General features: G+C 45.7%; 1 protein-coding gene across 1 annotated transcript; it reads right to left on the bottom strand.

Annotated features, from left to right (window-relative positions):
- Window positions 1-11,571: 11,571 nt before the first annotated feature.
- LOC134984408 (gastrula zinc finger protein XlCGF57.1-like) lies at window positions 11,572-48,767 on the bottom strand. The gene is made up of 2 exons (XM_063949997.1): window positions 48,394-48,767; window positions 11,572-14,034 (listed from the first exon to the last, which is right to left on the bottom strand). Exons 1-2 carry the CDS (start codon window positions 48,533-48,535, stop codon window positions 12,287-12,289), a joined length of 1,890 nt encoding a protein of 629 aa, XP_063806067.1. The 5' UTR covers window positions 48,536-48,767; the 3' UTR covers window positions 11,572-12,286.
- Between the last annotated feature and the right edge of the window lie 23,322 nt (window positions 48,768-72,089).

Genomic DNA, 72,089 nt, shown 5'->3' on the forward strand with positions numbered 1-72,089 from the left:
GTTACTTATACATTTCCCCTTCTGTATATAGTAACATAGTATCGGAGGTTGAAAAAAGACAATTGTCCATCGAGTTCAACCTATTTGTGGTCTCCTATGCATGATGATTTGACTAAAATTTCTGACTGATGCTGCTGTCAGCCGTTGCATTTTATCCCTATTTATAGTAACTATAATGCATGACTATGAACCATACCCCTGGATATCCTTATCCATTAGGAATTTATCTAACCCATTCTTAAAGGTGTTGACAGATTCCGCCATTACAACTCCCTCGGGCAGGGAATTCCAAACACGTATTGTCCTTACCGTGAAAAAGCCTTTACGCCGTATTGTGCGGAATCTCCTCTCCTCTAACCTGAGCGAGTGTCCACGAGTCCTGTGTTGATCTAACCAAAAACAGGTCCCGCGCAAGCTCTGCGTATTGTCCCCTTATATATTTGTAGATGTTGATCATATCCTCTTAGTCTCCGCTTTTCCAATGTAAACATGCCTAGTCTTTCAAGCATTTCCTTGTATTCCATCATCTCCATGCCCTTAATTAGTTTGGTCGCCCTCCTCTGAACCTTTTCAAGCTCCAGGATATCTTTTTTGTAGTATGGTGCCCAGAATTGTACACAGTATTCAAGGTGTGGCCTCACTAGTGATTTATATAACGGGAGTATAATACTCTCGTTCCTAGCATCAATACCCCGTTTTATGCATGCTAATATCTTATTAGCCTTCTTTGCTGCAGTCCCACTTTGGGTACTACTGCTTAGTTTGCTATCTATGAGGACACCTAAGTCCTTTTCCAGTACAGAATCCCCTAATTTTACCCCATTTAGTAGGTAGGTGTAATTTTTGTTCTTGTTACCACAGTGTATTACCTTACACTTGTCTGTGTTGAAGAGCATTCTCCATTTGGTTGCCCATGCTTCTAATTTAACTAAGTCGTTCTGAAGAGACTCGGCATCCTCCTCTGTACTTATAGCCTTACACAATTTGGTATCATCTGCAAAAATTGACACCATGCTCTCTAGACCTTCTTTTAGGTCGTTAATGAAAATATTGAATAGCGGTCCTAATACTGAGCCTTGCGGCACACCACTTAGCACTTCAGTCCAAGTTGAAAAAGATCCATTAACCACAACGCGCTGCTCCCTATTATCTAACCAGTTTTTGACCCAAGTGCATATTGTGCTTCCTAGCCCTGATTCTTGTAGCTTGTAGATAAGTCTCATGTGTGGTACAGTATCGAACGCTTTGGCAAAGTCTAAAAAGATTACATTCACGTCTTTACACTGATCTAGGTTTGCGCTTACTGTTTCATAAAAGCCAAGTAAGTTGGTTTGACAGGATCTGTCCTTCATAAACCCATGTTGATTCCTTTTAATGACCTTATTGACTTCAAGGAACTTCTGTGTACTATCTCTTAGAATACCTTCCAATACTTTCCCCACTATAGATGTTAGACTAACTGGTCTATAATTACCTGGTTCAGCTTTACTTCCCTTTTTGAGTATAGGCACTACTTCCGCTATACGTCAGTCTTTGGGAACCATACCTGATATAACTGAATCCTTAAAGATCAAAGATAGCGGTGTTGCCAGTTCAGAGTGAAGCTCCATTAGAACCCTTGGGTGAATACCATCGGGCCCTGGTGATTTATTAATCTTTAAATGTTACATTTAAAGATGAATAAACATTAATTAATAAACATTAATAAACATATTTAACATATGGTGTAACTAGATCTGATTCCTGTCATTCTCACCGGTAATAATGTTACTTATACATTTCCCCTTCTGTATATGTAACGTATGGTGTAACTAGATCTGACTCCTGCCATTCTCACCAGTAAAAATGATACTTATACATTTCCCTTCTGTATATGTGACGTATGGTGTAACTAGATCTGACTCCTGTCATTCTTACCAGTAATAATGTTACTTATACATTTCCCTTCTGTATATGTGACGTATGGTGTAACTAGATCTGACTTCTGTCATTCTCACCAGTAATAATGTTACTTATACATTTCCCCTTCTGTATATGTAACGTATGGTGTAACTAGATGTGACTCCAGTCATTCTCACCAGTAATAACGTTACTTATACATTTCCCCTTCTCTATATGGAACATGTGGTGTAACTAGATCTGACTCCTGTCATTCTCACCAGTAATAATGTTACTTATACATTTCCCCTTCTGTATATATGTTAGGGTCTCCTGCCCTGTGCTGCCACGTCGTCATGGCAACCGGGAGACAAGTGCTAGTGGAGTAACCTGAGCGCAGCTGATACTCCGGTTCGGGTCTTTTGCTGTGCAGTGGTTATAGGCTTTGTGCACGGCAGGGGATCCGGTGCTGGTTTTTGTGCTCACAGTCTGTGAGGTCTGAGTGGGGCGTGGACAGCACCTGCTTTATAAGGCCTCTTTTCAGGGTAAGCAGATGCTGCTGAATCTTTGTTGGTTAGTCAGTTCATGAAAGTTAGCCAGTACTGTGTAGCTTTGTATTTGTTTGTTGCTTACCGCAAATAGGCCTGGGGATTTGGTATTACACACTGTCAATCCAGACCTAGCAGTAAGACTGGAGTCAGTCGTTTAGCTTGCTGGGGTTCTGTTACTACTCTGTGAACTTAGCAAGTTTGCGGCTGTATTCTAAGACTTGCCTGTCTAATCCTGTCTCACTGTGCTAGGTGTCAGGGGTCAGTTTAGTGGCAGTAAGCTAAAACCTGTGCACTGCAAGTGAGAATCCGGATTGTGGAGACTCTCCTTGTGTCTATCATTCCATCTCTGACCAAGGAGTTTACTGCCACACCCGTTGGTAACCCTTTAGGGTTTTGCTGTTGCCCTTAGCAACAGCATTTCGGGTTCTCTACGTATTAAAACACAACATCTTTCTTTTTACATCTGAGCAGTTCTAATACAAGGGAGATACCCAGTTCCTTAGCCTCTGGGCTTCTCTGTTCACTTTGTGTGTATTTTGTTACCCTATCACCTTCTGTGTACGTTATGTCATATTCCCTAGTTTGTCTGTGAGTCCATTTGTTTTGCATAACAGTTCAAACACCAGTACATTCCTGCAGACACTGGAGTGCATAACAGTTCTGACACCAGTACTTTCCTGCAGGCACTGGTGTGCATAACATATTCAGCAGCCCAATACTCCTGTTGAAATTTTGTGGGAATATGGAGCATACCCCTCAAAATACGTTGCAACAGGTGGTCGATCAGGTGCAGGTCCTGACTCGACAATTTAATGATTTGTCCATTAAAATGCACACCTCCCAGGCTGCTGGCGGAGCTCCCGCAGCAGCAGCACCTGCAGGGGTTAAGGAGCCGAAAGTAAATCTCCCGGATCGTTTTTCTGGAGATCGCTCGCAGTTCTTTTGTTTCAAGGAGAGCTGCAAGCTATACTTCCGGCTTAGGCCTCAGTCTTCTGGGTCGGAGATTCAGCGGGTGGGCATAGTGATTTCCTTGCTACAAGGAGACCCACAGGTCTGGGCATATGGGTTGCAGCCTGACTGTCCGTCGCTTAAAAGTGTTGATGCTTTTTTTACGGCACTGGGCATGTTGTATGATGACCCTGACAAGACGGCCTCAGCCGAGGCTCAGATTTCGATCCTTAAGCAAGGGCGAAGGCCAGTTGAGGTTTACTGTATGGAGTTTCGGAGGTTGGCCCATGATACCCAGTGGAATGACCCAGCCCTGAGACACCAGTACCGAAGAGGTCTTTCTAACCAGATAAAGGACCAACTGGTACAATATCCCTTGCCTGATAGCTTGGATCAGCTCATGCAGTTATCCATCCGGGTGGATAGACGGCTGAGAGAGCGTAGGCTTGAAAGGAAGACTGAGATTTCCTTCCTTCCCAAGGGAACCTCAGACTCTGAGGAATTTTCTGAGGAGCCTATGCAGATTGGGGCTACCCGCCTCTCCTCGTGTGAGAAGATGCGGAAGAGACAGCAGGGGTTGTGTTTGTACTGTGGGAATAAAGGTCATGTGGTAGTATCATGCCCAGAAAAGCCGGAAAACTTCAGGGCCTGAGGGTGATGGGAAATATCCTGTCAGGCCAGAAGTCAGAATTTCCCAAGAAGACTTTTATCATTCCGGTGACCTTGAAGATCCTCGGTCAAACTGTCAAGACTGAGGCCTTTGTGGACAGTGGGGCCGACGGGGTTTTTATGGACCGCCAATTCGCCCTGAAACACTCTGTTCCCTTAGTACCCTTGGCATCGAAAATTGAGATTTGTGGGTTAAACGGGGAACCATTATCCCAAGGTAAAATTACCTCTTGCACTAGCCAGATTTCTTTGTTTATTGGAGCCACACACTCTGAAAAATTGTCCTTTTATGTGACTGTCTGTACTTTTGCCCCATTGGTGTTGGGGTTACCCTGGTTAAGGGCCCACAATCCTCAATTTGACTGGGTCTCTGGGGAGATTCTTAGTTGGGGTACTGATTGTTTCAGGAGTTGCTTGAGCCTTCCAGTCAGGCTCTCGCAGCTAAGTTTGCCAGGATTGCCAGGGTGTTATGCAGATTTTGCGGACGTGTTCTCCAAAAAAGTTGCAGAGGTACTACCTCCCCATCGCCCCTATGACTGTGCCATTGATTTGTTGCCAAATGCTAAGCTTCCCAAGAGCAGGTTGTACTCCCTGTCACGTCCTGAGACTCAGGCTATGGCAGAGTACATTCAGGAGAACTTGGCTAAGGGATTTATCAGACCTTCACAGTCTCCAGTTGGGTCGGGGTTCTTCTTCGTGGGTAAAAAGGACGGTTCGTTGCGACCCTGCATCGACTTCAGGGAATTGAACCGTATCACGATTAAAAACTCATACCCACTGCCTCTCATTTCGGTCTTGTTTGACCAGCTTCGTACTGCCACCATTTTTTCTAAGATTGACCTACGCGGTGCGTACAATCTAATCCGAATAAGAGAGGGGGATGAATGGAAGACTGCCTTTAATACCCACTCAGGGCATTATGAATATTTGGTGATGCCTTTTGGGCTCTGTAATGCCCCGGCAGTCTTCCAGGATTTCATGAATGATGTGCTCAGGGAATATTTGGATAGATTCTTAGTTGTATACTTAGATGACATCCTAATCTTCTCCCATTCCCTGGAGGAACATCGGAAGCATGTACGCTTAGTCCTCCAGAAACTCAGAGACCACCGGCTTGGGGCGAAGCTGGAGAAGTGCGAATTTGAAGTTCAGCAAATCGCATTTCTAGGATATATTATCTCCCCAGAAGGTTTCCAAATGGAGGGTTCCAAGGTACAGGCAGTCCTGGATTGGGTGCAGCCCACTAGTTTGAAGGCGCTTCAGCGTTTCCTGGGCTTTGCGAATTTTTATAGACGATTTATCGCTGGATTTTCGTCTATAGTGGCGCCCTTGGTGGCACTCACTAAGAAAGGGGCGGATGTTGCTCACTGGTCTTGTGAGGCTAAAGCGGCTTTTGCCCGTCTCAAAAGGGCATTTGTTTCGGCCAAGGTGCTGCGACACCCAGATCCAGAGCGTCCTTTTGTGGTGGAGGTGGATGCCTCTGAGATGGGTATTGGGGCAGTGCTTTCTCAGATGGGAGTGTCTGATAATCGCCTTCATCCCTGTGCTTACTTTTCCCGTAAATTTTCACCTGCCGAGATGAATTATGACGTGGGTAACCGGGAATTGTTGGCTATTAAGGATGCACTCGAGGAGTGGAGACACTGGCTTGAGGGGGCTAAGTTTGTGGTCTCAATTCTCACTGACCATAAGAATCTGGCATATTTAGAGTCAGCGAAGCGTCTCAATGCCAGGCAGGCACGATGGGCTTTGTTTTTTGCTCGCTTTAATTTTTTGATAACATATCGCCCTGGGTCAAAAAACATCAAGGCTGATGCGCTCTCGCGGAGTTTTGCTCCAATCCAGGAGACCACCGAGGAGCCGTTGCCCATTGTTTCCCCATCATGTATTAAAGTGGGCATTACCCAGGACCTCTTATCATTAGTCCTTAGAGCACAGGAGCAGGCTCCTCCAGACCTTCCGGTAGGTCTTTTGTTTGTGCCTCCTAGGTTAAGACAGCGAGTGTTCCTGGAATTCCATGCCAAGAAGTCGGCAGGTCACCCGGGTATTGCCAGAACACGGGAGTTGCTATCTAGGGCGGTGTGGTGGCCCTCGGTGGCTAAGGATGTGGATCAGTGGGTTCGGGCATGTGACATCTGTGCCCGAAATAAGACTCCTAGAGGGGTTCCTGTTGGCCCATTACATCCACTCTCTATCCCATCTAAGCCATGGACCCACATTTCAATGGATTTTGTGGTGGACTTGCCCAAATCCTCGGGGAAGACAGCCATCTGGGTTGTCGTTGACAGGTTTTCGAAGATGGCGCACTTCGTTCCACTGGTTGGGCTGCCATCAGCCAGACGCCTGTCTGAATTATTTATGCTGCATGTTGTGCGTCTCCACGGGTTGCCACTTGATGTGGTCTCTGACCGCGGATCCCAGTTTGTGGCCAAATTCTGGAGGGCATTTTGTTCCGATCTCCAGATTTCTGTCAGCTTGTCGTCAGGCTACCATCCGCAGTCTAATGGGCAGACTGAAAGGGTGAACCAGTCCTTGGAGCAGTTCCTCAGGTGTTATGTCTCCAAGTGTCAGACTGACTGGGTTGCTCATCTGTCCATGGCGGAGTTTGCCTATAACAACGCGGCTCATTCTGCTACAGGGATCTCTCCCTTCCTTTGTGTGTATGGGCATCATCCTAAGGCCAATTCTTTTGACCCCCTGGACTCCGCGCCTGGTGGTTCCTCTGTGGTTTCGGTCCTTAGAGGTATTTGGCGGAAAGTGAAGAAAGCCCTTGTGTCTGTGTCATCAGTGACCAAAAGGGTTTTTGATAAGCGGAAAAGACCCTGCAGCTTCAAATTAGGAGACTTCGTCTGGTTGTCTACCAAGAATTTGAAGTTGAGACAGCCATCTCATAAGTTAGGGCCCCGGTTCATCGGCCCTTATAAGATCACCAGGGTTATCAATCCGGTGGCATTTCAGTTAGATCTGCCCCGTTCTTTGGGTATCAATAAAACATTTCATTGTTCCCTTTTAAAACGGGCGATTAGTAATCCTTCTTCCAGTGGAAGACCTTCCCCTCTTCTGATACGTGGCCAGAGGGAGTTTGTTGTTGAAAGGATTCTTGACTCCAAGGTGGTTCGGGGTCGGCTGTCATTTTTGGTGCACTGGAAGGGGTATGGCCCGGAGGAGCGGTCGTGGGTGCGCAGTTGTGATCTTCATGCCCCCAGACTGATACGCTCTTTCTTCTCGCAGTTCCCCGATAAACCCGGTGGTAGGGGTTCTTTGACCCCTCGTCAGAGGGGGGGTACTGTTAGGGTCTCCTGCCCTGTGCTGCCACGTCGTCATGGCAACCAGGAGACAAGTGCTAGTGGAGTAACCTGAGCGCAGCTGATACTCCGGTTCGGGTCTTTTGCTGTGCAGTGGTTATAGGCTTTGTGCACGGCAGGGGATCCGGTGCTGGTTTTTGTGCTCACAGTCTGTGAGGTCTGAGTGGGGCGTGGACAGCACCTGCTTTATAAGGCCTCTTTTCAGGGTAAGCAGATGCTGCTGAATCTTTGTTGGTTAGTCAGTTCATGAAAGTTAGCCAGTACTGTGTAGCTTTGTATTTGTTTGTTGCTTACTGCAAATAGGCCTGGGGATTTGGTATTACACACTGTCAATCCAGACCTAGCAGTAAGACTGGAGTCAGTCGATTAGCTTGCTGGGGTTCTGTTACTACTCTGTGAACTTAGCAAGTTTGCGGCTGTATTCTAAGACTTGCCTGTCTAATCCTGTCTCACTGTGCTAGGTGTCAGGGGTCAGTTTAGTGGCAGTAAGCTAAAACCTGTGCACTGCAAGTGAGAATCCGGATTGTGGAGACTCTCCTTGTGTCTATCATTCCATCTCTGACCAAGGAGTTTACTGCCACACCCGTTGGTAACCCTTTAGGGTTTTGCTGTTGCCCTTAGCAACAGCATTTCGGGTTCTCTACGTATTAAAACACAACATCTTGCTTTTTACATCTGAGCAGTTCTAATACAAGGGAGATACCCAGTTCCTTAGCCTCTGGGCTTCTCTGTTCACTTTGTGTGTATTTTGTTACCCTATCAACTTCTGTGTACGTTATGTCATATTCCCTAGTTTGTCTGTGAGTCCATTTGTTTTGCATAACAGTTCAAACACCAGTACATTCCTGCAGACACTGGAGTGCATAACAGTTCTGACACCAGTACTTTCCTGCAGGCACTGGTGTGCATAACAATATAGTAACATAGTATCTGAGGTTGAAAAAAGACAATTGTCCATCGAGTTCAACATATTTGTTTTCTCCTATGCATGATGATTTGACTAAAATTTCTGACTGATGCTGCTGTCAGCCGTTGCATTTTATCCCTATTTATAGTAACTATAATGCATGACTATGCACCATACCCCTGGATATCCTTATTTATTAGGAATTTATCTAACCCATTCTTAAAGGTGTTGACAGATTCCGCCACTACAACTCCCTCAGGCAGGGAATTCCAAACACGTATTGTCCTTACCGTGAAAAAGCCTTTACGCCGTATTGTGCGGAATTTCTTCTCCTCTAACCTGAGCGAGTGTCCACGAGTCCTGTGTTGATCTAACCAAAAACAGGTCCCGCGCAAGCTCTGCGTATTGTCCCCTTATATATTTGTAGATGTTGATCATATCCTCTTAGTCTCCGCTTTTCCAATGTAAACATGCCTAGTCTTTCAAGCCTTTCCTTGTATTCCATCGTCTCCATGCCCTTAATTAGTTTGGTCGCCCTCCTCTGAACCTTTTCTAGCTCCAGGATATCTTTTTTGTAGTACGGTGCCCAGAATTGTACACAGTATTCAAGGTGTGGCCTCACTAGTGATTTATATAACGGGAGTATAAAGGTCCGTACACACTTGCCGATTAAATGAGCGACGTCGCTCATTTTCCCCCTCCATGAGCGACGTCGCTCATTTAATCGGTAAGTGTGTATGCCGCCAGCGACGGACGATGCGCGGCCCCGCGGGTCGGCAACGATCGTCGCTGTCGGCGGGACATGCATGAAGGATGTGGACGGTCGTCCACGACCTTCATGCAGGGCTGGCGGGGACGTGACGTCACTGAGCGATATGAGCTGTCATATCGCTCAGTACGTTCAGGCGGCCGCCGACCGGCCGGCCCGGGAGGGGGAAACGTTAGACGATGTCGCTCACAGAGCGACATCGTCTAATGTGTATGGGCCTTAATACTCTCGTCCCTAGCATCAATACCCCGTTTTATGCATGCTAATATTTTATTAGCCTTCTTTGCTGCAGTCCTACTTTGGGTACTACTGCTTAGTTTGCTATCTATGACCTAAGTCCTTTTCCAGTACAGAATCCCCTAATTTTACCCCATTTAGTAGGTAGGTGTAATTTTTGTTCTTGTTACCACAGTGTATTACCTTACACTTGTCTGTGTTGAAGCGCATTCTCCATTTGGCTGCCCATGCTTCTAATTTAACTAAGTCGTTCTGAAGAGACTCGGCATCCTCCTTTGTACTTATAGCCTTACACAATTTGGTATCATCTGCAAAAATTGACACCATGCTCTCTAGACCTTCTTTTAGGTCGTTAATGAAAAGATTGAATAGCGGTCCTAATACTGAGCCTTGCGGCACACCACTTAGCACTTCAGTCCAAGTTGAAAAAGATCCATTAACCACAACGCGCTGCTCCATATTATCTAACCAGTTTTTGACCCAAGTGCATATTGTGCTTCCTAGCCCTGATTCTTGTAGCTTCTAGATAAGTCTCATGTGTGGTACAGTATCAAACGCTTTGGCAAAGTCTAAAAAGATTACATCCACGTCTTTACCATGATCTAGGTTTGCGCTTACTGTTTCATAAAAGCCAAGTAAGTTGGTTTGACAGGATCTGTCCTTCATAAACCCATGTTCATTAATTTTAATGACCTTATTGACTTCAAGGAACTTCTGTGTACTATCTCTTAGAATACCTTCCAATACTTTCCCCACTATAGATGTTAGACTAACTGGTCTATAATTACCTGGTTCAGCTTTACTTCCCTTTTTGAATATAGGCACTACTTCCGCTATACGCCAGTCTTTGGGAACCATACCTGATATAACTGAATCCTTAAAGATCAAAGATAGCGGTTTTGCCAGTTCAGAGTGAAGCTCCATTAGAACCCTTGGGTGAATACCATCGGGCCCTGGTGATTTATTAATCTTTAAATGTTACATTTAAAGATGAATAAACATTAATTAATAAACATTAATAAACATATTTAACATATGGTGTAACTAGATCTGACTCCTGTCATTCTCACCGGTAATAATGTTACTTATACATTTCCCCTTCTGTATATATAACGTATGGTGTAACTAGATCTGACTCCTGCCATTCTCACCAGTAATAATGATACTTATACATTTCCCCTTCTGTACATGTAAAGTATGGTGTAACTAGATCTGACTCCTGTCATTCTCACCAGTAATAATACTTATACATTTCCCCTTCTGTATATGTGACGTATGGTGTAACTAGATCTGACTCCTGTCATTCTCACTAGTAATAATGATACTTATACATTTCCCTTCTGTATATGTGACGTATGGTGTAACTAGATCTGACTTCTGTCATTCTCACCAGTAATAATGTTACTTATACATTTCCCCTTCTGTATATGGAACGTATGGTGTAACTAGATGTGACTCCAGTCATTCTCACCAGTAATAACGTTACTTATACATTTCCCCTTCTCTATATGGAACATGTGGTGTAACTAGATCTGACTCCTGTTATTCTCACCAGGAATAATGTTACTTATACATTTCCCCTTCTGTATATGTAACGTATGGTGTAACTAGATCTGACTTCTGTCATTCTCACCAGTAATAATGTTACTTATACATTTCCCCTTCTGTATATGGAACGTATGGTGTAACTAGATGTGACTCCAGTCATTCTCACCAGTAATAACGTTACTTATACATTTCCCCTTCTCTATATGGAACATGTGGTGTAACTAGATCTGACTCCTGTCATTCTCACCAGGAATAATGTTACTTATACATTTCCCCTTCTGTATATGGAACGTATGGTGTAACTAGATCTGACTCCTGTCATTCTCACCAGTAATAATGTTACTTATACATTTCCCCTTCTGTATATGGAACGTATGGTGTAACTAGATCTGACTTCTGTCATTCTCACCAGTTATAATGTTACTTATACATTTCCCCTTCTGTATATGTAACATAAGGTGTAACTAGATCTGACTCCTGTCATTCTCACCAGTAATAATGTTACTTATACATTTCCCCTTCTGTATATGTAACGTATGGTGTAACTACATCTGACTCCTGTCATTCTCACCGGTAATAATGTTACTTATACATTTCCCCTTCTGTATATGTAACGTATGGTGTAACTAGATCTGACTCCTGTCATTCTCACCGGTAATAATGTTACTTATACATTTCCCCTTCTGTATATGTGAAGTATGGTGTAACTAGATCTGACTCCTGTCATTCTCACCAGTAATAATGTTACTTATACTTCACTTTCCTCCCAATATCACTCACAGAACTTTATATTCACATTTACACAGAGCACAAGATACACAATAAGTAGAACAGAATAAAGACCTCAGCATGTGGGATGTATATTTAGGAAGTGAAGGAACATTAATGAAACATGTGAGTAACAGTCATCAGTCTGTTTGTGGTCTCCAGGGTGGAGGTCTCTTGGACTGTGCGAGGCAGCAGGTTCCATGGTAAGGGCTGCATAGCTAACAGATCAACCACAAATGAATTATGGCAGATTCTTGGTACTGCTGGTAACAGTCTGAGGGGGAGAGGTAGGGAATTCCAGAGAAAGGGAGCAGCACGTGAAAAATCTTGGATAGGAGTGGGAGAAAGTAATCAGAAGACAGGAGAGTCGGCGTGCATTAGCATATGGACCTGTTTCGCTAGGACTGAGTCACGGCCAACTGGCATCACCCACACCTGGAGCTCAGCTAGACATTTAGTATTGGTATTGTTTTCAGTACCCGGAGCAAAGACAGGTTATCTGCATAGTAGAGGTAAAGGAGGGCATGATGTCTTATTATTTCACCCAGTAGCAGCATGTATATTGTAAAAAAAAAAAACACAGGACATAGGATAAAACCTGAAGGAACAATGCAGGGAAATGGTGAAGATGAGTATACTCCAGAAGATTAAAATGGTTCCCCACCTGTGTGATGTCTACTGTGTCCAACAAGAGCTGATTTAGTAATCACTCAGAGCATGCAAATGGCTTCAAACGTCTGTGAGTTCTCTCATGTTGAACAAGATGTGATTTCTGTATAAAACTTTTCCCACACTCAGAACATGAAAATGGCCTCTCACCTGTGTGACGTCTCTCATGTGTAACAAGATGTGATTTCCGTATAAACCCTTTCCCACACTCAGAACATGAAAATAGCCTCTCACCTGTGTGACTTCTCTCATGTGTAACAAGATGTGACTTGTGTGAAAAACCTTTTCCACACTCAGAACAAGAAAATGGCTTCTCTCCAGTGTGACTTCTCTCATGTGTAACAAGATATGACTTTTGTGAAAAACCTTTTCCACACTCAGAACAAAAAAATGGCTTCTCTCCAGTGTGACTTCTCTCATGTTGAACAAGATTCGATTTTAGTGAAAAACCTTTCCCACACTCAGAACATGTAAATGGCTTCACTCCGGTGTGACTTTTCTCATGTATAACAAGATATGACTTGTGTGAAAAACCTTTTCCACACTCAAAACAAGAAAATGGCTTCTCTCCACTGTGACATCTCTCATGTTGAACAAGATTCGATTTCAGTGAAAAACATTTCCCACACTCAGAACATGGAAATGGCTTCTCTCCGGTGTGACTTCTCTCATGTATAACAAGAGTTGATTTCTGTGCAAAACATTTCCCACACTCAGAACATGAAAATGGCCCCTCTCCGGTGTGATTTCTCTCATGTGTAACAAGACATGATTTGTGTGAAAAAGGTTTTCCACACTCAGAACATGAAAATGGCTTCTCTCCAGTGTGACTTCTCTCATGTTGAACAAGATTCGATTTCAGTGAAAAACATTTCCCACACTCAGAACATGTAAATGGCTTCACTCCAGTGTGACTTCTCTCATGTATAACAAGATATGACTTGTGTTTAAAACCTTTTCCACACTCAGAACATGAAAATGGCTTCTCTCCAGTGTGACTTCTCTCATGTATAATAAGAAATGATTTCCGTGTAAAACATTTCCCACACTCAGAACATGTAAATGGCTTCTCTCCGGTGTGACTTCTCTCATGTCTAATAAGAGTTGATTTCAGTGCAAAACATTTCCCACACTCAGAACATGATAATGGCTTCTCTCCGGTGTGACTTCTCTCATGTCTGATAAGAGTTGATTTCAGTGCAAAACATTTCCCACACTCAGAACATGAAAATGGCTTCTCTCCGGTGTGACTTCTCTCATGTTGAACAAGATGTAATTTCCGTGTAAAACATTTCCCACACTCAGAACATGTAAATGGACTCTCACCTATGTGAGTTTTCTGATGTATGACAAAATTTGATTTGGATGTAAAACATTTCCCACACTCAGAACATGAAAATAGCTTCTCTCCGGTGTGACTTCTCTTATGTATAACAAGAAATGATTTCTGTGCAAAACATTTCCCACACTCAGAACATGGAAATTGCCTCTCACCTGCCTTAGCTGGTTGATGTGCAATAAGCTTTGTGTTCTGTGTAGAACATGGTGCATCTATAGAACAGGAAAACACTGTATCTACTGTCAGAGCTGTAACAGATGCACCAATATCAGAGTGATCAGGAGAACATTTCCCAGGATCAGAGGGATCAGCTGATAGAGCTGGATGTACAATTGGGGTAATGAGATTAGTTCCTGGAGAATCCTGTCTACTGTCATCTTTTATTTCACAATCCGGGGATGATATTAGATGTACTTCTGAGATATTCCTGCTTGTGTGTCCATCTGCTGGAAATAAAATACATTTTGGAAATGTGAATTTTCATAAAACAATTAAAATCTGGTAAAGATCATGATCAAAACTGGAAAATTACTATAAAATGAGTAGACAAGACCCAGGGTGTTACATGGTACAATATATAATTCTGTAACAGACATTGTATCCAGTACTGTATTTCTGGCATTGCTTTTATGTTTTCTTTAAAATAATACTAGGAAGCTTGGACAGGAGTGTTACTAACACTGAGAGAACATGTGGGATTACTAGAGGTGACATAGGCTGTGCAGTAATATAACATCACCTGTGCATACATTTAGGTAACACTGAGATCATGTGGGATTACTAGAGGTGACATGGGCTGTGCAGTAATATAAAATCTCCTGTGCATACATTTAGGTAACACTGAGAGATCATGTGGGATTACTAGAGGTGAAATGGGCTGTGCAGTAATATAACATCGCCTGTGCATACATTTAGGTAACACTGAGATCATGTGGGATTACTAGAGGTGACATGGGCTGTGCAGTAATATAACATCTCCTGTGCATACATTTAGGTAACACTGAGATCATGTGGGATTACTAGAGATGACATGGGCTGTGTAGTAATATAACATCGCCTGTGCATACATTTAGGTAACACTGAGATCATGTGGGATTACTAGAGGTGACATGGACTGTGCAGTAATATAACATCTCCTGTGCATACATTTAGGTAACACTGAGAACATGTGGGATTACTAGAGGTGACATGGGCTGTGCAGTAATATAACATCTCCTGTGCATACATTTAGGTAACACTGAGAGATCATGTGGGATTACTAGAGGTGACATGGGCTGTGCAGTAATATAACACCGCCTGTGCATACATTTAGGTAACACTGAGAACATGTGGGATTACTAGAGGTGACATGGGCTGTGCAGTAATATAACATCGCCTGTGCATACATTTAGGTAACACTGAGATCATGTGGGATTACTAGAGGTGACATGGGCTGTGCAGTAATATAACATCGCCTGTGCATACATTTAGGTAACACTGAGATCATGTGGGATTACTAGAGGTGACATGGGCTGTGCAGTAATATAACATCTCCTGTGCATACATTTAGATAACACTGAGATCATGTGGGATTACTAGAAGTGACATGGGCTGTGCAGTAATATAACATCGCCTGTGCATACATTTAGGTAACACTGAGAGATCATGTGGGATTACTAGAGGTGACATGGGCTGTGCAGTAATATAACATCGCCTGTGCATACATTTAGGTAACACAGAGATCATGTGGGATTACTAGAGATGACATGGGCTGTGCAGTAATATAACATCGCCTGTGCATACATTTAGGTAACACTGAGAACATGTGGGATTACTAGAGGTGACATGGGCTGTGCAGTAATATAACATCACCTGTGCATACATTTAGGTAACACTGAGATATCATGTGGGATTACTAGAGGTGACATGGGCTGTGTAGTAATATAACATCGCCTGTGCATACATTTAGGTAACACTGAGATCATGTGGGATTACTAGAGGTGACATGGGCTGTGCAGTAATATAACATTGCCTGTGCATACATTTAGGTAACACTGAGAGATCATGTGGGATTACTAGAGGTGACATGGGCTGTGCAGTAATATAACATCGCCTGTGCATACATTTAGGTCATTTAGGTAACACTGAGATCATGTGGGATTACTAGAGGTGACATGGGCTGTGCAGTAATATAACATCACCTGTGCATACATTTAGGTAACACTGAGATCATGTGGGATTACTAGAGATGACTTGGGCTGGGCATTAATATAACATCGCCTATGCATACATTTAGGTAACACTGAGAGAACATGTGGGATTACTAGAGATGACATGGGCTGTGCAGTAATATAACATCGCCTGTGCATACATTTAGGTAACTTTGAGATCATGTGGGATTACTAGAGGTGACATGGACTGTGCAGTAATATAACATCGCCTGTGCATACATTTAGGTAACACTGAGAGACCATGTGGGATTACTAGAGGTGACATGGGCTGTGCAGTAATATAACATCACCTGTGCATACATTTAGGTAACACTGAGATCATGTGGAATTACTAGAGGTGACATGGGCAGTGCAGTAATATAACATTGCCTGTGCATACATTTAGGTAACACTGAGACCATGTGGTATTATTAGAGGTTACATGGGCTGTGCAGTAATATAACATCTCCTGTGCATACATTTAGGTAACACAGAGATCATATGGGATTACTAGAGGTGACATGGGCTGTGCAGTAATATAACATCGCCTGTGCATACATTTAGGTAACACTGAGACCATGTGGGATTACTAGAGGTGACATGGGCTGTGCAGTAATATAACATCGCCTGTGCATACATTTAGGTAACACTGAGATCATGTGGGATTACTAGAAGTGACATGGGCTGTGCAGTAATATAACATCGCCTGTGCATACATTTAGGTAACACAGAGATCATGTGGGATTACTAGAGGTGACATGGGCTGTGCAGTAATATAACATCGCCTGTGCATACATTTAGGTAACACTGAGATCATGTGGGATTACTAGAGGTGACATGGGCTGTGCAGTAATATAACATCGCCTGTGCATACATTTAGGTAACACTGAGAGATCATGTGGGATTACTAGAGATGACATGGGCTGTGCAGTAATATAACATCGACTGTGCATACATTTAGGTAACACTGAGAGATCATAGAGATGGCATGGGCTGTGCAGCAATATAACATCGCCTGTGCATACATTTAGATAACAATGAGATCATGTAGTATTACTATAGGTGACATGGGCTGTGCAGTAATATAACATCGCCTGTGCATACATTTAGGTAACACTGAGAGATCATGTGGGATAACTAGAGGTGACATAGGCTGTGCAGTAATATAACATCACCTGTGCATACATTTAGGTAACACTGAGATCATGTGGGATTACTAGAGGTGACATAGGCTGTGCAGTAATATAACATCACCTGTGCATACATTTAGGTAACACTGAGATCATGTGGGATTACCACAGGTGACAAGGGCTGTGCAGTAATATAACATCGCCTGTGCATACATTTAGGTAACACTGAGAGATCATGTGGTATTACTAGAGGTGAAATGGGCTGTGCAGTAATATAACATCACCTGTGCATACATTTAGGTAACACTGAGAGATCATGTGGTATTACTAGAGGTGACATGGGCTGTGCAGTAATATAACATTGCCTGTGCATACATTTAGGTAACACTGAGATCATGTGGGATTACTAGAGGTGACATGGGCTGTGCAGTAATATAACATCGCCTGTGCATACATTTAGGTAACACAGAGATCATGTGGGATAACTAGAAGTGACATGGGCTGTGCAGTAATATAACATCGCCTGTGCATACATTTAGGTAACACTGAGATCATGTGGGGTTACTAGAGGTGACATGGGCTGTGCAGTAATATAACATCACCTGTGCATACATGTAGGTAACACTGAGAGATCATGTGGGATTACTAGAGATGACATGGGCTGTGCAGTAATATAACATTGCCTGTGCATACATTTAGGTAACACTGAGATCATGTGGGATTACTAGAGGTGACATGGGCAGTACAGTAATATAACATCGCCTGTGCATACATTTAGGTAACACAGAGATCATGTGGGATTACTAGAGGTGACATGGGCTGTGCAGTAATATAACATTGCCTGTGCATACATTTAGGTAACACTGAGAGAACATGTGGGATTACTAGAGGTGACATGGGCTGTGCAGTAATATAACATCGCCTGTGCATACATTTAGGTAACACTGAGATCATGTGGTATTATTAGAGGTGAAATGGGTTGTGCAGTAATATAACATCGCCTGTGCATACATTTAGGTAACACTGAGATCATGTGGTATTATTAGAGGTGAAATGGGTTGTGCAGTAATATAACATCGCCTGTGCATACATTTAGGTAACACAGAGATCATGTGGGATTACTAGAGATGACATGGGCTGTGCAGTAATATAACATCGACTCTGCATACATTTAGGTAACACTGAGAGATCATGTGGGATTACTAGAGGTGACATGGGCTGTGCAGTAATATAACATCGCCTGTGCATACATTTAGGTAACACTGAGAGGACATGTGGGATTACTAGAGGTGACATGGGCTGTGCAGTAATATAACATCACCTGTGCATACATTTAGGTAACACTGAGAGATCATGTGGGATTACTAGACGTGACATGGGCTGTGCAGTAATATAACATCTCCTGTGCATACATTTAGGTAACACTGAGATCATATGGGATTACTAGAGGTGACATGGGCTGTGCAGTAATATAACATCGCCTGTGCATACATTTAGGTAACACAGAGATCATGTGGGATTACTAGAGGTGACATGGGCTGTGCAGTAATATAACATCTCCTGTGCATACATTTAGGTAACACTGAGAGATCATGTGGGATTACTAGAGGTGACATGGGCTGTGCAGTAATATAACAACTCCTGTGCATACATTTAGGTAACACAGAGATCATGTGGGATTACTAGAGGTGACATGGGCTGTGCAGTAATATAACATCGCCTGTGCATACATTTAGGTAACACAGAGATCATGTGGGATTACTAGAGGTGACATGGGCTGTGCAGTAATATAACATCGCCTGTGCATACATTTAGGTAACACTGAGAGAACATGTGGGATTACTAGAGATGACATGGGCTGTGCAGTAATATAACATTGCCTGTGCATACATTTAGGTAACACTGAGATCATATGGGATTACTAGAGATGACATGGGCTGTGCAGTAATATAACATCGACTCTGCATACATTTAGGTAACACTGAGAGATCATGTGGGATTACTAGAGGTGACATGGGCTGTGCAGTAATATAACATCACCTGTGCATACATTTAGGTAACACTGAGAGATCATGTGGGATTACTAGAGGTGACATGGGCTGTGCAGTAATATAACATCTCCTGTGCATACATTTAGGTAACACTGAGAGATCATGTGGGATTACTAGAGGTGACATGGGATGTGCAGTAATATAACATCTTCTGTGCATACATTTAGGTAACACTGAGATCATGTGGGATTACTAGAGGTGACATGGGCTGTGTAGTAATATAACATCGCCTGTGCATACATTTAGGTAACACTGAGAGATCCTGTGGGATTACTAGAGGTGACATGGGCTGTGCAGTAATATAACATCGCCTGTGCATACATTTAGGTAACACTGAGATCATGTGGTATTACTAGAGGTGAAATGGGCTGTGCAGTAATATAACATAGCCTGTGCATACATTTAGGTAACACTGAGATCATGTGGGATTACTAGAGGTAACATGGGCTGTGCAGTAATATAACATCGCCTGTGCATACATGTAGGTAACACAGAGATCATGTGGGATTACTAGAGGTGACATGGGCTGTGCAGTAATATAACATCACCTGTGCATACATTTAGGTAACACTGAGATATCATGTGGGATTACTAGAGGTGACATGGGCTGTGTAGTAATATAACATCGCCTGTGCATGCATGTAGGTAATACTGAGATCATGTGGTATTACTAGAGGTGACATGGGCTGTGCAGTAATATAACATCGCCTGTGCATACATTTAGGTAACACAGAGATCATGTGGGATTACTAGAGGTGACATGGACTGTGCAGAAATATAACATCGCCTGTGCATACATTTAGGTAACACTGAGCTCATGTGGGATTACTAGAGGTGACATGGGCTGTGCAGTAATATAACATTGCCTGTGCATACATTTAGGTAACACTGAGAGATCATGTGGGATTACTAGAGGTGACATGGGTTGTGCAGTAATATAACATCGCCTGTGCATACATTTAGGTAACACTGAGATATCATGTGGGATTACTAGAGGTGACATGGGCTGTGCTGTAATATAACATTGCCTGTGCATACATTTAGGTAACACTGAGATCATGTGGGATTACTAGAGATGACATGGGCTGTGCAGTAATATAACATCGCCTGTGCATACATTTAGGTAACACTGAGAGATCATGTGGGATTACTAGAAGTGACATGGGCTGTGCAGTAATATAACATCGCCTGTGCATACATTTAGGTAACACTGAGACCATGTGGGATTACTAGAGGTGACATGGGCTGTGCAGTAATATAACATTGCCTGTGCATACATTTAGGTAACACTGAGAGAACATGTGGGATTACTAGAGATGACATGGGCTGTGCAGTAATATAACATTGCCTGTGCATACATTTAGGTAACACTGAGATCATATGGGATTACTAGAGATGACATGGGCTGTGCAGTAATATAACATCGACTCTGCATACATTTAGGTAACACTGAGAGATCATGTGGGATTACTAGAGGTGACATGGGCTGTGCAGTAATATAACATCACCTGTGCATACATTTAGGTAACACTGAGAGATCATGTGGGATTACTAGACGTGACATGGGCTGTGCAGTAATATAACATCGCCTGTGCATACATTTAGGTAACACTGAGATCATGTGGTATTACTAGAGGTGAAATGGGCTGTGCAGTAATATAACATCGCCTGTGCATACATTTAGGTAACACTGAGATCATGTGGGATTACTAGACGTGACATGGGCTGTGCAGTAATATAACATCGCCTGTGCATACATTTAGGTAACACAGAGATCATGTGGGATTACTAGAGGTGACATGGGCTGTGCAGTAATATAAAATATCCTGTGCATACATTTAGGTAACACTGAGAGATCATGTGGGATTACTAGAGGTGAAATGGGCTGTGCAGTAATATAACATCGCCTGTGCATACATTTAGGTAACACTGAGATCATGTGGGATTACTAGAGGTGACATGGGCTGTGCAGTAATATAACATCTCCTGTGCATACATTTAGGTAACACAGAGAGATCATGTGGGATTACTAGAGGTGACATGGGCTGTGCAGTAATATAACACCGCCTGTGCATACATTTAGGTAACACTGAGAACATGTGGGATTACTAGAGGTGACATGGGCTGTGCAGTAATATAACATCGCCTGTGCATACATTTAGGTAACACTGAGATCATGTGGGATTACTAGAGGTGACATGGGCTGTGCAGTAATATAACATCGCCTGTGCATACATTTAGGTAACACTGAGATCATGTGGGATTACTAGAGGTGACATGGGCTGTGCAGTAATATAACATCTCCTGTGCATACATTTAGATAACACTGAGATCATGTGGGATTACTAGAAGTGACATGGGCTGTGCAGTAATATAACATCGCCTGTGCATACATTTAGGTAACACTGAGAGATCATGTGGGATTACTAGAGGTGACATGGGCTGTGCAGTAATATAACATCGCCTGTGCATACATTTAGGTAACACAGAGATCATGTGGGATTACTAGAGATGACATGGGCTGTGCAGTAATATAACATCGCCTGTGCATACATTTAGGTAACACTGAGAACATGTGGGATTACTAGAGGTGACATGGGCTGTGCAGTAATATAACATCACCTGTGCATACATTTAGGTAACACTGAGATATCATGTGGGATTACTAGAGGTGACATGGGCTGTGTAGTAATATAACATCGCCTGTGCATACATTTAGGTAACACTGAGATCATGTGGGATTACTAGAGGTGACATGGGCTGTGCAGTAATATAACATTGCCTGTGCATACATTTAGGTAACACTGAGAGATCATGTGGGATTACTAGAGGTGACATGGGCTGTGCAGTAATATAACACAGCCTGTGCATACATTTAGGTCATTTAGGTAACACTGAGATCATGTGGGATTACTAGAGGTGACATGGGCTGTGCAGTAATATAACATCTCCTGTGCATACATTTAGGTAACACTGAGATCATGTGGGATTACTAGAGGTGACATGGGCTGTGCAGTAATATAACATCACCTGTGCATACATTTAGGTAACACTGAGATCATGTGGGATTACTAGAGATGACTTGGGCTGGGCATTAATATAATATCGCCTATGCATACATTTAGGTAACACTGAGAGAACATGTGGGATTACTAGAGATGACATGGGCTGTGCAGTAATATAACATCGCCTGTGCATACATTTAGGTAACTTTGAGATCATGTGGGATTACTAGAGGTGACATGGACTGTGCAGTAATATAACATCGCCTGTGCATACATTTAGGTAACACTGAGAGACCATGTGGGATTACTAGAGGTGACATGGGCTGTGCAGTAATATAACATCACCTGTGCATACATTTAGGTAACACTGAGATCATGTGGAATTACTAGAGGTGACATGGGCAGTGCAGTAATATAACATTGCCTGTGCATACATTTAGGTAACACTGAGACCATGTGGTATTATTAGAGGTTACATGGGCTGTGCAGTAATATAACATCTCCTGTGCATACATTTAGGTAACACAGAGATCATATGGGATTACTAGAGGTGACATGGGCTGTGCAGTAATATAACATCGCCTGTGCATACATTTAGGTAACACTGAGACCATGTGGGATTACTAGAGGTGACATGGGCTGTGCAGTAATATAACATCGCCTGTGCATACATTTAGGTAACACTGAGATCATGTGGGATTACTAGAAGTGACATGGGCTGTGCAGTAATATAACATCGCCTGTGCATACATTTAGGTAACACAGAGATCATGTGGGATTACTAGAGGTGACATGGGCTGTGCAGTAATATAACATCGCCTGTGCATACATTTAGGTAACACTGAGATCATGTGGGATTACTAGAGGTGACATGGGCTGTGCAGTAATATAACATCTCCTGTGCATACATTTAGATAACACTGAGATCATGTGGGATTACTAGAAGTGACATGGGCTGTGCAGTAATATAACATTGCCTGTGCATACATTTAGGTAACACTGAGAGATCATGTGGGATTACTAGAGATGACATGGGCTGTGCAGTAATATAACATTGCCTGTGCATACATTTAGGTAACACTGAGAGATCATGTGGGATTACTAGAGATGACATGGGCTGTGCAGTAATATAACATCGACTGTGCATACATTTAGGTAACACTGAGAGATCATAGAGATGGCATGGGCTGTGCAGCAATATAACATCGCCTGTGCATACATTTAGATAACAATGAGATCATGTGGTATTACTATAGGTGACATGGGCTGTGCAGTAATATAACATCGCCTGTGCATACATTTAGGTAACACTGAGAGATCATGTGGGATAACTAGAGGTGACATAGGCTGTGCAGTAATATAACATCACCTGTGCATACATTTAGGTAACACTGAGATCATGTGGGATTACTAGAGGTGACATAGGCTGTGCAGTAATATAACCACCTGTGCATACATTTAGGTAACACTGAGATCATGTGGGATTACTAGAGGTGACAAGGGCTGTGCAGTAATATAACATCGCCTGTGCATACATTTAGGTAACACTGAGAGATCATGTGGTATTACTAGAGGTGAAATGGGCTGTGCAGTAATATAACATCACCTGTGCATACATTTAGGTAACACTGAGAGATCATGTGGTATTACTAGAGGTGACATGGGCTGTGCAGTAATATAACATTGCCTGTGCATACATTTAGGTAACACTGAGATCATGTGGGATTACTAGAGGTGACATGGGCTGTGCAGTAATATAACATCGCCTGTGCATACATTTAGGTAACACAGAGATCATGTGGGATAACTAGAAGTGACATGGGCTGTGCAGTAATATAACATCGCCTGTGCATACATTTAGGTAACACTGAGATCATGTGGGGTTACTAGAGGTGACATGGGCTGTGCAGTAATATAACATCACCTGTGCATACATGTAGGTAACACTGAGAGATCATGTGGGATTACTAGAGATGACATGGGCTGTGCAGTAATATAACATTGCCTGTGCATACATTTAGGTAACACTGAGATCATGTGGGATTACTAGAGGTGACATGGGCAGTACAGTAATATAACATCGCCTGTGCATACATTTAGGTAACACAGAGATCATGTGGGATTACTAGAGGTGACATGGGCTGTGCAGTAATATAACATTGCCTGTGCATACATTTAGGTAACACTGAGAGAACATGTGGGATTACTAGAGGTGACATGGGCTGTGCAGTAATATAACATCGCCTGTGCATACATTTAGGTAACACTGAGATCATGTGGTATTATTAGAGGTGAAATGGGTTGTGCAGTAATATAACATCGCCTGTGCATACATTTAGGTAACACAGAGATCATGTGGGATTACTAGAGATGACATGGGCTGTGCAGTAATATAACATCGACTCTGCATACATTTAGGTAACACTGAGAGATCATGTGGGATTACTAGAGATGACTTGGGCTGGGCATTAATATAATATCGCCTATGCATACATTTAGGTAACACTGAGAGAACATGTGGGATTACTAGAGATGACATGGGCTGTGCAGTAATATAACATCGCCTGTGCATACATTTAGGTAACTTTGAGATCATGTGGGATTACTAGAGGTGACATGGACTGTGCAGTAATATAACATCGCCTGTGCATACATTTAGGTAACACTGAGAGACCATGTGGGATTACTAGAGGTGACATGGGCTGTGCAGTAATATAACATCACCTGTGCATACATTTAGGTAACACTGAGATCATGTGGAATTACTAGAGGTGACATGGGCAGAGCAGTAATATAACATTGCCTGTGCATACATTTAGGTAACACTGAGACCATGTGGTATTATTAGAGGTTACATGGGCTGTGCAGTAATATAACATCTCCTGTGCATACATTTAGGTAACACAGAGATCATATGGGATTACTAGAGGTGACATGGGCTGTGCAGTAATATAACATCGCCTGTGCATACATTTAGGTAACACTGAGACCATGTGGGATTACTAGAGGTGACATGGGCTGTGCAGTAATATAACATCGCCTGTGCATACATTTAGGTAACACTGAGATCATGTGGGATTACTAGAAGTGACATGGGCTGTGCAGTAATATAACATCGCCTGTGCATACATTTAGGTAACACAGAGATCATGTGGGATTACTAGAGGTGACATGGGCTGTGCAGTAATATAACATCGCCTGTGCATACATTTAGGTAACACTGAGATCATGTGGGATTACTAGAGGTGACATGGGCTGTGCAGTAATATAACATCGCCTGTGCATACATTTAGGTAACACTGAGAGATCATGTGGGATTACTAGAGATGACATGGGCTGTGCAGTAATATAACATCGACTGTGCATACATTTAGGTAACACTGAGAGATCATAGAGATGGCATGGGCTGTGCAGCAATATAACATCGCCTGTGCATACATTTAGATAACAATGAGATCATGTGGTATTACTATAGGTGACATGGGCTGTGCAGTAATATAACATCGCCTGTGCATACATTTAGGTAACACTGAGAGATCATGTGGGATAACTAGAGGTGACATAGGCTGTGCAGTAATATAACATCACCTGTGCATACATTTAGGTAACACTGAGATCATGTGGGATTACTAGAGGTGACATAGGCTGTGCAGTAATATAACCACCTGTGCATACATTTAGGTAACACTGAGATCATGTGGGATTACTAGAGGTGACAAGGGCTGTGCAGTAATATAACATCGCCTGTGCATACATTTAGGTAACACTGAGAGATCATGTGGTATTACTAGAGGTGAAATGGGCTGTGCAGTAATATAACATCACCTGTGCATACATTTAGGTAACACTGAGAGATCATGTGGTATTACTAGAGGTGACATGGGCTGTGCAGTAATATAACATTGCCTGTGCATACATTTAGGTAACACTGAGATCATGTGGGATTACTAGAGGTGACATGGGCTGTGCAGTAATATAACATCGCCTGTGCATACATTTAGGTAACACAGAGATCATGTGGGATAACTAGAAGTGACATGGGCTGTGCAGTAATATAACATCGCCTGTGCATACATTTAGGTAACACTGAGATCATGTGGGGTTACTAGAGGTGACATGGGCTGTGCAGTAATATAACATCACCTGTGCATACATGTAGGTAACACTGAGAGATCATGTGGGATTACTAGAGATGACATGGGCTGTGCAGTAATATAACATTGCCTGTGCATACATTTAGGTAACACTGAGATCATGTGGGATTACTAGAGGTGACATGGGCAGTACAGTAATATAACATCGCCTGTGCATACATTTAGGTAACACAGAGATCATGTGGGATTACTAGAGGTGACATGGGCTGTGCAGTAATATAACATTGCCTGTGCATACATTTAGGTAACACTGAGAGAACATGTGGGATTACTAGAGGTGACATGGGCTGTGCAGTAATATAACATCGCCTGTGCATACATTTAGGTAACACTGAGATCATGTGGTATTATTAGAGGTGAAATGGGTTGTGCAGTAATATAACATCGCCTGTGCATACATTTAGGTAACACAGAGATCATGTGGGATTACTAGAGATGACATGGGCTGTGCAGTAATATAACATCGACTCTGCATACATTTAGGTAACACTGAGAGATCATGTGGGATTACTAGAGGTGACATGGGCTGTGCAGTAATATAACATCGCCTGTGCATACATTTAGGTAACACTGAGAGGACATGTGGGATTACTAGAGGTGACATGGGCTGTGCAGTAATATAACATCACCTGTGCATACATTTAGGTAACACTGAGAGATCATGTGGGATTACTAGACGTGACATGGGCTGTGCAGTAATATAACATCGCCTGTGCATACATTTAGGTAACACTGAGATCATGTGGGATTACTAGAGGTGACATGGGCTGTGCAGTAATAGAACATCTCCTGTGCATACATTTAGGTAACACTGAGATCATATGGGATTACTAGAGGTGACATGGGCTGTGCAGTAATATAACATCGCCTGTGCATACATTTAGGTAACACAGAGATCATGTGGGATTACTAGAGGTGACATGGGCTGTGCAGTAATATAACATCTCCTGTGCATACATTTAGGTAACACTGAGATCATGTGGGATTACTAGAGGTGACATGGGCTGTGCAGTAATATAACATCTCCTGTGCATACATTTAGGTAACACTGAGATCATGTGGGATTACTAGAGGTGACATGGGCTGTGCAGTAATATAACATCGCCTGTGCATACATTTAGGTAACACAGAGATCATGTGGGATTACTAGACGTGACATGGGCTGTGCAGTAATATAACATCGCCTGTGCATACATTTAGGTAACACTGAGATCATGTGGGATTACTAGAGGTGACATGGGCTGTGCAGTAATATAACATCTCCTGTGCATACATTTAGGTAACACTGAGATCATATGGGATTACTAGAGGTGACATGGGCTGTGCAGTAATATAACATCGCCTGTGCATACATTTAGGTAACACAGAGATCATGTGGGATTACTAGAGGTGACATGGGCTGTGCAGTAATATAACATCTCCTGTGCATACATTTAGGTAACACTGAGAGATCATGTGGGATTACTAGAGGTGACATGGGCTGTGCAGTAATATAACATCTCCTGTGCATACATTTAGGTAACACAGAGATCATGTGGGATTACTAGAGGTGACATGGGCTGTGCAGTAATATAACATCGCCTGTGCATACATTTAGGTAACACAGAGATCATGTGGGATTACTAGAGGTGACATGGGCTGTGCAGTAATATAACATCGCCTGTGCATACATTTAGGTAACACTGAGAGAACATGTGGGATTACTAGAGATGACATGGGCTGTGCAGTAATATAACATTGCCTGTGCATACATTTAGGTAACACTGAGATCATATGGGATTACTAGAGATGACATGGGCTGTGCAGTAATATAACATCGACTCTGCATACATTTAGGTAACACTGAGAGATCATGTGGGATTACTAGAGGTGACATGGGCTGTGCAGTAATATAACATCACCTGTGCATACATTTAGGTAACACTGAGAGATCATGTGGGATTACTAGAGGTGACATGGGCTGTGCAGTAATATAACATCTCCTGTGCATACATTTAGGTAACACTGAGAGATCATGTGGGATTACTAGAGGTGACATGGGATGTGCAGTAATATAACATCTTCTGTGCATACATTTAGGTAACACTGAGATCATGTGGGATTACTAGAGGTGACATGGGCTGTGTAGTAATATAACATCGCCTGTGCATACATTTAGGTAACACTGAGAGATCCTGTGGGATTACTAGAGGTGACATGGGCTGTGCAGTAATATAACATCGCCTGTGCATACATTTAGGTAACACTGAGATCATGTGGTATTACTAGAGGTGAAATGGGCTGTGCAGTAATATAACATAGCCTGTGCATACATTTAGGTAACACTGAGATCATGTGGGATCACTAGAGGTAACATGGGCTGTGCAGTAATATAACATCGCCTGTGCATACATGTAGGTAACACAGAGATCATGTGGGATTACTAGAGGTGACATGGGCTGTGCAGTAATATAACATCACCTGTGCATACATTTAGGTAACACTGAGATATCATGTGGGATTACTAGAGGTGACATGGGCTGTGTAGTAATATAACATCGCCTGTGCATGCATGTAGGTAATACTGAGATCATGTGGTATTACTAGAGGTGACATGGGCTGTGCAGTAATATAACATCGCCTGTGCATACATTTAGGTAACACAGAGATCATGTGGGATTACTAGAGGTGACATGGACTGTGCAGAAATATAACATCGCCTGTGCATACATTTAGGTAACACTGAGCTCATGTGGGATTACTAGAGGTGACATGGGCTGTGCAGTAATATAACATTGCCTGTGCATACATTTAGGTAACACTGAGAGATCATGTGGGATTACTAGAGGTGACATGGGTTGTGCAGTAATATAACATCGCCTGTGCATACATTTAGGTAACACTGAGATATCATGTGGGATTACTAGAGGTGACATGGGCTGTGCTGTAATATAACATTGCCTGTGCATACATTTAGGTAACACTGAGATCATGTGGGATTACTAGAGATGACATGGGCTGTGCAGTAATATAACATCGCCTGTGCATACATTTAGGTAACACTGAGAGATCATGTGGGATTACTAGAAGTGACATGGGCTGTGCAGTAATATAACATCGCCTGTGCATACATTTAGGTAACACTGAGACCATGTGGGATTACTAGAGGTGACATGGGCTGTGCAGTAATATAACATTGCCTGTGCATACATTTAGGTAACACTGAGAGAACATGTGGGATTACTAGAGATGACATGGGCTGTGCAGTAATATAACATTGCCTGTGCATACATTTAGGTAACACTGAGATCATATGGGATTACTAGAGATGACATGGGCTGTGCAGTAATATAACATCGACTCTGCATACATTTAGGTAACACTGAGAGATCATGTGGGATTACTAGAGGTGACATGGGCTGTGCAGTAATATAACATCACCTGTGCATACATTTAGGTAACACTGAGAGATCATGTGGGATTACTAGACGTGACATGGGCTGTGCAGTAATATAACATCGCCTGTGCATACATTTAGGTAACACTGAGATCATGTGGTATTACTAGAGGTGAAATGGGCTGTGCAGTAATATAACATCGCCTGTGCATACATTTAGGTAACACTGAGATCATGTGGGATTACTAGACGTGACATGGGCTGTGCAGTAATATAACATCGCCTGTGCATACATTTAGGTAACACAGAGATCATGTGGGATTACTAGACGTGACATGGGCTGTGCAGTAATATAACATCGCCTGTGCATACATTTAGGTAACACTGAGATCATGTGGTATTACTAGAGGTGAAATGGGCTGTGCAGTAATATAACATCGCCTGTGCATACATTTAGGTAACACTGAGATCATGTGGGATTACTAGAGGTGACATGGGTAGTGCAGTAATATAACATCGCCTGTGCATACATTTAGGTAACACTGAGATCATGTGGGATTACTAGAGATGACATGGGCTGTGCAGTAATATAACATCGCCTGTGCATACATTTAGGTAACACTGAGATCATGTGGGATTACTAGACGTGACATGGGCTGTGCAGTAATATAACATCGCCTGTGCATACATTTAGGTAACACAGAGATCATGTGGGATTACTAGACGTGACATGGGCTGTGCAGTAATATAACATCGCCTGTGCATACATTTAGGTAACACTGAGATCATGTGGTATTACTAGAGGTGAAATGGGCTGTGCAGTAATATAACATCGCCTGTGCATACATTTAGGTAACACTGAGATCATGTGGGATTACTAGAGGTGACATGGGTTGTGCAGTAATATAACATCGCCTGTGCATACATTTAGGTAACACTGAGATCATGTGGGATTACTAGAGATGACATGGGCTGTGCAGTAATATAACATCGCCTGTGCATACATTTAGGTAACACTGAGAGATCATGTGGGATTACTAGAGGTGACATGGGCTGTGCAGTAATATAACATCGCCTGTGCATACATTTAGGTAACACTGAGAGATCATGTGGGATTACTAGAGGTGACATGGGCTGTGCAGTAATATAACATCGCCTGTGCATACATGTAGGTAACACTGAGAGATCATGTGGGATTACTAGAGGTGACACGGGCTGTGCAGTAATATAACATTGCCTGTGCATACATTTAGGTAACACTGAGACCATGTGGGATTACTAGAGGTGACATGGGCTGTGCAGTAATATAACATCGCCTGTGCATACATTTAGGTAACACTGAGACCATGTGGGATTACTAGAGGTGACATGAGCTGTGCAGTAATATAACATAGCCTGTGCATACATTTAGGTAACACAGAGAACATGTGGGATTACTAGAGGTGACATGGGCTGTGCAGTAATATAACATCACCTGTGCATACATTTAGGTAACACTGAGAGATCATGTGGGATTACTAGAGGTGACATGGGCTGTGCAGTAATATAACATCGCCTGTGCATACATTTAGGTAACACAGAGATCATGTGGGATTACTAGAAGTGACATGTGCTGTGCAGTAATTGTTATGCACACCAGTGCCTGCAGGAAAGTACTGGTGTCAGAACTGTTATGCACTCCAGTGCCTGCAGGAATGTACTGGTGTTTGAACTGTTATGCACACCAGTGCCTGCAGGAATGTACTGGTGTCTGAACGGATAGGTATGCAAAACAAATGGACTCACAGACAGACTGGGGAATATGACATTACATACACAGAAGGTGATAGGGTAACAAAATACACACAAAGTGAACAGAGAAGCCCAGAGGCTAAGGAACTGGGTGTCTCCATAGTATTAGTAATGCTCAGATGGGAAAAGCAAGATGTTGTGTTTTAATACGTAGAGAACCCGAAATGCTGTTGCTAAGGGCAACAGCAAAACCCTAAAGGGTTACCAACGGGTGTGGCAGTAAACTCCTTGGTCAGAGATGGAATGATAGACACAAGGAGAGTCTCCACAATCCTAATTCTCACTTGCAGTGCACAGGTTCAGCTTACTGCCACTAAACTGACACCTTGCACAGTGAGACATTATTTAGGCAGGCAAGTCTTAGAATACAGCCGCAAACTTGCTAAGTTCACAGAGTAGTAACAGAACCCCAGCAAGCTAAACGACTGACTCCAGTCTTACTGAGTATAATACCAAATCCCCAGGCCTATTTGCAGTAAGCAACAAACAAATACAAAGCTACACAGTACTGGCTAACTTTCAGGAACTGACTAACCAACAAAGATTCAGCAGCATCTGCTTAACCTGAGAAGAGGCCTTATAAAGCAGGTGCTGTCCACGCCCCACTCAGACCTCACAGACTGTGAGCACAAAAACCAGCACCGGATCCCCTGCCGTGCACAGAGCCTGTAACCACTGCACAGCAAAAGACCCGAACCGGAGTATCAGCTGCGCTCAGGTTACTCCGCAAGCACTTGTCTCCCGGTTGCCATGAGGGGCAGGAGACCCTAACAGTACCCCCCCTCTGACGAGGGGTCAAAGAACCCCTACCACCGGGTTTATCGGGGAACTGCGAGAAGAAAGAGCGTATCAGTCTGGGGGCATGAAGATCACAACTGCGCACCCACGACCGCTCCTCCGGGCCATACCCCTTCCAGTGCACCAAAAATGACAGCCGACCCCAAACCATCTTGGAGTCAAGAATCCTTTCAACAACAAACTCCCTCTGGCCACGTATCAGAAGAGGGGAAGGTCTTCCACTGGAAGAAGGATTACTAATCGCCCGTTTTAAAAGGGAACAATGAAATGTTTTATTGATACCCAAAGAACGGGGCAGATCTAACTGAAATGCCACCGGATTGATAACCCTGGTGATCTTATAAGGGCCGATGAACCGGGGGCCTAACTTATGAGATGGCTGTCTCAACTTCAAATTCTTGGTAGACAACCAGACGAAGTCTCCTAATTTGAAGCTGCAGGGTCTTTTCCGCTTATCAAAAACCCTTTTGGTCACTAATGACACAGACACAAGGGCTTTCTTCACTTTCCGCCAAATACCTCTAAGGACCGAAACCACAGAGGAACCACCAGGCGTGGAGTCCAGGGGGTCAAAAGAATTGGCCTTAGGATGATGCCCATACACACAAAGGAAGGGAGAGATCCCTGTAGCAGAGTGAGCCGCGTTGTTATAGGCAAACTCTGCCATGGACAGATGAGCAACCCAGTCAGTCTTACACTTGGAGACATAACACCTGAGGAACTGCTCCAAGGACTGGTTCACCCTTTCAGTCTGCCCATTAGACTGCGGATGGTAGCCTGACGACAAGCTGACAGAAATCTGGAGATCGGAACAAAATGCCCTCCAGAATTTGGCCACAAACTGGGATCCGCGGTCAGAGACCACATCAAGTGGCAACCCGTGGAGACGCACAACATGCAGCATAAATAATTCAGACAGGCGTCTGGCCGATGGCAGCCCAACCAGTGGAACGAAGTGCGCCATCTTCGAAAACCTGTCAACGACAACCCAGATGGCTGTCATCCCAGAGGATTTGGGCAAGTCCACCACAAAATCCATTGAAATGTGGGTCCATGGCTTAGATGGGATAGAGAGTGGATGTAATGGGCCAACAGGAACCCCTCTAGGAGTCTTATTTCGGGCACAGATGTCACATGCCCGAACCCACTGATCCACATCCTTAGCCACCGAGGGCCACCACACCGCCCTAGATAGCAACTCCCGAGTTCTGGCAATACCCGGGTGACCTGCCGACTTCTTGGCATGGAATTCCAGGAACACTCGCTGTCTTAACCTAGGAGGCACAAACAAAAGACCTACCGGAAGGTCTGGAGGAGCCTGCTCCTGTGCTCTAAGGACTAATGATAAGAGGTCCTGGGTAATGCCCACTTTAATACATGATGGGGACACAATGGGCAACGGCTCCTCGGTGGTCTCCTGGATTGGAGCAAAACTCTGCGAGAGCGCATCAGCCTTGATGTTTTTTGACCCAGGGCGATATGTTATCAAAAAAGTAAAGCGAGCAAAAAACAAAGCCCATCGTGCCTGCCTGGCATTGAGACGCTTCGCTGACTCTAAATATGCCAGATTCTTATGGTCGGTGAGAATTGAGACCACAAACTTAGCCCCCTCAAGCCATTGTCTCCACTCCTCGAGTGCATCCTTAATAGCCAACAATTCCCGGTTACCCACGTCATAATTCATCTCGGCAGGCGAAAATTTACGGGAAAAGTAAGCACAGGTATGAAGGCGATTATCAGACACTCCCATCTGAGAAAGCACTGCCCCAATACCCATCTCAGAGGCATCCACCTCCACCACAAAAGGACGCTCTGGATCTGGGTGTCGCAGCACCTTGGCCGAAACAAATGCCCTTTTGAGACGGGCAAAAGCCGCTTTAGCCTCACAAGACCAGTGAGCAACATCCGCCCCTTTCTTAGTGAGTGCCACCAAGGGTGCCACTATAGACGAAAATCCAGCGATAAATCGTCTATAAAAATTCGCAAAGCCCAGGAAACGCTGAAGCGCCTTCAAACTAGTGGGCTGCACCCAATCCAGGACTGCCTGTACCTTGGAACCCTCCATTTGGAAACCTTCTGGGGAGATAATATGTCCTAGAAATGCGATTTGCTGAACTTCAAATTCGCACTTCTCCAGCTTCGCCCCAAGCCGGTGGTCTCTGAGTTTCTGGAGGACTAAGCGTACATGCTTCCGATGTTCCTCCAGGGAATGGGAGAAGATTAGGATGTCATCTAAGTATACAACTAAGAATCTATCAAAATATTCCCTGAGCACATCATTCATGAAATCCTGGAAGACTGCCGGAGCATTACAGAGCCCAAAAGGCATCACCAAATATTCATAATGCCCTGAGTGGGTATTAAAGGCAGTCTTCCATTCATCCCCCTCTCTTATTCGGATTAGATTGTACGCACCGCGTAGGTCAATCTTAGAAAAAATGGTGGCAGTACGAAGCTGGTCAAACAAGACCGAAATGAGAGGCAGTGGGTATGAGTTTTTAATCGTGATACGGTTCAATTCCCTGAAGTCGATGCAGGGTCGCAACGAACCGTCCTTTTTACCCACGAAAAAGAACCCCGACCCAACTGGAGACTGTGAAGGTCTGATAAATCCCTTAGCCAAGTTCTCCTGAATGTACTCTGCCATAGCCTGAGTCTCAGGACGTGACAGGGAGTACAACCTGCTCTTGGGAAGCTTAGCATTTGGCAACAAATCAATGGCACAGTCATAGGGGCGATGGGGAGGTAGTACCTCTGCAACTTTTTTGGAGAACACGTCCGCAAAATCTGCATAACACCCTGGCAATCCTGGCAAACTTAGCTGAAAGAGCCTGACTGGAAGGCTCAAGCAACTTCTGAAACAATCAGCACCCCAACTAAGAATCTCCCCAGAGACCCAGTCAAATTGAGGATTGTGGGCCCTTAACCAGGGTAACCCCAACACCAATGGGGCAAAAGTACAGACAGTCACATAAAAGGACAATTTTTCAGAGTGTGTGGCTCCAATAAACAAAGAAATCTGGCTAGTGCAAGAGGTAATTTTACCTTGGGATAATGGTTCCCCGTTTAACCCACAAATCTCAATTTCCGATGCCAAGGGTACTAAGGGAACAGAGTGTTTCAGGGCGAATTGGCGGTCCATAAAAACCCCGTCGGCCCCACTGTCCACAAAGGCCTCAGTCTTGACAGTTTGACCGAGGAACTTCAAGGTCACCGGAATGATAAAAGTGTTCATGGGAAATTCTGACTTCTGGCCTGACAGGATATTTCCTATCACCCTCAGGCCCTGAAGTTTTCCGGCTTTTCTGGGCATGATACTACCACATGACCTTTATTCCCACAGTACAAACACAACCCCTGCTGTCTCCTCCGCGTCTTCTCACGCGAGGAGAGGCGGGTAGCCCCAATCTGCATAGGCTCCTCGGAAAATTCCTCAGAGTCTGAGGTTCCCTTGGGAAAAAAGGAAATCTCAGTCTCCCTTTCAAGCCTACGCTCTCTCAGCCGTCTATCCACCCGGATGGATAACTGCATGAGCTGATCCAAGCTATCAGGCAAGCGATATTGTACCAGTTGGTCCTTTATCTGGTTAGAAAGACCTCTTCGGTACTGGTGTCTCAGGGCTGGGTCATTCCACTGGGTATCATGGGCCAACCTCCGAAACTCCGTACAGTAAACCTCAACTGGCCTTCGCCCTTGCTTAAGGATCGAAATCTGAGCCTCGGCTGAGGCCGTCTTGTCAGGGTCATCATACAACATGCCCAGTGCCGTAAAAAAAACATCAACACTTTTAAGCGACGGACAGTCAGGCTGCAACCCATATGCCCAGACCTGTGGGTCTCCTTGTAGCAAGGAAATCACTATGCCCACCCGCTGAATCTCCGACCCAGAAGACTGAGGCCTAAGCCGGAAGTATAGCTTGCAGTTCTCCTTGAAACAAAAGAACTGCGAGCGATCTCCAGAAAAACGATCCAGGAGATTTACTTTCGGCTCCTTAACCCCTGAAGGTGCTGCTGCTGCGGGAGCTCAGCCAGCGGCCTGGGAGGTGTGCATTTTAATGGACAAATCATTAAATTGTCGAGTCAGGACCTGCACCTGATCGACCACCTGTTGCAACGTATTTTGAGGGGTATGCTCCATATTCCCACAAAATTTCAACAGGAGTATTGGGCTGCTGAATATGTTATGCACACCAGTGCCTGCAGGAAAGTACTGGTGTCAGAACTGTTATGCACTCCAGTGCCTGCAGGAATGTACTGGTGTTTGAACTGTTATGCACACCAGTGCCTGCAGGAATGTACTGGTGTCTGAACGGATAGGTATGCAAAACAAATGGACTCACAGACAGACTGGGGAATATGACATTACGTACACAGAAGGTGATAGGGTAACAAAATACACACAAAGTGAACAGAGAAGCCCAGAGGCTAAGGAACTGGGTGTCTCCCTAGTATTAGTAATGCTCAGATGGGAAAAGCATGATGTTGTGTTTTAATACGTAGAGAACCCGAAATGCTGTTGCTAAGGGCAACAGCAAAACCCTAAAGGGTTACCAACGGGTGTGGCAGTAAACTCCTTGGTCAGAGATGGAATGATAGACACAAGGAGAGTCTCCACAATCCTAATTCTCACTTGCAGTGCACAGGTTCAGCTTACTGCCACTAAACTGACACCTGGCACAGTGAGACATGATTTAGGCAGGCAAGTCTTAGAATACAGCCGCAAACTTGCTAAGTTCACAGAGTAGTAACAGAACCCCAGCAAGCTAAACGACTGACTCCAGTCTTACTGCTAGGTCTGGATTGGCAGAGTATAATACCAAATCCCCAGGCCTATTTGCAGTAAGCAACAAACAAATACAAAGCTACACAGTACTGGCTAACTTTCAGGAACTGACTAACCAACAAAGATTCAGCAGCATCTGCTTAACCTGAGAAGAGGCCTTATAAAGCAGGTGCTGTCCACGCCCCACTCAGACCTCACAGACTGTGAGCACAAAAACCAGCACCGGATCCCCTGCCGTGCACAGAGCCTGTAACCACTGCACAGCAAAAGACCCGAACCGGAGTATCAGCTGCGCTCAGGTTACTCCGCTAGCACTTGTCTCCCGGTTGCCATGACGACGTGGCAGCACAGGGCAGGAGACCCTATCAGTAATATAACATCACCTGTGCATACATTTAGGTAACACTGAGATCATGTGGGATTACTAGAGGTGACATGGGCTGTGCAGTAATATAACATCGCCTGTGCATACATTTAGATAACACTGAGATCATGTGGTATTACTAGAGGTGACATGGGCTGTGCAGTAATATAACATCGCCTGTGCATACATTTAGGTAACACTGAGAGATCATGTGGGATAACTAGAGGTGACATGGGCTGTGTAGTAATATAACATCGCCTGTGCATACATTTAGGTAACACTGAGAGATCATGTGGGATTACTAGAGGTGACATAGGCTATGCAGTAATATAACATCACCTGTGCATACATTTAGGTAACACTGAGAGATCATGTGGGATTACTAGAGGTGACATGGGCTGTGCAGTAATATAACATTGCCTGTGCATACATTTAGGTAACACTGAGACCATGTGGTATTATTAGAGGTTACATGGGCTGTGCAGTAATATAACATCTCCTGTGCATACATTTAGGTAACACTGAGAGATCATGTGGGATTACTAGAGGTGACATGGGCTGTGCAGTAATATAACATCGCCTGTGCATACATTTAGGTAACACTGAGAGATCATGTGGGATTACTAGAGGTGACATGGGCTGTGCAGTAATATAACATCGCCTGTGCATACATTTAGGTAACACTGAGAGATCATGTGGGATTACTAGAGGTGACATGTGCTGTGCAGTAATAGAACATCACCTGTGCATATATTTAGGTAACACTGAGAGATCATGTGGGATTACTAGAGGTGACATGGGCTGTGCAGTAATATAACATCGCCTGTGCATACATTTAGGTAACACTGAGAGAACATGTGGGATTACTAGAGGTGACATGTGCTGTGCAGTAATAGAACATCACCTGTGCATATATTTAGGTAACACTGAGAGATCATGTGGGATTACTAGAGATGACATAGGCTGTGCAGTAATAATAGGATTTTGGTACTTACCAGGTAAATCCTTTTCTTTGAATCCATAGGGGACACTGGAGTACTCTTGGGATATGGACGGCTTTATCAAGAACAGGGCACTGAATATTTAAGTTTAGAACTCCCCTCCATATCCCAGAGTACCTCAGTGTTTTTTACTGAGCCGAACAGGAGTGATAGAGAGGTTGACAATGGAGAATTACATATAACATAACAGACAACAATAAAGTTGACATATAACGTTACTGACAACTAAACAGTTGACACCATAACTGATAGAACTTTAAACTTTGAACCAGTCGGTGAGAATGTGTTACCATAATATCCCCTGAACTTACCAAAAACCAGGTAACACTGCTCTGGGTGGGCGTCCAGTGCCCCCTATGGATTCAAAGAAAAGGATTTACCTGGTAAGTCCCAAAATCCTATTTTATTTTTCATCCACTAGGGGTCACTGGAGTACTCTTGGGACGTACTAAAGCTTCCCACGTGGGCGGGAGAGCTGTTTGGCACCTGTGACACTAGGCGGCCAAAGCTAGATGCTGATGCCGCAAACGTATCAAACTTGTAAAAATGCACAAACGTGTGCACTGATGACCATGTAGCTGCACGGCAAAGCTGCATCGTAGAAGCCCCATGACCAGCTGCCCATGAATTCCCACAGAACGTCTGGAATGAGCTGTTACTGATGTGGGTGGCTGTAACCTAGCATGAAGGTAAGCCTGACGTATAGTCAGTTTTATCCATGTGGATAAGGTCTGCTTAGAAGCTGGCCAACCCATCTTGGCAGCATCATAGAGAACAAACAACGTATCCGTTTTACGAACTGTAGACGTTCAGGATACATAAACGCGTAGTGCGCGTACCACATCCAATGTTCCAGAATCTTCTGTTAACACAGGAACTACTATTGGTTGATTGATGTGAAAAGATGACACTACCTTTGGCAAGAAAGTGGGATTCGTCCGAAGTTCCGCTCTGTCATCATGAAACACCAAATACGGTGGCTTGCATGACAAAGCACCCAAATCTGAAACACGCCTCGCCAAAGCTAAGGCTAGGAGAAAAATTGTTTTCCAAGTGAGAAACTCAATATCCACTTGTTGTAAGGGCTCAAAATATGAAGACTGTAAGAAATCTAAAACCAGATTCAAGTCCCATGGCGCTGTAGGTGGAATGAATGGAGGCTGTACTCTGAGGACACCTTGCAGAAAGATGTACAGATGGCAATAGAGCCAATCGTCTTTGAAAGTAAATTGACAAAGCAGATACCTGCACCTTTAGTGTAGATAAACGCAGTCCTCCATCTAACCCCGTTTGTAGAAATAACAAAAGACGGGATTACGTGAAAGATAATGTCGGAAACTTCCGAGCTTCACACCAACCTATATAGGCACGCCAAATTCTGTAATAATGAGCTGCCGTAACTGGCTTCCTAGCACGTAACATGGTTGGTATAACCGATTCTGGAATGCCCTCTCTTCTTAAGAGTGCGGTCTCAACAGCCACACCCCGTCAAACGCAGCCGCGCTAAATCGGGGTAAAGGAACGGACACTGTTGTAGCAGGTCCGGACGTAGTGGGAGCGGCCAATGATCGTCTGCGAGTAGTCCGCGGAGATCCGAGAACCAAGCTCTCTGAGGACAATGAGGTGCCACTAGTATGACTGTGGCGGACTCTCTTTTGATACGTTTTAGCAACAGAGGGAGCAGCGGAAATGGTGGAAACAGATACACGAGGCTGTATGGCCACGCGATTGTGAGAGCATCCACCGCCACTGCCTTTGGATCTCGCGTTCTGGACACATACTGGGGCGTTTGTGATTGTGGCGAGATGCCATCAGGTCAACCTGAGGGTAACCCCACCTCTGGACCAACATATGAAACACTTCTGGATTTAATGCCCAGTCTCCTGGATGAAAATCCCGACGACTGAGATAATCTGCCTCCCAGTTGTCCACTCCCGGAATGAACACCGCCGACAATATCACTTGGTGATATTCGTCCCAATTGAGGATTCAAGCTACTTCCTGCATTGCCATGCGGCTTCTCGTTCCTCCTTGTTTGTTGATGTACGCGACCGCCGTCGCATTGTCTGACTGCACCTGGACAGTCTGAGACCGAAGCATGTGCACTGCTTGTCGTAGCGCATTGTAAATTGCCCGGAGTTCCAGGACATTTATAGACAGCAATCTTTCGTGATCCGCCCAGAGACCCTGGAGCTGACGATTTTGAACTACAGCTCCCAAACCTCAGACTCACGTCCGTTGTTAGAATTATCCAATTCCAGGCGCCGAACCATTTCCCTGCAGTTAGATTGTGTACTTTGAGCCACCAGAGTAGAGATACCCTGGCCTATGGCGACAACCTCACCCTGTGGTGAATCTGCAGATGCGAGCCTGACCACTGTGCGAGCACATCCAGTTGAAAAGGACGTGAGTGAAATTTTCCGAACTGAAGCGCTTCGAAAGCCGCCACCATTGTGCCTAAGAGGCGAATGCACAAATGTACTGAGACTGTGCGTGGCTTGAGCACTAATTGTACCAGATGACGAATAATCTGTACTTTCTGTTCTGGTAGGTAAATTCTTAGATTTACCGTATCGAGAATCATACCTAGGAATTGAAGTCGTTGAGACGGAATCAGATGTGATTTCTTGAAGTTGACAATACAACCGTGCTGAACTAGTACATTGTATGTTAGCAACGCATGTTGGAGGAGCATCTGTTGAGACGGAGCTTTGATGAGCAGATCGTCCAAGTACGGAACTATTATCACTCCCAGGGATCTGAGATGAGCTATCATCACAGACATCACTTTGGTGAATACCCGAGGAGCTGATGAGAAGCCAAACGGTAGAGCCTGAAACTGGTTATGGTTCTGCCGTATTGCAAAACGCAAGAACCTCTGATGAGGTGGCCAAATCGGAATGTGTAAGTACGCATCCTTGAGATCTAGCGTAATCATGAATTCCTGTGGCTCTAAACCTGCAATTACTGACCGCAGAGATTCCATCTTGAATCTGTAGTAAGTGACGTACTGATTGAGACCCTTTAAGTTCAATATTGGCCTGACTGAGCCATCCGGCTTTGGTACCACAAACAGACTGGAATAATAACCCTGACCTTGTTGTTGTACAGGGACCGGAATCAAAACTGCTGAATCCAGCAGGGATTGAATGGCAATTTGCAGAACCGCCCTCTTGTCGTCAGACAGAGGCAGTCCTGTCTTGAAAAACCGCAGTGGCGGGAGACAGTCGAACTCTATTTTGTAACCTTTTAACACTAAATTGCGGATCCACCCATCTGTGGATGTCTGGAATCACGCCATATGGAACGTCTGAAGGCGTGCTCCCAAAATTGGAGATCAAAGATGGGTTGGGAGCCCGTCATGCCACTGGCTTGTCGGTGACCTTAGCGTCCTGACAACTGGTGTTGGTTTGTTGGAAACTACGTCATTGACCTCGTCTAACAGTCATGGCTGTTCCTTTACCACGGCCTCGAAAGGGCTGAGGTCTAAAGGATTTGAACGCCGGGCCAGAGTATTTCCGTCTAGGTACCGTTGGAGGCAATGGTAGGAAAACAGACTTTCCTCCCGTGGCCTCAGAAATCTATTTGTCCAATTCAGGACCAAACAACTTCTCGCCACCATAAGATAACGCCTCTATACCTCTTTTGACCTCTGCCTCCGCTTGCCAAGAACGCAGCCAGAGTGCTCGTCGTGCTGTAACTAGCGATGATGAAAGGCGAGAAGTGAGCTGACAGACGTCAGTAGAAGCTGTACATAGATACTCAGCAGCTTCACAGATTTGGTCAGCGAGAAGTATAAGGTGATCGTCATGTAGGGCAGACTTGAGTTCTGTTATCCATACCATTAGCGCCTTAGTTACCCAAATGCCAACCAACCCAGGTCTAAGCAACACACAGGCTGCTATACATATGGATTTTAGTATAGCTTCTATTTTACGGTCTGAAGGGTCTTTAAGCGTAGTAGCAGTTGGTACTGGTATAGTTAATTTCTTCGTAAGTTTTGACACAGACGAATCCACCAATAGCGGATTCTCCCATGTAGATGTCACAGAATCTGGAAAAGGGTAACTGGATTTAAATCTGCGAGGTATAGAAACCGTTTATCCGGATTATTTTGTGTTTCTACTAACATCTTATTAAGAGATTCCGAAACAGGAAAACACATTGGAGATCTCTGTCGTTTAGTAAAGACGACTTCATTTGTCAGAGGCTCCTCAGTTTCTGTAAACTTCAGAGACTGACGTACCGCTCTGATGAGATTATCAATGCCCGGACTGTCAATATCCTTACTATCTGACTGCTGGTCCAATTCGCCTTCCTCATGCTCATCTTGCGCAGTGAGGTCTGGCATAGAATCCTCAGAATGCAACATAGCAGAAACTGGTAAATCATAAGACAAATGAAATTTATTCCTTCTACCCAAAATGGACTTGGACCTTTGGCAAGGCTGAGACCCCTCCGGTAGTTCTGGCAGTCTCACCCTAGACTCAGATCTTGCCGCTTCCCGCTCTTGTCGAGCGGCGGCCAATTCTGACTGCAATCCAGCAATGACATCTGTTAGCATAGCCCATGGAGGGTTCGGAAATGAAACCGGCTTTGAAACCAGAGCGGAAATCGTATTCGTAGCTGAATTCACAAAACATACTGTACATGTGGTAGACCCATCCGGTAACACACTCTTACAGACATTGCAGTGAAACTGCTTTTTAGTTTTTGCTGGTGCCTTACTCATTATGCAGACAGACAATACAATATACAAAGACAGACAACTTGCACGACTCAGTAAAATAGTACTAAGGTGTGTCTATATATATATCTGGCCAAGTGCAGTGCACGTGGCCAGTATTATATGAAATCTGATCCCAAATAACCACTAACACCCCTGCGCCTCTGGTGGAGTAGTGTTGTAGGACCGGATCTTCCAAACTGAAAGAGAAACAGGATTGAACAGGAAGCATGGTTAAAATGGCCCCCATGCCATGCTTACACTAATGATCACATGTCAGGTTATAACACACATTTAAAGTCTACAACCTGTAACCAACTGCATTAAAAAGCAACCCTGTTAATATAGGCTTAAAAGCCTATGTAATTATATCACAACCCCTGCAGCCTTGCCTTTCCATGTAAACATACTCTCTCCCCCCCTTTGCAGCCGCGCTGTTGTGAGAAGACTCGTCCCCCCCTCCCCACTGTACTCCGAGTATCGTCGTGAACCGGAGATCTTGCAGGGAGCCTGTATAGCGGCGGGACGCGGCGGTGGACTTCCCGCGGGGAGTGGGTGCCTGGGAGCGGGTGCCGGGCGGATCTGCGGCCAGCACTGTGCACAGCGTGTGGAACTGTGAGTGGCTTTGAGCGGCGGCGGGCGGCAACAAGCTGGGAGCACTGGCGCGCACTAAACAACGTTCCCCACACAGCGGGGCGGCAGCGTGAGCTGACCGTCCCCAGCATACCTGAACTCCTGTGGTGAGGGGCTATGACGGGGCTTCTTCTTTAAGCTCCGTCCAGCTTCCTGCAGGATGTCTGCTCTTGGCTGTGAGGGTGCTCTTTTAGTGAGGACCGACATGCCAGTAGCTGCTTGTAGCAGCTTCCACTATCCCAGACCCACGCCTTTTGGAAGGGGGGGAAGGGATGTGAATAAAGTGTAGTAAAAATAAAAAAAATTAAAAAAATATTCAAAATAAGTGTGGGCGCGGCACACAATCTCTGTTAGTGCTTGAGCACAGAAAAAACACTGAGGTACTCTGGGATATGGAGGGAAGGAGAGTTCTAAATTTAAATATTCAGTGCGTTCTTGCTAAAGCCGTCCATATCCCAAGAGTACTCCAGTGACCCCTAGTGGATGAAAAAGAAACATCTTTTCAGGGTTTGGCCAAACTCCCTCAAAAAGAGTATTTTGTTTGTGAGGAGGGAAAGTTAAATTTTATTTATTTTTCTTATAAAAAATAAGCCTTCTCCTGAGGTAAAGGATAGGCTTCCGTAACTTCCAAGACCTCCTTTATAGCAACAATCATGTATTAAATGGTTTTGCCAATTTAGGTTCTATTCCCCTGGAATCACTAGTGTCGACACAGGAATCAGATTCCGTGTCGGTATCAGTTTTTACTATTTGTGCAAATGGTCCCCTGTGGATGAAAAGGCAGAACTATGAAAAATCACATCTTCCACTGATTTTCTCCAGGTTTCTGCATGAGACTCAGACTTATCCAATCTCTTACTGATATGATTCACACTATCACGTAATTCTTTCACCCATTCAGGCTCGTGGTGTGCCGGCAGCGCCACCACATTACAACTCTGTGTCCCTAAAATGGCTCCCTCAGGGGAGAGCTCCCTGCCTCAGACATGTCACACACGTGCACAAACACACCACAGACACTCCGGGGCTTATAGGGGACAGACCCACAGTAAAATCTGTCAGGACACAGATAGGATTTTCCAGCTCACAACCCAGCACTAGTGATAATAACCCTGTGTAACACAGAATGTCCACAGAGACCTGTAGCGCTTTTATAATGATAAATTCACAATAAGGCACCAAATTACACTGCGTCACCCCTGTTTTGCACCCTGATACTTGGGTCAGAAGTGTAGGAGGACCAGCGTTCTTCTCTGCAGCTTGCTAGGAGTGAAAATGGCGCTGAGGAGTGTACTGGCTGACTGAGGCGGAAGCCCCGCCCCCTGTAATGGCGCGTTTCTCCTCAGAGATTCCAATTCTAATTTTTATACTGGCGGGGGTAGTACTGTGCCTCAGCAACTTATGTCCCCTTATTAGCTAGTGATGATTATCATTTATGCTGCTCAGGGCGCCCCCCCCCCCCCCCGTGCGCCCTGCAGTGCCTGTGTGTGAATGGTAGCATGGCGCGCAGAGTTCCCGCCCACTGCGCGGTACCTGTTAGCCGTCACGATGGTTGAAGATACTTTTTCTTCTTACACTCACCTGTCTTCTGGCTCTGTGAGGGGGGTGACGGCGGGCTATGGGAGTGAGCACATAGCCGCAGCTAGCATTCAGTACCCTTCAGGAGCTAATGGTGTCCTGTCAGCCAGAAGCAGAGCCATGAAACTCTCAGGAAGTTGGTTCCTACTTCTGCCCCCTCAGTCCCACGAAGCAGGGAGACTGTTGCCAGCAGCCTCCATGAAAATAAAAACATAACATAAGTCTTTTCAGAGAAACTCAGTAGAGCTCCCCTGTGGTGCATCCAGTCTGCCTGGGCACATTTTCTAAACTGAGGTCTGGAGGAGGGGCATAGAGGGAGGAGCCAGTTCACACCCTTAAAAAGTCTTAAAGTGCCCATGGCTCCTGCGGAACCGTCTATACCCCATGGTACTAAAGGGGACCCCAGCATCCTCTAGGACGTATGAGAAAAGGCCTCCTCGGCTTGCTCAGGGGTTGTGTCAGCAACATTCAACACATCTCTCATGGCCTCAGTTATCAACTGCACCCCCTTAGCAAGTGATGCCGTCCCCCTCCACACATCCCCGTCACCGTCTGCCATGTCAGAGTCGGTATCCGTGTCACCCTGCGTAATGTGGGCAAGATCACGTGTATGAGAATGTACCGCAGGGGACCCCGAGGGAACAGGACCGGGCCATACAGCCATCGAGGACTGTAATACCTGAGTGGCAGTATCACTCCGGTTCCCTAGCCGGGATCTGCGCTACAACAGTGCAATCCTGATTACATGGGATGGGATCTTCCTGAGAAGAGATATCCTCTGCAGCATAGGAGACAGAGTCTCTAGACATGTTTGCTTGTACACCCCACACACCCCACATACACACAGGGTAAAGGGTAGACAGAGTTCCCCCCCCCCTCCCCCCCAATAATGGCAGAGAGACGCAGAGATTGGAGCCAAGCCACACACAGCACATCAAAGGTATAGGGAGACCCCAAACCAGCGCTGACGGTGTCCATTAATAGGTGACCCTGCCTATATACAGCCTCCCCCCCTTCTACCGTACAGATAGCTGGAGGTGCTCTTCACAGGCAGCGTGGATGCAGACAGGAAAATGGCGCTGAACGCTGCTGGGTCCGCTCTGAGAAGCTCCGCCCCCGTAGTGGCGCTGTCTTCCCGCTCTTGAAGATTATACTGGCCTAAGGATTTTTGGTGCTGGCTGAGATCCAGGGACCCCGACAGGCTGTGTGGTCAGTATAGGGTGACAAACAAAGAGGAAGGGGGGTGCAAATCCCCACCCCCAAATTCCCTTCCGCACACTGAAAATTACCTGTAACCATCCCTGAATCTATCTGGTAATAAAATTCAGAGAATTTGTGCATGAGGCATTGAATGGGAGCAGCATTTGGAAGGCATGCTGTTCCTTGTAGTGCCAATGGGAGATCCTGGGGGTGGCTCCCTGGTAAGTTAGCTCTCTGTCTGGAAATGTTTTAGTAATGACCTTTATCATGAGGCGTACTGTGACAAATTACATGGCCCAATGTGGGCACTGCTATTAAGTAGTTAGGACTGCTGTATCAGAGAAGCCGTGAAGTGGCCAGCAGCTTAATCATGTGTTTGCAAACATTTGTGACAAATTCTCTGAATTTTATTACCAGATAGAATCAGGGATGGTTACAGGTAATTTTCAGTGTGCGGAAGGGAATTTGGGGGTGGGGATTTGCACCCCCCTTCCTCTTTGTTTGTCTGTCTATGACCCCTCCCCCTTCCAGCACCTGATATATAATTATCTCCAGGTATGATTGAGCAGCTTCCAAATTGTTTGTCTGGTCAGTATAGGGCGTCGGCTCAGGGTGTCCCACACAGCGCCGCACCAAGTGCTGCTGAGCCCCGGAGCGCAGTTATCACTGCGCTCCCGACCCTGTTGCCGCCATCTTCACATCGGCTCCACGCTTGCCAGGGGCTGAAGACTCTTCAGCTCTGCAAGGGGTTGGCGGCATGCTGCTGGGGTGAGTGTTCCCCTGCGGCTGGGAGCGATCTATCCCCTCTGGAGCTCAGTGTCCAGTCAGCGGAGATAGTGGCTCAGACCCCGCAGGGCGGACACTGCTCCCCCAATCAGTCCCTCGATGCAGGGAGGATGTTGCCAGCAGTCTCCCTGTAAAAAAAAACAACTCTAATTTTTTTTTTACTAAAGTAGCTCAGTAGATCTCCCCTAGCTGTGACCGGCTCCTCCGGGCACATTTTCTAAACTGGGTCTGGAGGGGCGGTCATGGAGGGAGGAGCCAGCCCACACTGTTGGACTCTTGGGGTGCCGGTGGCTCTTGGTGGGCCCGTCTATGCCCCATGGTACTAATATGGAACCCAGCATCCTCTAGAACGTAAGAGAAAAGTGGTTTATATACAGACTGGCGTGTGCTAATAGTGACACTCTCAGGGCATGTAATACCATAGGCAGAGGTACTGCTAACACACAGTATGGCTGCTGGAGACACACAGTGACATGATGTGAGGGGGAGAGCAGGAGTATAATAGTGGCTGATGTCTCCTGATGTATGAGATACACCAGAGAGTGTGGGGAGGAGACTGGTCAGATCTCTGGGCTGGTAACACACAGTGACATGATGTGAGGGGGAGAGCAGGAGTATAATAGGGGCTGATGTCTCCTGATGTATGAGATACACCAGAGAGTGGGGGGAGGAGACTGGTCAGATCTCTGGGCTGGTAACACACAGTGACATGATGTGAGGGGGAGAGCAGGAGTATAATAGGGGCTGATGCCTCCTGATGTATGAGATATACCAGAGAGTGTGGGGAGGAGACTGGTCAGATCTCTGGGCTGGTAACACACAGTGACATGATGTGACGAGGAGAGCAGGAGTATAATAGGGGCTGATGTCTCCTGATGTATGAGATACACCAGAGAGTGTGGGGAGGAGACTGGTCAGATCTCTGGGCTGGTAACACAGTGACATGATGTGAGGGGGAGAGCAGGAGTATAATAGGGGTTGATGGCTCCTGATGTATGAGATACACCAGAGAGTGTGGGGAGGAGACTGGTCAGATCTCTGGGCTGATAACACACAGTGACATGATGTGAGGGGAGAGCAGGAGTATAATAGGGGCTGATGGCTCCTGACTTCCCCACTGGGAAAATACATATTCCTCATTAGTTTGTACTGACAGAGGAGGGTGTAGGATAAGAGATTGTTGTAGTGACTGAGCAAGGAGAATATGTGACTCTTTTCTGTAATAAGTGTTTATTACTCACCTGTGCTGATATCTGTAGGGATCTCCTCCTCCTTACACTGCTGATCTCCCCTCACATACGTCTCTTCTTCTCCCTCTATATCTTCTGCCTTCATATCAGTCACATACGTCTCTTCTTCTCCCTCCATATCTTCTGCCTTCATATCAGTCACATACGTCTCGTCTTCTCCCTCTGTATCTTCTGCCTTTATATCAGTCACATATGTCTCTTCTTCTCCCTCTATATCTTCTGCCTTTATATCAGTCACATACGTCTCTTCTTCTCCCTCTATATCTTCTGTCTTTATATCAGTCACATATGTCTCTTCTTCTCCCTCTATATCTTCTGCCTTTATATCAGTCACATATGTCTCTTCTTCTCCCTCTATATCTTCTGCCTTTATATCAGTCACATACGTCTCTTCTTCTCCCTCTATATCTTCTGCCTTTATATCAGTCACATACGTCTCTTCTTCTCCCTCTGTATCTTCTGCCTTTATATCAGTCACATACGTCTCTTCTTTTCCCTCTATATCTTCTGCCTTTATATCAGTCACATACGTCTCTTCTTCTCCCTCTATATCTTCTGCCTTTATATCAGTCACATACGTCTCTTCTTCTCCCTCTATATCTTCTGCCTTTATATCAGTCACATACGTCTCTTCTTTTCCCAATATATCTTCTGCCTTTATATCAGTCACATACGTCTCTTCTTCTCCCTCTATATCTTCTGTTTCAATATCAGACTGACGCTCTACCTAAAAGACAAACAAACACTATAATGACATTTGCACAGTCAGATTAAGCTGAGGTGAAACAGTATAATATCAGTGTATAAGACACACACAGCTCCTCTACAGATCATATAGTGACAGTCACTTTGGTATATTGGGGAGACCCTAAATACCACCCACCTGATCCTCCTGTGGGGTCCTGTGATTCTCCTCTGTACAGTCCTGGGAATACAGAGGACGGGGACATCTCTCTGGGGTATCTCTGTTACTGGGTCTATCTGTAGGAGACACACAGAGACTGAGTACAGTGTATATATGTGATTATCAGATGATGTGTGTATATAGGGGGCCCCCATACCTGCTCTCCCCTGTACAATACATGACAGTCTCCTCTTACCCCATGATGTTAGGGGCCAGTGATTCTCCATCATCAAGTCCTTGTACAGACACCTGTGTTCCTCTATATACTCCCCCTCCTGCATGGAGACATAGACAGTGACATCCTGACACCTTATAGGTACCTGACACACACAGTGATACAGTCATCACCCAGATACATCCCCCGGTGTTACTGTATAATGCCCCATTCCCAGCAGTCACCTCTCCAGTCATCACCCAGACACATCCGCGTGTTACTGTATAATGTCCCATTCCCAGCAATCACCTCCCCAGTCAACACCCAGACACGTCCCCCGGTGTTGCTGTATAATGTCCCATTCCCAGCAGTCACCTCTCCAGTCAACATCCAGACACCTCCCCTGGTGTTACTGTATAATGCCTCATTCCCGGCAGTCACCTCCCCAGTCATCATCCAGACACGTCCCCCGGTGTTACTGTATAATGCCCCAATCCTGTCAGTCACCTCTCTAGTCATCACCCAGACACGTCCCCTGGTGTTACTGTATAATGTCCCATTCCCAGCAGTCACCTCTCCAGTCATCACCCAGACACGTCCCCTGGTGTTACTGTATAAAGCCCCATTCCCAGCAGTCACCTCTCCAGTCATCACCCAGACACATCCACTGGTGTTACTGTATAATGTCCCATTCCCAGCAGTCATCTTTCCAGTCATCACCCAGACACATCCCCCTGTGTTACTGTATAATGTCCATTCCAAGCAGTCACCGCCCCAGTCATCACCTAGACACATCCGCGTGTTACTGTATAATGTTCCATTCCCAGCAGTCACCTCCCCAGTCAACACCCAGACACGTCCCCCGGTGTTACTGTATAATGATCTCACCTCACCAGTCATGTCCCTGTATTATTACTATAGATGTAAGTGATGCTTCCAGATCCCCTCACCTCCCCACTCATGTCCCTGTATTATTACTATAGATATAAGTGAAGTCACTGTTATGCTTCCAGATCCCCTCGCCTCCCCAGTCATGTCCCTGTATTATTACTATAGATATAATGATGTCACAGTGACACTCCCAGGAGTGTGATATACATTTGCTCCATACTGCTCCAATTATCATCTGTTACACATGCCAGGTATATTATGGTCTCTGCTTTAATATATCCTAGAATTTGAGCAATATTTTCAATCCCCACAATTACATATAATAAAATTACTAATAATAATTTTAAACAACAACAACAACAACACTAAAGGCTGCACCCCAGTATAAAAATAATAACAACAGGACACCACAGGCTGCTCCTCCTGTATAAAAATCATAACAACAACAGGACACCCCAGGCTACTTCCCCTGTACAATAAAAATAATAACAGGAGGACACCACAGGCCGCTCCCCCTGTATAATTTTTTTATCAGGACACCACAGGCTGCTCCTCCTGTATAATAATAATAATAATAATAATAATAATAATAATAATAACAACAACAACAACAACAACAACATCAACTGGACACCACATGGTGCTCCCTCTGTATAATAATAAAAAAAGATAACAGGACACCACAGGCTGTTTCTCCTGTATAACAACAACAAAAACTGTACACCACAGGCTTCTCCCCCTGTATAATAGTAACAACAACAGGACACCACTGGCTGCTCCTTTTGTATAATAATAATAATAATAATAATAATAATAATAACAACAGGACACCACAGGCTGCTCCTCCTGTATAATAATAATAGGACACCACAGGCCACTCCCCCTGTATAATACTAAAAGGATACCACAGGCTGCTCCTTCTGTATAATAACAACAACAACAACATCTGGATGCCACAGGCTGCTCCTCCTGTATAATAATAACAACAACAGGACACCACAGGCCGCTCCCCCTGTATAAAATTTTTATCAGGACACCGCAGGCTGCTCCTCCTGTATAATAATAATAACAACATCAACTGGACACCACATGGTGCTCCCTCTGTATAATAATAAAAAAAAGATAACAGGACACCACAGGCTGTTTCTCCTGTATAATAATAACAACAACAACAACAACAACAACAACAACTGTACACCACAGGCTGCTCCCCCTGTATAATAATAACAACAACAACAGGACACCACAGGCTCCTTCTCCTGTATAATAATAACTGGACACCACAGGTTGCTCCCCCAGTATAATAATAATAATAATAATAATAATAGGACACCACAGGCCGCTCCCCCTGTATAATACTAAAAGGATACCACAGGCTGCTCCTTCTGTATAATTATAATAATAACAACAACAACAAGGCACCACAGGCTGCTCCCCCTGTATAATAATAATAACAACACCACCACCACAACTACCACAGGCTGCTCCCCTTTATAGTATTAATAACAGGAAACCATAGGCTGCTCCCACTGTATAATAATAATAATAATAATAAGACACCACAGGCTGCTCCTGCTGTATAATGATAATAATAGGACAACACAGGATACTCCTCCTGTATATTAATAATAATAATAACAACAACAACAACAACAGGGCACCATAGGCTGCTCCCCCAGTATAATAATAACAGGACACCACAGGTTGCTCCACCTGTATAAAAAGAATAATAATAATAATAATAATAATAATAATAACAACAACAGTACAGCACAAGCTGCTCCTCCTGTATAAAAATAACAGGACATCACAGGCTGATCCTCCTGCATAATAATAACAACAGGACACCACAGGCTGCTCCCCCTGTATAATAATAACAACAGCACGCCACTGACTGCTCTCCCTGTATAATAATAATAATAATAACTGGTCACCATAGGCTGCTCCCCTTGTATAATAACAATAACAACAGGACACCACAGGCTGCTCCACCTGTATAATAATATTATTATACAGGGGGAGCAGCCTGTGGTGTCTTGTTATTATTATTAAACAGGGGGAGCAGCCTGTGGTGTCCTGTTATTATTATTATACAGGGGGAGCAGACTGGGATGTCCTGTTATTATTATTATTATTATTATTATACAGGAGGAGCAGCCAGTGGTGTCCTATTATTATTATAATTATACAGGGGGAGCAGCCTATGGTGGCTTGTTATTAATATTATACAGGGGGAGCAGCCTGAGGTGTCTTATTATTATTATTAATAAGACACCACAGGCTGCTCCCCCTGTATAATATTAATATCAGGACACCACAGGCTGCTCCCCCTGTATAATAATAATAATAACAACAACAACAACAACATGACACCACAGGCTGCTCCCCCTGTATAATAATAATAATAACAGGGCACCACAGGCTGCTCCCCCTGTATAATAATAATAATAACAGGGCACCACAGGCTGCTCCCCCTGTATAATAATAATAACAGGACACCACAGGCTGCTCCCCCTGTATAGTAATAATAACAACAGGAAATCACAGGCTGCTCCCCCTGTATAATAATAATAACAGGATACCACAGGCTGCTCCTCCTGTAGAGTAATAATAACAGGACACCACAGGCTGCTCCCCCTGTATAATAATAACAACAGGACGCCACTGACTGCTCTCCCTGTATAATAATAATAATAATAATAATAATAACTGGTCACCATAGGCTGCTCCCCTTGTATAATAACAATAACAACAGGACACCACAGGCTGCTCCACCTGTATAATAATATTATTATACAGGGGGAGCAGCCTGTGGTGTCTTGTTATTATTATTAAACAGGGGGAGCAGCCTGTGGTGTCCTGTTATTATTATTATACAGGGGGAGCAGACTGGGATGTCCTGTTATTATTATTATTATACAGGAGGAGCAGCCAGTGGTGTCCTATTATTATTATAATTATACAGGGGGAGCAGCCTGAGGTGTCTTATTATTATTATTAATAAGACACCACAGGCTGCTCCCCCTGTATAATATTAATATCAGGACACCACAGGCTGCTCCCCCTGTATAATAATAATAACAACAACAACAACAACAACAGGACACTACAGGCTGCTCCCCCTGTATAATAATAACAACATGACACCACAGGCTGCTCCCCCTGTATAATAATAATAATAATAATAATAACAGGGCACCACAGGCTGCTCCCCCTGTATAATAATAATAATAACAGGAAATCACAGGCTGCTCCCCCTGTATAATAATAATAATAACAGGAAATCACAGGCTGCTCCCCCTGTATAATAATAATAATAACAGGAAATCACAGGCTGCTCCCCCTGTATAATAATAATAACAGGACACCACAGGCTGCTTCCCCCTGTATAGTAAGACGCCATTACCTGATCTCTACGGACAGTGAGGATTCCTGTGTGTGGAATGGAAGGCAGTGACCGGAAGTAAGGTGGACCGCACAGGCCGTAAGAAGGGAATGATTGGCACAAGCCGCTTCCTAGTTACTGGCCGCACCCCTCCTACAGTCCGCGCTCTGTAATGACCATATATGTCCTCAGTGCAGGAGGCTGGCGGCCATTTTCTTGTAGACCAGTCCGGCAGCAGCAATAGGTTCCCTGGACGTCTAGTGACGTCAGGAGCGGCGGCCATTTTCCCCTGGTCTGAGCTCCGCCTACCTTCTATCATTCCCACAAGGCAGCAGGAGCAGAGAGCAGCCATTGCTGTGTCTGGCAGCAGGTAATGATATTATTATTATTATTATTCTATAGGCTGAGCAGCTCTGGTGTCAGGTTCTGTACTACAGGGGGAGCAGCCTCTGGTGCCTTGTTATAGTGCAGCTGGAGCAGCCTCTGGTGCTGCATTATCCCTGTACAGGTGGCTGACACTCTAGTGTCCTATTACCGTAATACAGGTGGCGCAGACCCCGCCGTTACCATAATACAGGTGGCGCAGACCTCGCCGTTACCTTAATACAGGTGGTGCAGACCCCGCCGTTATCGTAATACAGGTGGCGCAGACTCCGCCGTTACCGTAATACAGGTGGCGCAGACCCCGCCGTTACCATAATACAGGTGGCGCAGACCCCGCCGTTATCGTAATACAGGTGGCGCAGACTCCGCCGTTACCGTAATACAGGTGGCGCAGACCCCGCCTTTACCGTAATACAGGGGGCGCAGACCACCCGCCATTACAGTAATACAGGTGGCGCAGACCCCGCGTTTACCATAATACAGGGGGCGCAGACCACCCGCCGTTACAGTAATACAGGTGGCGCAGACCCCGCCGTTACCGTAATACTGGGGGCACAGACCCCGCCGTTACCGCAATACAGGTGGCGCAGACCCCGCCGTTACCGTAATACAGGTGGCGCAGACCCCGCCGTTACCGTAATACAGGTAGCGCAGATGCCGCCGTTACCGTAATGTAGGTGGAGCAGACCCCACCATTACCTTAATACAGGTGGAGCAGACCCTGCCGTTACCATAACACAGCTGGCGCAGACACCACAGTTACCATAATACAGGTGGCGCAGACCCCGCCATTACCATAATAGAGGTGGCATACACCCTGCCGTTACCGCAATACAGATGGCGCAGACCCCGCCGTTACCTAATACAGGGAACGCAGAACCCTCCGTTACCGTAATACAGGGGGGCGCGGACCCCACCATTACCGTAATACAGGGGGGCGCGGACCCCACCGTTACCATAATACAGGTGGCGCAGACCCCGCCTTTAGTGTAATACAGGTGGCGCAGACCCCACCGTTACTGTAATACAGGTGGAGCAGACCCCGCCGTTACCATAATACAGGTGGCGCAGACCCCGCCGTTACCCTAATACAGGTGGCACAGACCCCCGCCGTTACCCTAATACAGGTGGCGCAGACCCCGCCGTTACCATAATTCTATACAGAGATAGGGGCCTGTGTTGTATTAATATACAGGGGAGCTGTATTAATATACAGGGGAGCGGCATGTGTTGTCCTACTCTACAGGGGGAGCGGCCTGTGTTGCCCTTTTATACGGGGGAGGGGTCTGTTGTGTCTTATTACTATTATATAGGGTGAGCGGCATGTATTGTCTTTCTATACAGAAGGAGTGGCCTGTGTTGTCATAATATACAGGGTAGCATCCTGTGCTGTCATAATATACAGGGGTAGTATCCTGTGCTGTCATAGTATACAGGAGTAGGATCCTGTGTTGTCATAATATACAGGGTGAGCGGCCTGTGTTGTCATAGTATACAGGGGTAGCATCCTGTGTTGTCATAATGTACAGCAGGAGCGGCCTGTGTTGTCATAATATGCAGGGGGAGCCGCCTGTGTTGTCATAGTATACAGGGGGAGCCGCCTGTGTTGTCATAATATATAGGGGTAGCATCCTGTGTTGTCATAATATGCAGGGGGAGCCACCTGTGTTGTCATAGTATACAGGGGGAGCCGCCTGTGTTGGCATAATATATAGGGGTAGCATCCTGTGTTGTCATAATATAAATGGGTAGCATCCTGTGTTGTCATAATATACAGGGGTAGCATACTGTGTTGTCATAGTATACAAGGGGAGCGGCCAGTGTTGTCATAATATACTGGGGCAGCATCCTGTGTTGTCATAATATACAGGGGGAGCATCCTGTGTTGTCATAATATAAAGGGGTAGTATCCTGTGCTGTGTTAAAATACAGGTGTAGCGTCCTGTGCTGTCATAGTATACAGGTGTAGTATCCTGTGCTGTCCTGTTATACAGGAGTAGCATCCTGTGTTGTCATAATATACAGAGGAGTGGCCTGTGTTGTCATAGTATACAGGGGGAGCGGCCTGTGTTGTCATAATAGACAGGAGGAGCGGCCTGTGCTATCATAATATACAGGAGGAGCGGCCGGTGCTGTGATAATATACAGGGGTAGCATCCTGTGTTGTCATAATATACAGGGGTAGCATCCTGTGTTGTCATAATATACAGGGGGAGCGGCCTGTGTTGTCATTATATACAGGGGGAGCAGGCTGTGTTGTCATAATATACAGGGGGAGCATCCTGTGTTGTCCTAATATACAGGAGGAGCGGCCTGTATTGTCATAATATACAAGGGGAGAGGCCTGTGTTGTCATAGTATACAGGGGAGCGGCCTGTGTTGTCATAATATACAGGGGGAGCGGCCTGTGTTGTCATAATATGCAGGGGTAGCATCCTGTGTTGTCATAATATAGAGGAGAGTCCCGTGTTGTCATAATAGACAGGAGGAGCGGCCTGTGGCATCCTACTCTACAGGGGGAGCGGCCTGTTTTATAATATTTACTTCCTTTCGTTCCTCACACTCACTGCTTGACCCATTCCAGTCTGGCTTCCGTCCTCCCCACTTCAGTGAACTGCCCTTACAAAAGTCTGCAATGACCTCCATGCTGCTAAATCCTACTCTCTACTTATTCTTCTTGACCTCTCTGCTGCTTTTTACACTGTGGACCACACCCTCTCCTGCAAATCCTTCACTCCATTGGTCTGTGTGATACTGCCCTCTCCTGGCTGTCTTCCTACCTCTCTGACCATTCTCTACTCTGTCTCCTCTCATGACTCCACCACCCCCCACTTCCACTAACTGTAGGTGTCCCTCAAGGTTCTGTCCTTGGTCCTCTTCTTTTCTCTCTATACATCCTCACTAGGTAAGCTCATTAGTTCTTTTGATTTCCAATATCATCTCTATGCTGATGACACTCAAATCTATCTTTCCTCTCTCCGGACCTCTCTCCTGCTCTCCTCATATATATCCAACTGTCTCTCTGCTGTCTCTGTCTGGATGTCCCAGCACTTTATTACACCTAACATGTCTAAGACCGAGCTGATCATCTGCCCTCCCTCCCGCATAACCTCACCTCCCACAATGTCATTATTGAGGGCACTACTATCTACTCTAGCCCCCAAGTGCGCTGTCTTGGAGTAATCCTTCCCTCCTCCCTCTCCATCACACCACACATTCAGCACCTCTCACAGTGCTGTCGTTTTCATCTAAAAAATATTTCCAGGATCAGACTCTTTCTCACCCAGAATTCCACCAAGATCCTGATCCACTCACCGGTCATCTCCAAACTGGACTACTGTAATCTCCTCCTGACTGGCACCCCTAACACATACATATCTCCACTCCAATCTACCCTCAATGCTGCGGCCTGGCCTATCTTCCTCACCAAATGTCCTACGTCCACCTCCCCTCTCCTACAAGCCCTTCACTGGCTCTCCTTCCCCTTCAGAATCCAATTCAAACGTCTCAAACTCACTTAAAAAGCCCTCACCCACTCCTCTCCCATTTACATCTCTGACCTTATTTCCCTTTACACCACCACCCGTTCTCTGCGCTAATGCACGTCGCCTCTCCTGCCAACTGATTTCCTCCTACCACTCCTACCTCCAAGATTTCTCACTTGCTGCTCCCTGTCTCTGGAATTCTCTGCCTCTCCCCATCCGACTCTCCACCTCTCTACAAAACTTAAATTGGGCTCTCAAGACCCACTTCTTCACCAACCCCAGCCAACTATCCTCCTAACCCTCTTTTCCATGCTCACAGTCTACCCCTTCTATGTCACCCTGGTGTGTTAGCCCTTCACCTTTTAGATTGTAAGGTTGCAAGAGCAGGGCTTTCTCCATCATTTACCTTGCCTTCTCTTACTTACACTATCTTATACTCCATACTCCCTGTGATGGCACCTAACCCTTGGGATCCATGGGCACTTTAAGAGTTTAATAGTGTGGGCTGGCTCCTCCCTTTATGCCCCTTCTGTCACAACTGAGGGCCTGAGCAGCCTCAGTTGTAGGGGCTGAGATGTAACGGAACCTGGGAGGTTGTATCAGACCCCTAGACATGTAAGTAACATGTAGAATAACTGCCCGAAGGCGTGACCACGACAACCAGGATAAAAGTCAATGATGTTTATTATGACAACTCCGTAACACAGCAGCAGTAAAGGAAACATAAAAGTCAACAGAGGATAAATACAATTCCTGGGTACTACATGGTGGCAAGGGCCACAGGCACTGGTAGTGTGAGACAGTTCTTATAATCTTCTAGTTGGAAAGTCCTTACCAGGCCTGACTGTAGCAATGGAGAGAACCCAGGATCGTACCAGCTGGTGTTCCAGGAAAGGCTGGGCTGCTGAAGATAAAACGGCTGCTGTGGATACTGGCTGGAACCAGACTGTTGTTGGTACGGAGTGGATACTGGCTGGAACCAGTTAAATAATAAACGAACTTGAGAGCGATGAAATAATAATGAAGTTTGGAGTTTGAGAGCGGTGAAATAATAATACCGGTGGAAAGTGGTAAACTGCAGAAAGGACACCGGCCCTTTAAGAGAAGCTGTACACTGCTGGAAGCTGGGCTGGAAGCAGGTGATTGATAATGAAGTTTGGAGTTTGAGAGCGGTGAAATAATAATACCGGTGGAGAGTGGTAAACTGCAGAAAGGCCACCGGCCCTTTAAGAGAAGCTGTACACTGCTGGAAGCTGGGCTGGAAGCAGGTGATTGTTGTAACTGGAAACAGGTGAGTCCAGAATGGATCGGAGAGTCAGGCTACACCGCAGATGGAATGCTGGTGCGGGTCTCTATAGCAGAAGTCTGGAGACAGGAGCTGGAACCTGGAAGACAACCACAGGAGAGAGACAAACTGGAACTAGGTTAGACAACCAAAGCACTGACACCTTCCTTGCTCAGGCACAGCTTACTTATACCTGCAGCAAGGAAGGGGTTGGCTAGGCAATTATGCAAATCAACAATACAGACAGCAGATTGGTGGAAATGATCAGATGACAAAATCCAAGATGGCTGCGCCCATGCAGACACTTGGATTGAAGTTTGGTTTGTAATCCATGTGAGAATTGAAACAGTAATGGCGACGCCGGCCACAGGAGACGCCAGACTGACAAGCGCACATTTAACCACGCGGGCACAGCGGAGGCCGCGGCTGATGAAATCACCACTCTGACATTCTGCATGGGGAAACTCAGGAACAGTGGGATCCGGTCCTGGAACGCTGAGCCAGCCTTAGGAGGCATCTGAAGGGTAAGTAATGGCGTCCAGATACCCGGATCGTGACAGCACCCCCCCCTTTAGGAGTGGCCCCAGGACACTTCTTAGGCTTTAAAGGAAACTTTGCGTGGAAATTTCGGACCAAGGCAGGAGCATGGACGTCTGAGGCATTGGTCCAAGAGCGTTCTTCAGGACCATAGCCCTTCCAGTCAATGAGGTATTGTAACTGACCGTAACGGAAACGTGAGTCCAAAATCTTGGCCACCTCGTACTCGACTCCCCGTTGAGTCTGAACTTTGGGAGCTGGAGGAAGTGCGGAATGAAACCGATTCAGGATCAGCGGTTTCAACAAAGAAACATGAAATGTCCTGGGTATTTTCAAGAAGGATGGTAACTGTAACCTGTAGGCAACAGGATTGATGACTTGTTAAATCTTGAAGGGTCCAATGTAGCGAGGTGCAAATTTCATGCTGGGAACTCTCAACCTCAAATTCTTCGTGGACAGCCACACACGATCACCCACCTTGAGAGCAGGAACCGCTCTACGCTTCCTATCGGCAAACTTCTTATACCTGAATGAGGCTTTAAGCAGGGCTGCGCGGACGTTCCTCCAGTTGTTTGAAAACTGACGCAAGGTGACATCCACTGCTGGAACAGAAGTTGCGGGAAGCGGTTGGAATTCTGGGACTTTAGGGTGGAATCCATAATTAATGAAGAATGGTGTAGAAGAAGATGAGGAATGGTATTGATTGTTGTGGCTGAACTCGGCCCAAGGAAGGAGTTGAACCCAGTCATCTTGAGAGGAAGACACATATATACGGAGGAAGGCCTCCAAGTCCTGATTCACCCTCTCGGTTTGACCATTGGTCTGAGGATGGTAAGCCGTGGAAAACTTTAACTTGACTTGGAGGGCTTGACACAAACTTCGCCAAAATTTGGCTACAAATTGTACTCCACGATCCGAGATGATCTCTTCAGGAAGACCGTGAAGTCGGAAGATCTCTTGTATAAACACTTGAGCCAACTTGGAAGCTGACGGAAGACCGGTGAGAGGGATGAAATGTGCCATCTTGGTGAACCGGTCAACTACCACCCAGATGGTATTAAACTTGTTGCAGATAGGTAGATCGGAAACAAAGTCCATCGACAAATGGGTCCAAGGTCGACGGGGAACAGATAATGGAACCAGTTGCCCCGCAGGCGACTGGCGGGAGACTTTGTGTTGGGCACACTTTGGGCAGGAGGCAATAAATTCCATAACGTCCTTCTTCAGAGTTGGCCACCAGTAGGACCTAGAAATAAATTCAAGGGTTTTCTGAATGCCTGTATGTCCAGCAAAACGGGAAGCATGGGCCCAATGCATGAGCTTCTTCCTTAGAACTGGCTTAACAAAACTTTTCCCTGGTGGAGGCGTAGAGTCCATCCCTACCGTGAAAAATGCCAACGGATTAATAATAGGATGCTTGTCTGCAGACTCGGACTCATTTTCTTGCTCCCATGAGCGGGAAAGGGCATCGGCCTTACGATTCTGAGAACCCGGAGAGAACTGGAGTTTAAAGTCAAACCTGGAGAAGAAAAGTGCCCATCTGGCCTGACGAGGATTCAGACATTGTGCGCCTTTGAGATATAAAAGATTTTTGTGGTCGGTAAGTATGGTGATTGAGTGGGAAGCTCCCTCCAACAGGTATCTCCACTCCTCCAGAGCGAGCTTGATGGCTAGCAACTCCTGATCGCCAATGGCATAGTTGCGCTCAGCTGGGGAGAACTTCCGGGAGAAGAAACTGCAAGGATGTAGATGTCCATCTTTGGCCCTCTGGGATAACACTGCTCCTACTCCAACGGAGGAGGCATCTACCTCTAAGATAAAAGGAGAGTCGGTGTCGGGCTGTTTCAGAACTGGTGCAGAGAAGAACTGTTGCTTCAGAAGGTGAAAGGCCTGTGTAGCTTCCTCGGACCACTTGGACGGATTAGCACCTTTCTTGGTTAATGCAGTGATAGGCGCCACAATGGTGGAAAAGTCTTGTATAAATTTTCTATAATAATTGGCGAACCCTAAGAACCTCTGGACCCCTTTGAGGCTTAAGGGTATAGGCCAATTCTGGATTGCTTGGAGTTTCTCAGGATCCATCTCTAGTCCGGAACCGGACACAATGTAACCTAGAAACGGAATGGTTTTAACTTCAAACACACACTTCTCCAATTTACAATAGAGGTGATTGACACGGAGACGGGAAAGAACCTCTTTTACCCAGAAACGATGATCTTCGAGATTATTAGCAAAGACGAGGATGTCGTCTAGATAAACCACGACATGGCGGTACAAGATGTCCCTGAAAATCTCATTCACGAAGTGCTGGAAGACTGCTGGAGCGTTGCTCAATCCGAAGGGCATGACGAGGTACTCATAATGTCCGTCACGGGTGTTAAAGGCGGTCTTCCACTCGTCACCCTCACGGATTCGGATGAGATTGTAGGCACCCCTCAAGTCCAGCTTTGTGAAAATGGTTGCACCACTAACTCTATCAAAGAGCTCGGTAATCAGGGGTAAAGGGTATCGGTTCTTGACGGTAATGTCGTTCAGACCTCTGTAGTCGATGCACGGACGCAGACCACCGTCTTTCTTCTTAACGAAGAAGAAGCCTGCGCCGGCTGGAGAAGAAGATGGTCGGATGAAACCCTTCGCCAGGTTCTCTTTGATGTACTCTTCCATGGAGTGTGTCTCAGGCAGAGACAACGGATAAGTTCGACCTCGCGGTGGAACCTTCCCTGGAATGAGGTCGATTGGGCAGTCCCATTCTCTATGAGGAGGAAGGATATCAGCAGAGGCTTTACTGAACACGTCCGTGAAGTCTTGATATGGAGGAGGCGGAACATCAGATGACCTGGGGAAGGAAGAACAAACAGGAAGAACTTTGGCTAAACAAGTCTCAGCACAGGAGGGACCACATGCCAGTATTTGCGTAGTCGTCCAGTCAATTGATGGGTTGTGGAGACGGAGCCATGGAAGGCCTAAAACCACTGGATGTGTGGCTCTTGGAATCACTAAAAAAGAAATATACTCAGAATGAAGAACTCCCACTCTCAGACGAACTGGAAGAGTCCTTAAGGAAATGACTGCGTCAAAAATCTTGCTGCCATCCACGGCAGTCAAAGAGATGGACGAGGACAGTCTCTCGGTGGGTAGGGACCACCGTTTAACATAAGCTTCGGTTATGAAATTCCCAGCTGCTCCGGAATCAAGGAGGGCAATGACGTTCCTGTAACGTTGAGCAATTTGGAGCGACACTGGGAGGTTACAGTCATGAGGAGATGGAGAGGAGATCATTACTCCTAGCCGGCCCTCTCCTTGGCGAGCTAGGATCTGGAGTTTCCCGGACATTTGGGACAGGCATTGATAGTGTGCGACGGAGCTGCACAGTAGAGACAGAGAGACTCAGAGAGACGTCTTCGGCGCTCAGCGGGAGATAGACGGGAACGACTAATTTGCATAGGCTCATCCTTGGATGGAGATGGTTGACGAGGAGGAGGAGCAGAAGATTTAGGAGTAGATGATCTTCCTCGCTCGGTTGCTCTCTCTCTGAAACGTAGATCAACCTTCGTGCAAAGAGAAATTAGCTCATCCAACTTAGAGGGCAAGTCTCTGGTAGCTAACTCATCCTTGATGCGTTCTGATAAGCCATGCCAGAATGCAGCATACAGGGCCTCGTCGTTCCATGCCAGTTCGGATGCCAGGATTTTAAACTGTATAAGATACTGTCCCACAGTACGTGTTCCCTGGCGTAAACGGAGAATCTCAGATGAAGCAGATGTTATCCGGCCTGGCTCGTCGAAGATGCGCCTGAATGTAGCTACAAAGTCAGTATTGGAGGATATCAGGGGATCAGACTTCTCCCATAAAGGTGATGCCCAGTCAAGGGCTGAGCCACTGAGAAGGGAGATGACATAGGCAATTTGAAGAAATTGCCAGGTAGAAGCTCAAAGTGGATTTCACATTGATTGAGAAATCCCCTGCAGAACCTTGGAGATCCATCAAATTTTGCTGGCGTTGGAAGATGAAGATGTGGACTGGAAATGGGTAAGGTGGGTGGGGTTACAGCTGGTGTCACTGTAGTGGACGCACCGGACGTGCCAGGTCCACGGAGGGTCGTTTGAATCCCATCCAGCCGTGTAGAGAGATCCTGGAGACAGCGGATGATGTGGCCCTGTGCAGCCTCCAGATGTTCAAGTCGGGCTGCCAGTTCTTGCATCCAGGTCTCCGGCTGGATTCATTAGGTCAGCGCAGAGTTTGAGAGCGGTGAAATAATAATACCGGTGGAGAGTGGTAAACTGCAGAAAGGACACCGGCCCTTTAAGAGAAGCTGTACACTGCTGGAAGCTGGGCTGGAAGCAGGTGATTGATAATGAAGTTTGGAGTTTGAGAGCGGTGAAATAATAATACCGGTGGAGAGTGGTAAACTGCAGAAAGGCCACCGGCCCTTTAAGAGAAGCTGTACACTGCTGGAAGCTGGGCTGGAAGCAGGTGATTGTTGTAACTGGAAACAGGTGAGTCCAGAATGGATCGGAGAGTCAGGCTACACCGCAGATGGAATGCTGGTGCGGGTCTCTATAGCAGAAGTCTGGAGACAGGAGCTGGAACCTGGAAGACAACCACAGGAGAGAGACAAACTGGAACTAGGTTAGACAACCAAAGCACTGACGCCTTCCTTGCTCAGGCACAGATTACTTATACCTGCAGCAAGGAAGGGGTTGGCTAGGCAATTATGCAAATCAACAATACAGACAGCAGATTGGTGGAAATGATCAGATGACAAAATCCAAGATGGCTGCGCCCATGCAGACACTTGGAGGGAAGTTTGGTTTGTAATCCATGTGAGAATTGAAACAGTAATGGCGACGCCGGCCACAGGAGACGCCAGACTGACAAGCGCACATTTAACCACGCGGGCACAGCGGAGGCCGCGGCTGATGAAATCACCACTCTGACATTCTGCATGGGGAAACTCAGGAACAGTGGGATCCGGTCCTGGAACGCTGAGCCAGCCTTAGGAGGCATCTGAAGGGTAAGTAATGGCGTCCAGATACCCGGATCGTGACAGCACCCCCCCCTTTAGGAGTGGCCCCAGGACACTTCTTAGGCTTTAAAGGAAACTTTGCGTGGAAATTTCGGACCAAGGCAGGAGCATGGACGTCTGAGGCATTGGTCCAAGAGCGTTCTTCAGGACCATAGCCCTTCCAGTCAATGAGGTATTGTAACTGACCGTAACGGAAACGTGAGTCCAAAATCTTGGCCACCTCGTACTCGACTCCCCGTTGAGTCTGAACTTTGGGAGCTGGAGGAAGTGCGGAATGAAACCGATTCAGGATCAGCGGTTTCAACAAAGAAACATGAAATGTCCTGGGTATTTTCAAGAAGGATGGTAACTGTAACCTGTAGGCAACAGGATTGATGACTTGTTAAATCTTGAAGGGTCCAATGTAGCGAGGTGCAAATTTCATGCTGGGAACTCTCAACCTCAAATTCTTCGTGGACAGCCACACACGATCACCCACCTTGAGAGCAGGAACCGCTCTACGCTTCCTATCGGCAAACTTCTTATACCTGAATGAGGCTTTAAGCAGGGCTGCGCGGACGTTCCTCCAGTTGTTTGAAAACTGACGCAAGGTGACATCCACTGCTGGAACAGAAGTTGCAGGAAGCGGTTGGAATTCTGGGACTTTAGGGTGGAATCCATAATTAATGAAGAATGGTGTAGAAGAAGATGAGGAATGGTATTGATTGTTGTGGCTGAACTCGGCCCAAGGAAGGAGTTGAACCCAGTCATCTTGAGAGGAAGACACATATATACGGAGGAAGGCCTCCAAGTCCTGATTCACCCTCTCGGTTTGACCATTGGTCTGAGGATGGTAAGCCGTGGAAAACTTTAACTTGACTTGGAGGGCTTGACACAAACTTCGCCAAAATTTGGCTACAAATTGTACTCCACGATCCGAGATGATCTCTTCAGGAAGACCGTGAAGTCGGAAGATCTCTTGTATAAACACTTGAGCCAACTTGGAAGCTGACGGAAGACCGGTGAGAGGGATGAAATGTGCCATCTTGGTGAACCGGTCAACTACCACCCAGATGGTATTAAACTTGTTGCAGATAGGTAGATCGGAAACAAAGTCCATCGACAAATGGGTCCAAGGTCGACGGGGAACAGATAATGGAACCAGTTGCCCCGCAGGCGACTGGCGGGAGACTTTGTGTTGGGCACACTTTGGGCAGGAGGCAATAAATTCCATAACATCCTTCTTCAGAGTTGGCCACCAGTAGGACCTAGAAATAAATTCAAGGGTTTTCTGAATGCCTGTATGTCCAGCAAAACGGGAAGCATGGGCCCAATGCATGAGCTTCTTCCTTAGAACTGGCTTAACAAAACTTTTCCCTGGTGGAGGCGTAGAGTCCATCCCTACCGTGAAAAATGCCAACGGATTAATAATAGGATGCTTGTCTGCAGACTCGGACTCATTTTCTTGCTCCCATGAGCGGGAAAGGGCATCGGCCTTACGATTCTGAGAACCCGGAGAGAACTGGAGTTTAAAGTCAAACCTGGAGAAGAAAAGTGCCCATCTGGCCTGACGAGGATTCAGACATTGTGCGCCTTTGAGATATAAAAGATTTTTGTGGTCGGTAAGTATGGTGATTGAGTGGGAAGCTCCCTCCAACAGGTATCTCCACTCCTCCAGAGCGAGCTTGATGGCTAGCAACTCCTGATCGCCAATGGCATAGTTGCGCTCAGCTGGGGAGAACTTCCGGGAGAAGAAACTGCAAGGATGTAGATGTCCATCTTTGGCCCTCTGGGATAACACTGCTCCTACTCCAACGGAGGAGGCATCTACCTCTAAGATAAAAGGAGAGTCGGTGTCGGGCTGTTTCAGAACTGGTGCAGAGAAGAACTGTTGCTTCAGAAGGTGAAAGGCCTGTGTAGCTTCCTCGGACCACTTGGACGGATTAGCACCTTTCTTGGTTAATGCAGTGATAGGCGCCACAATGGTGGAAAAGTCTTGTATAAATTTTCTATAATAATTGGCGAACCCTAAGAACCTCTGGACCCCTTTGAGGCTTAAGGGTATAGGCCAATTCTGGATTGCTTGGAGTTTCTCAGGATCCATCTCTAGTCCGGAACCGGACACAATGTAACCTAGAAACGGAATGGTTTTAACTTCAAACACACACTTCTCCAATTTACAATAGAGGTGATTGACACGGAGACGGGAAAGAACCTCTTTTACCCAGAAACGATGATCTTCGAGATTATTAGCAAAGACGAGGATGTCGTCTAGATAAACCACGACATGGCGGTACAAGATGTCCCTGAAAATCTCATTCACGAAGTGCTGGAAGACTGCTGGAGCGTTGCTCAATCCGAAGGGCATGACGAGGTACTCATAATGTCCGTCACGGGTGTTAAAGGCGGTCTTCCACTCGTCACCCTCACGGATTCGGATGAGATTGTAGGCACCCCTCAAGTCCAGCTTTGTGAAAATGGTTGCACCACTAACTCTATCAAAGAGCTCGGTAATCAGGGGTAAAGGGTATCGGTTCTTGATGGTAATGTCGTTCAGACCTCTGTAGTCGATGCACGGACGCAGACCACCGTCTTTCTTCTTAACGAAGAAGAAGCCTGCGCCGGCTGGAGAAGAAGATGGTCGGATGAAACCCTTCGCCAGGTTCTCTTTGATGTACTCTTCCATGGAGTGTGTCTCAGGCAGAGACAACGGATAAGTTCGACCTCGCGGTGGAACCTTCCCTGGAATGAGGTCGATTGGGCAGTCCCATTCTCTATGAGGAGGAAGGATATCAGCAGAGGCTTTACTGAACACGTCCGTGAAGTCTTGATATGGAGGAGGCGGAACATCAGATGACCTGGGGAAGGAAGAACAAACAGGAAGAACTTTGGCTAAACAAGTCTCAGCACAGGAGGGACCACATGCCAGTATTTGCGTAGTCGTCCAGTCAATTGATGGGTTGTGGAGACGGAGCCATGGAAGGCCTAAAACCACTGGATGTGTGGCTCTTGGAATCACTAAAAAAGAAATATACTCAGAATGAAGAACTCCCACTCTCAGACGAACTGGAAGAGTCCTTAAGGAAATGACTGCGTCAAAAATCTTGCTGCCATCCACGGCAGTCAAAGAGATGGACGAGGACAGTCTCTCGGTGGGTAGGGACCACCGTTTAACATAAGCTTCGGTTATGAAATTCCCAGCTGCTCCGGAATCAAGGAGGGCAATGACGTTCCTGTAACGTTGAGCAATTTGGAGCGACACTGGGAGGTTACAGTCATGAGGAGATGGAGAGGAGATCATTACTCCTAGCCGGCCCTCTCCTTGGCGAGCTAGGATCAGGAGTTTCCCGGACGTTTGGGACAGGCATTGATAGTGTGCGACGGAGCTGCACAGTAGAGACAGAGAGACTCAGAGAGACGTCTTCGGCGCTCAGCGGGAGATAGACGGGAACGACTAATTTGCATAGGCTCATCCTTGGATGGAGATGGTTGACGAGGAGGAGGAGCAGAAGATTTAGGAGTAGATGATCTTCCTCGCTCGGTTGCTCTCTCTCTGAAACGTAGATCAACCTTCGTGCAAAGAGAAATTAGCTCATCCAACTTAGAGGGCAAGTCTCTGGTAGCTAACTCATCCTTGATGCGTTCTGATAAGCCATGCCAGAATGCAGCATACAGGGCCTCGTCGTTCCATGCCAGTTCGGATGCCAGGATTTTAAACTGTATAAGATACTGTCCCACAGTACGTGTTCCCTGGCGTAAACGGAGAATCTCAGATGAAGCAGATGTTATCCGGCCTGGCTCGTCGAAGATGCGCCTGAATGTAGCTACAAAGTCAGTATTGGAGGATATCAGGGGATCAGACTTCTCCCATAAAGGTGATGCCCAGTCAAGGGCTGAGCCACTGAGAAGGGAGATGACATAGGCAATTTGAAGAAATTGCCAGGTAGAAGCTCAAAGTGGATTTCACATTGATTGAGAAATCCCCTGCAGAACCTTGGAGATCCATCAAATTTTGCTGGCGTTGGAAGATGAAGATGTGGACTGGAAATGGGTAAGGTGGGTGGGGTTACAGCTGGTGTCACTGTAGTGGACGCACCGGACGTGCCAGGTCCACGGAGGGTCGTTTGAATCCCATCCAGCCGTGTAGAGAGATCCTGGAGACAGCGGATGATGTGGCCCTGTGCAGCCTCCAGATGTTCAAGTCGGGCTGCCAGTTCTTGCATCCAGGTCTCCGGCTGGATTCATTAGGTCAGCGCAGAGTTTGAGAGCGGTGAAATAATAATACCGGTGGAGAGTGGTAAACTGCAGAAAGGACACCGGCCCTTTAAGAGAAGCTGTACACTGCTGGAAGCTGGGCTGGAAGCAGGTGATTGATAATGAAGTTTGGAGTTTGAGAGCGGTGAAATAATAATACCGGTGGAGAGTGGTAAACTGCAGAAAGGACACCGGCCCTTTAAGAGAAGCTGTACACTGCTGGAAGCTGGGCTGGAAGCAGGTGATTGTTGTAACTGGAAACAGGTGAGTCCAGAATGGATCGGAGAGTCAGGCTACACCGCAGATGGAATGCTGGTGCGGGTCTCTATAGCAGAAGTCTGGAGACAGGAGCTGGAACCTGGAAGACAACCACAGGAGAGAGACAAACTGGAACTAGGTTAGACAACCAAAGCACTGACGCCTTCCTTGCTCAGGCACAGCTTACTTATACCTGCAGCAAGGAAGGGGTTGGCTAGGCAATTATGCAAATCAACAATACAGACAGCAGATTGGTGGAAATGATCAGATGACAAAATCCAAGATGGCTGCGCCCATGCAGACACTTGGAGGGAAGTTTGGTTTGTAATCCATGTGAGAATTGAAACAGTAATGGCGATGCCGGCCACAGGAGACAGGAGACGCCAGACTGACAAGCGCACATTTAACCACGCGGGCACAGCGGAGGCCGCGGCTGATGAAATCACCACTCTGACATTCTGCATGTGGAAACTCAGGAACAGCGGGATCCGGTCCTGGAACGCTGAGCCAGCCTTAGGAGGCATCTGAAGGGTAAGTAATGGCGTCCAGATACCCGGATCGTGACACCTTCTACCAAACTCAGTTTAGAAAATGTGCACGGAGGAGCTGGTCACAGCTAGGGGAGCTCCTAGGAGTTCTTTTAGATTTATTATTTTTTTAAAGAGAAAGGTGCAGGGATACTGTGTCTGACATTTTACTGTGTGTGTGTGTGTGTGTGTGTGTGTGTGTGTGTATATATCTCACATTACCATGTGTAGGAACTCTGTATCTTGTGCTGCAGAGTGTGTATCTTCTCCAGAGGAGTCTATTCCATGTACTCAGAAATGCAATGTACTGTGTCAGACCTCTGAATCCGAACCCCAATGGGTGGCTTCTATTAAGGGAATGATATCTCAGATTTCCTCTAGGACAGCTCATAATGAGACTGAAACACAGGGTTTGAAAAGATCTGTAGAGGTTTTGTGTTCAACTGCCACTACCTCATCCAGGACCCCTGATATATATCATAAAAAGCGTGCTCTTGCAAAAATAATGCATGTCGACACGGATACCGACTCTGATTCAGAGGACGTGATGGGGATATACGGGGGGAGAGGCATCCCTTGCTAAGGGGGTGCAACTCATGATTGAGGCTATTAAGGATGTTTTACACATTACTGATAAGGTTCCTGAGCAGATGGAGGAGGCTTACTTTACAGACAATAAGAAAGCCTCCCTTACCTTCCCTGCGTCTAAGGAATTGAACGCATTGTTTGAAAATCCTGGGAAAACCCGGCGAAAAAATTTCAGATCCCTAAAAGGGATCGTTAGAGGCGTGGATCTCCACGGCAACTGCTGGTAAGTAAACTTTTCTTCCCTCTGCTACACCACCGACTAAGAAATCATATCCTACGTCTGCAATGCAGTCCTTTTGGTTCGCTAAAGCAAAAAAAGTCCAAATCCCCCTCCACTGCCTTTAGAGGTGGCTGGGGGAAATCCCGAAAACCTGCACCCACAGGTTCCCAGGATCAGAAACCTTTTTCTACTCCCTCAGAATCCTCGGCATGACGGCGGACCTCCCAGCCTGGAGATCGGGCAGGTGGGAGCAAGACTAAGAAATTTCAGTCATGTCTGGGCGTCCTCATGCCTGGATCCCTGGGTAATGGATATTGTTACCCATGGGTACAGACTGGAGTTTCAGGAACTTCCACCTCACAGATTCTTCAAATCAGGCTTGCGAGCTTCGCTGACAGAAAGTGCTATCCTACAGGAAGCCATCCAAAAGTTGCTAAGGTCAAATGTCATTGTTCCAGTTCCACCTCACCTACAGCACAAGGGTTATTATTCAAACCTGTTTGTGGTACCGAAACCGGATGGTTCGGTAAGACCGATATTAAACCTAAAGTCATAGAACCCCTACTTGAGGGAATTCAATTTCAAGATGGCGTCTCTGCGAGCGGTGATCTCAGGTCTGGAGGAAGGGGAATTCCTGGTATCCCTGGATATCAAGGATGCATACCTTCACATCCCGATCTGGCCGCCTCACCAGGCTTATCTCAGATTTGCATTACTGGACTGTCACTATCAGTTCCAGGCGCTGCCGTTTGGCCTCTCCACGGCACCAAAAGTGTTCAAGGTGATGGCGGAGCTGATGCTACGCCTCCGCAAGCAGGGTGTGAACATAATTCCTTATCTGGAAGACCTGCTGATAAAAGCGTCTTCCAGCGAGAAGCTGTTACAGAGTATTGCTCTCATGACTCAACTACAGGATCGTGGGTGGATCCTGAATCTTCCAAAGTCGCGTCTGGAGCCGACAAGGAGACTGTCCTTCCTGGGGATGATCCTCGACTTGGAACTACAGAGGGGTTTCTGCCGGAGGAGAAAGCGTTGGTGATACAAACAATGGTCCGGGATGTCCTGAAGCCAGCCCGTGTATCGGTTCATCAGTGCATTTGCCTTCTAGGGAAGATGGTTGCCTCCTACTAGGCTCTACAGTACGGAAGATTTCATGCACGGTTGTTCCAACTGGATCTCCTGGACAAATGGTCGGGATCTCATCTTCACATGCACCAGAGGATACGTCTGTCACCAAAAGCCAGAATATCACTCCTCTGGTGGCTGCAATCTTCTCACCTACTAGAGGGTCGCAGGTTCGGGATTCAGAATTGGATCCTTCTAACCACGGATGCCTGTCTCAGAGGGTGGGGAGCAGTCACCCAGGGGGAAAACTTCCAAGGAAGGTGGTCAAGTCTGGAATCCATCCTTCCAATAAACATTCTGGAACTAAGGGCCGTGTACAAGCGGCACATCTTCTAAAAGATCAGGCCATTCAGGTTCAGTCGGACAATGCAACAACAGTGGCCTACATAAACCGACAAGGTGGAACGAAAAGCAGAGCTGCAATGTCAGAGGTAACAAGAATCATCCTCTGAGCGTAAAAGCACACAGTGGCGCTGTCAGCAATTTTCATTCCGGGAGTGGACAACTGGGAAGCTGCCTTCCTCAGCAGACACCCCGTCCGGGGCTGGGGGATCCGTTGTTCCCGCTTACGTCCTTTAGTGCTGCTGGTGTTTTTCTCCGTAGCCGCGGTGTGTTACAGGCGCCTGTAACTCCGGTCCTCTTGGTGCTTTCTCACCGGAGGCACTAAAGGACGTAAGCGGGAACA

This window comes from Pseudophryne corroboree (assembly GCF_028390025.1).
Source record: "Pseudophryne corroboree isolate aPseCor3 chromosome 3 unlocalized genomic scaffold, aPseCor3.hap2 SUPER_3_unloc_51, whole genome shotgun sequence".
Taxonomy (NCBI): Eukaryota; Metazoa; Chordata; class Amphibia; order Anura; family Myobatrachidae; genus Pseudophryne; species Pseudophryne corroboree.

Bases quoted from the DNA above. Each gene is read 5' to 3' on its own strand.
- LOC134984408 (XM_063949997.1), bottom strand. From the start codon at position 48,535: ATGAAGGCAGAAGATATGGAGGGAGAAGAAGAGACGTATGTGACTGAT. The intron at 14,035-48,393 runs GTGAGTAATAAA...TTTTATTTCCAG, and splicing joins CCCTACAGATATCAGCACAG to CAGATGGACACACAAGCAGG.